Below are 68,194 nucleotides of genomic sequence, written 5' to 3'. Positions count from 1 at the left end.
GCTGTTCAGCACGAGTGATTCCACACAGTGGAACCTGCGTGCAGGGGGCTGTTCAGCATGAGTGATTCCACACAGTGGAACCTGCATGGAGGGGGCTGTTCAGCATGAGTGATTCCACACAGTGGAACCTGCGTGGGGGGGGGGGGCTGTTCAGCACGAGTGATTCCACACAGTGGAACCTGCGTGGAGGGGGGGGGCTGTTCAGCACGAGTGATTCCACACAGTGGAACCTGTTGGAGGGGGCTGTTCAGCACGAGTGATTTAGGAATTCTCATCCCCTTGGTCAGTATAAGGAGGAGTAAAGGTCGGTACCTTGGGTAGAAATTATCCTTTCCTCTTTTCTCCCAGGGGCTGGGGGAGGAGACACTATGCTCTTTCTAATCTTTGCAAGTAGGAATACCCAAATCACTTCACCTTCCTTGATTAAACCACTTAAGAGAAATGAGGGGATTATATCTTGTTCTAAAGCAGGGTCCCCAAACTTTTTACACAGGGGGCCAGTTCACTGTCCCTCAGATCTTTGGAGGGCCGGACTATAAAAAAAACTATGAACAAATCCCTATGTATACTGCACATATCTTATTTTAAAGTAAAAAACAAACAAAATGGGAACAAATTCAATATTTAAAATAAAGAACAAGTAAAGTCAAATCAACAAACTGACCAGTATTTCAAGGGGAACTATGCTCCTCTCACTGACCACCAATGAAAGAGGTGCCCCTTCCGGAAGTGCAGCGGGGGCCGGATAAATAGCCTCAGGGGGCCACATGTGGCCCGTGGGCCATAGTTTGGGGACCCCTGTTCTAAAGTGACTGAAATACAAAACCAGCAGATGACCTTATCTTGCTGAGACATGAGGAGATGAGGAAAGGGGAGACTAGAACTGGGAGCAGGAGTGTGTGGGGTAATGTGGCTTTCCGTCACTTGGATGGAGTTTCCCTGGGGCCATGTGAATGCCAATGTCATGGAAGCTATCTGGGGTTAAACCCTAATTATGAGCCAGTTGTTCTCTTGAAGCAGAGACACAGGGACTCAAAGAACAAGAGACTATGAATTTAAATGTCCACTGACATGATGTTGAAGGTAGGGAATGTGAAGAGGCTCTTACAGAGTCCCTTGTCTGAAGAGCTAGCTCCTGAGAAGCATTGTCCTTTGTAATCAGTAAACAAAGGGACCCAACAACCAGTCAGAGTGGGCCAAGATGAAGCAATGTCCCCACTGACATGTAAGTGGGTATAGTTTATGTTTGGCACCATCATTTTCTCTACACACCACATATAAAAGAAACAGGAGAGAAGGCCACTGCTCACCCTTCACTTCAAGAAGCCACCACTCTATGGCCAGAATAGTGATGAATCAGAGATGAAACTGAGGTTTTAATGACAAAACTAGAGGACAACAATCATTTGTTTGGACTATATTTTCAATCAACCCTAGAAAGGTTTGCATTGTAGGGGTCTGGGAAGAAAATATATGAAGAATTTCAAGACCATGTATTAGTTTGGAGAACAGGGTGAACTTCTAGTTTTAAGCTTGTACATATCAGTAGTAAGACTCTTAAATTTGTTATATATTAAATTAGTGAGTTACATGGATTCATTTTTTTGTACGAACCATCCTTACATTCCTGGGATATACCCTACTTGACCTAATGGCTGATACTCTCATCACACTTACTTTCTGCCAGACACTATACTTGTATTAACTCATGTCATCCTCCTTAACCTTATTATCCCCAATTTACAGATAAGAATATTGATGCAAGTAGAGATTAAAGTGATATGTCAAAGATCATGCAGCCTGTGAATGGTGGAACTAGACTATAAACACAGGAAGTCAGATTCCAGAGACTATGCTATTAACCATTAACTATTAACCATTAGCTGTTTTTTTACTTCAGGCTATTAGGTGGGTAAGTATCTGCTCCACATCATATGATTATTCAGGTATCAGTGGCGACAAGGGATATATTCTTCCCATAATTGGAAAAATCAGTAAGAGGCCAGGGTAAAGCTACATGACCATTCCCAGACACTGCTCCTTCCTGTCTGCTGTTACACAGCCCAGCCTGACAGCAAAGGGTTGGGATGTGTACTCCATGCACTCTCTCTAGTGGGAGACTCTACAAAGGGCTTGGATATAATTTTCTATGATAAGGAGAAGTGAGGACTAATAATTGAGGACTAATAATTCAAAATATCATGGTCATATTTGCAAATTTTTTATTTTTTTTTCAAGAAACCAGTTTTTTGTTTTATTATTAGATCTATAGTATTTCCTTACTTTAGTTCATTAAATATAGTATTTAATTTTTATTTTATCAATTTATTGTTTCCTATTTATTTATTATTTTTGTTTATTCTTTATTTATACTGCCTTTTAAAAATATTAACTTTTCTGTTGCACAAAGTCAGCAATGCTTGGAGAACTATTTGTTTTTTTAAAAAATTATTAAATTTATTGGGGTGACACTGGTTAATAAAATTATATGGGTTTCCGGTGTGCATTCTCTAACACATCATCTGTGCACTGTATGCGTGTTCACCATCCCAAGTCAAGTCTCCTTCCATCACCATTTATCCCCCTTTGCTCTCTTCTACACCCCCACCCCACCCCTTTCTCTCTGTTCATCACCATACTTTTGTCTGTGTCTATGAGGGTTTCTTTTTTGCTTAATCCTTTCAATGTTTCCCCCAGGCCCCCCCACCACCATTCCCTCTAGCAGCTGTCAGTCTGTTCTCTGTATCAATGAGTCTGTTTCTATTTTGTTTGTTTTGTTCATTACATTCCACATATAAGTGAAATAATATGGTATTTGTCTTTTTCTGACTAGCTTATTTCACTTAACATAATACTCTCTAGGCCCATCTATATTATGGTAAAAGGTAAGATTTCTCTTTTTAAATTTTTATTTATTGATTTTAGAGAGAGAAGAAGGAAGAGAGACAGAAACATCTATCTATTCCTGTATGTGCCCTGATGAAGGATCAAACCCACAACCTTGGCATATCAGGACAATGATCTAACCAACTGAATTATCTGGTCAGGGCAAGATTCCCTTCTTCTTTACGGATGAGTATTCCATGGTGTAAACGTACCACAGCTTTTTTTTTTTAAGATTTTATTTATTTTATAGAAGAGAGAGAGAGAGAGAAAGAGAGAGAGAGAGAGAGAGAGAGACGTGGGGGAGGAGCAGGAAGCATCAACTCCTATATGTGCTTTGACCAGGCAAGTCCAGGGTTTTGAACCAGCAACTTCAGGGTTCCAGGTCGATGCTTTATCCACTGTGCCACCACAGATCAGGCCACCACAGCTTTTTTATCTACTCATCTAATGATAGGCACTTGGTCTGCTTCCAAATTTTGGCTATTGTAAATAATGCTGCAGTGAACATAGGGGTGCATATATGCTTTCGAATTAGTGTTTTGGGTTTCTTCATATATATTCCCAGAAGTGGAATTGCTGGATCATGAGGCAGTTTCATTTTGAATGTTTTGCAGAAACTCCATAGCGTTTTCCACAGTGGCTGCACCAGTCTGAATTCTCACCAACAGTTCAGGAGGGTTCCCTTTTCTCCACATCCTCACCAACACTTGTTGCTTGTTGAGTTATTGATTATACCCATTCAGACAAGTGTGAGATGATACCTCATTATGGTTTTAATTTGCATTTCTCTAATAATTAGTGACATTGAACATCTTCTCATGACTATTGGCCATCCTATGTCCTCTATGAAGAAGTATCTATTCAGTTCCTTCACCCACATTTTTAATTGGATTGTTTGATTTTTTATTTAGTTGCATAAGTTCTTTTTAAATTTTGGATATTAACCCCTTAGTAGATGTATCTTTAGTCAATATGCTCTCTCATTCAATGGGTTGTCTTTTCATTTTGTGGATGGTTTCCTTTGTTGTGCAAAATCATTTTAGTTTGATGTCTCATTGGTTTGTTTTTTCTTCTGTTTCCTTTGCCTAAGATGATGTATCAGGGGGAAAAAAAAGTGTTGCTATGAGAAATGTCCAAGATTTTTCTGCTTATGTTTTTTTTAAGGATTTTTATGGTTTTGACTCTTACATTTAAGTCTTTAATCTATTTTGAGTCTATTCTTGTATATGGTATAAGGTGGTCTAACTTCATTTTTTGCACATATCTGTCCATTTTCTGAACACCATTTATTGAATAAACTATCTACCCCATTGTATGTTCTTGCTTCCTTTGTCAAATATTAATTAACCATAGAGACATGGGTTTCTTTCTGAGATCTCTGTTCTGTTCCATTGATCTATATGCCTGTTTTATGCCAGTATCATGCTGTTTTGATTTATGTGGCCTTCTAGTATAATTTTCTATCAAGTAACATCATTCCTCTAAATTTGTTCTTCTTTCTCAAGATTGCTATGTCTATTTGGGATCTTGTGTGGCTCCATATAAATTTTTGGAATATTTGTTCTAGTTCTGTGAAATATGCCATTGGTATCTTGATAAGAATTTAGTTAATTTCATAGACTCTTTTGGGTAGTATGGACATTTTAATGATGTTAATTCTTCTTATCCATGAGTCTACCCAGACCTCTATACCACAACCTAAGCAGCTGACTCCTCAGCAGGGAGTGAGTGCCACAGGGTGGGGTGGTAGGGAGTCCAGAAAGTGGAGTTATTGAATGCCCCCAGGCTGATGCCAATAAGGAGGAGAACGCTCTACCCAAGAAAGATGGCATCTGAGGTGTAGGAGAGTGACTTAGCACAAGGATCTTGGTGGTTGTTTCCTCAGCAACACTAGTCCTCTTCACCTTCCCTCCACTGGAGCATAGGATGAGTGGCTGTGAATGAGATTTTGTGTGTTGGCCCTTTAAGAGGCTGCCTATATCTCTTGTAGCATTCCATCTCTCCCTGGCAGATAGAATCCCTATTGATTTTCACAGCCAGATGTTATGTGGGTGCCTCTTCCTTGCTCTGGAGCTCTGGGCTGGGGAGCCCAGCAACCCGTATCCCTCAAGGGGAAACTTTGCAGCTGAGATATCCTTCCAGAATCTCATCCCCTACCTGTAGGAGCAAGGCCAGCCCTTTTTGTGTCCCTGCCCTTCCTACCTGTCTCAATGTGGCTTCTTCTGTAAATCCTTGGTTATAAGACTTCTCTTCAGCTAGTCTTCAGTTGGTTATTCAGGTTGATTGTACTGTATTATAGTTGTAATTCTAGACTAGTTCTTGGAAGAGGTGAGTATAACATCCACCTACTCTGCCGCCATCTTAGATTGTCCCTTGGAGGACGATGTCTGAGCCTTGGCCCCTCAGTCAGCTTTCACTCTGCTTATTTTCTACTTTGTTTGGTGAATTTTTCAAGGTGAACTCAAATTTACCTCATTTCATCTGAGCAAATCCTGAGGTTTTGCCTGAGATAAACTCCTCTATTGCTTTTATGTCCCCATGGTGCACTGGGCTGTGATAAGCTGAGACATTTGAAAAAAATTGTTCATCTTGACATAAACAGAAAAATTTATTAATGATAATTATTGCAAATAGTAATAATAACATTCATACAAATCTCAGATCTCTGAGAGGACAGACTTGTGGATATGCATGTTCTGTGGAGGATCTTTTTCTCCACAGAGTCAAGGTTTCCTCATTGCCCTTTGCTGATAGTGCACATTCTTCCCTCCTCCTGCCTTGTACTCTCCCTTCTGTACCAGGCCCCCCTTCCTCTAAGTCTATAGCACATGTAGGGTTGGTTTTACGTAAGTCACTCAATTTCAGATTTCCACCTTTCCGGGAGGTCTGTTCATTTGCTGTATGGGTTGACTGTTCCTTGTTTTCTGAGCCTTTGGGTCCTTCAAAGTTGTGTCAATGCCACCAGGAAACACAGCCCTGAGAGGGGTCTTCTTTACAATGGGCCTCTCTTAGTGCCTGGCAGGCTCCTTTACAACAGGAACCTGGGAGGGCTGAACAGGGCCTGAGGACTTGAGTACACAGGACTGATGACTTTTGAGATGTCAAACACCAATTACAAAGCAGAATCCAAGAAAGGGGGCCCTGTTCCTGCTCCCCACCAGGGACAAAGCAAACTTTTGGAGTCATTTGATAAGATTAAGTGTTTCAAAGAGTGAGTGTATGTTGGGGGGAGGGCAGGAATCAAAGTTCATGTCGGGGACTCGAAAAAGTCGCCTGATCAGGTTTTAGCAATGGGAACTGGACACCCCTGGGAACCCAGGCACAGAGGAGCAACAGACTGGTATGCTCTCTACTCTGCTCATGGCCTGTGCCTCTCACTCGCTCAGGGCGTCCTCTGTGCACCCAGCCCTGGGTTGCACCCTGGAGACAAGGTGAATCAAATGAAGTTCCAGCCCTAAAAAGACAAGAACTCTGAAAAAGTGGTCACAGATGTTCACATGTTCACTCTAGCTGTAGAGAAAGCAAGAGGGTTGCTCTGAGGACATGAGCTGGAGGGTTCAGTTCTCCCATTAATACCTATTGAGCATCAACTCTTTGTCCAGGCGCTCGTCTCGGTGGGGATACCACAGCTGAGGAACAAGACATTTGTTCCCATTCTAAAGGAGTCAGGTGGTCAGTAAACACGCAACCAAATAAAGAAGATTATTTACATAGAGATAGAGACAGAGAATGCGAACAGAGAATTACAATTTCACTACCGAAGCTACTTAAAGTCACGTGGTTAGGAAAAGCCCTTTCTCCAGAGATAATATTTAAGCTGAAATCTGAATCACAACAAACAATTCTGCAAAGATAGAGGGAAGTGTCCTAGTCTTTGAACAGCTAATGCAAATGCCACATTCAGCTGTGAATGTACGGTAAGTTACCTACAAATACTTCTGTTTGTGCCTAGCTCTGTGAGCATCCAAGGAAGATATTTGATAAATGTTCTGAATGAGGTAAGCCAGTGTTACCGTAAAGCAAACAAATGGAAGGGTGAATTAATTAGAACAAGAGGCGGAGGCGTGTGCCTGTGTGTGTGTACACATGCACACAAGTGCACACGTGAGCAGGGTTTTGTTTCGTAGAATGTCTGTGTATGTCTTTTTTATAAAAAAAGTATCTGTAGGGAAATATCCTGAGAGTCTGAGATTCTGGAGGACCAGTTGCCAAGCTATGAAAGTGGATGCATGGAAGAGAGGGGTGGCAAGAGGAGTTTAGGGCAGGAGTCGGGAACCTATGGCTCGCAAGCCAGATGTGGCTCTTTTGATGGCTGCATCTGGCTTGCAGACAAATCTTTAATAAAAAAATAATAACGTTAAAAATATAAAACATTCTTATGTATTACAATCCATTCATTTCCTACTGCTCATGTTCATGGTTGTGGGTGTCTGGAGCCAATCACAGCTGTCCTCCGGGACAACATCAAATTTTTATTGGATAATGCGTAACGTACACGGGTTGCTGTATGGCTCTCACGGAATTACATTTTAAAATATGTGGCATTCATGGCTCTCTCAGCCAAAAAGGTTGCTGACCCCTGGTAGGGTATTAAAGTTGAGAGCTGCCCAAGCCTGGGGAGCCCACCAGCAGCCCTGGAGAACTTCCCAGCATCCAGCAGTTCTAAGAATAGTTGTTTATTAACCTGGGTTGAAGGCCAGTCTAGCACTGTCCCTGGTCACCAGGCTAGTTGGGCATGACTTTGCTGTGGCATCTGCCAGAGGCCTGGGTTGGAGGACAGCTTCCCTGCCACAGCCTTCATGCTCTGAGGAGGCCCTAGAAGGCCTTTCTGGAGGCAGAGACGGAGTCCTGGGCCAGAAGTCTGGCCGCTGACTTGATCAGGGTAAGGTCCAGGCAGGGTCTTTGCTGCGGTTGTCAGGCCCACTCAGGGCTTCCATATTGTCCTTCTTGGACCCAGTTAACCAACTGCATACTGAAGGGTTGTCTTTTGAGTCAAAGGGAAGAATGAAAGTGTGATGTGTTTGAGCCTGACCTTGTCCTCCAGCATAATCAGGGAAAGGAGGGAAGAAAGAAGATAGAAAAAGGAAAGGTGGAGAAGAATGTTATCAAGTTTGCTTCCAACTCACTACCTCTCACTGAGTCCTGGAGGAAAGGAAGGGTTAAGGGAGCTGGGAGGGTAGGCAGATGAGTTGCTATGCAACAAGGGCCAGTACCTTTGGGATTAGCAGCCAGAGAAGAGCAAGGGAGAGGCCCATGGGGCTGGGCTGCCAAGGCTTCCTGGGAGAGGAGCCAGGTTGAGCAAAGGCTGGAAGGGTATCTGATGGCTGGATGGGGCACAGGGCTGGGGAGGACTCTGGGGCAGCATGCAGACAATCCTGTCAGGAGAGGCAGGAGCTGAAATCCTGTCAGGAGAGGCAGGAGCTGCAATCCTGTCAGGAGAGGCAGGAGCTGCAATCCTGTCAGGAGAAGCAGGAGCTGCAATCCTGTCAGGAGAAGCAGGAGCTGCAGTCCTGTCAGGAGAGGCAGCATGCAGACAATCCTGTCAGGAGAGGCAGGAGCTGCAATCCTGTCAGGAGAGGCAGGAGCTGCAATCCTGTCAGGAGAGGCAGGAGCTGCAATCCTGTCAGGAGAGGCAGGAGCTGCAATCCTGCCAGGCTGGTGTGAACAGAGATCATAAGAGCCTCAGTTCTGTTAAAAAAAAAAAAAAAGCATCTCAGAGTAGAAAATCTCAAACCAAGAGAAGAAAACAAGTTGAAGTTTAATGTGGCCTGGATCAATGTAGAGACTTTAGACAAAATGACAGGCTTTTGGGGAAACAGCTGTGGTTCTGAGAGTAAAATAGAGATTTTTATGTGTAAGGAGAGAATGGCTATCATAAACCAGGTCCAGTCACTAAATGGGCCTTGTAGGATATCAAGTCACCTGCCATAGGGTCCAGAGGAAGGGGAAGAAGAGTGAAACTGGGGACTACTTTGTCCTCAAACAATGGAGTCAAGAGAGGATCCAAAGCTCACACCAGCAATGAGCTTGCCTTTGTGCCGGGTCACCAGGAACAGAGCTACTTTGTCATGTCCAGACCCCATGGGTTCTTCTGCGTAGGGGCTGCTTAACCCCAAAGCCTTGTACCCACAGGGCACTGGAGGCCCAGGGAGAAGAGGCTCCTATTACAGTCCTCTGGCATCTACCTTTGTTTTGGCATTGATCTAATTCTAACATGCTTTCTTTGTCTCTCTCCTTAGTAGCCCGGGAGTGACTCAGAGTTAGGGGTTGTGAATTTCCCTGTGTCTGCAGAGGGAGTGAGCACAGTGTCCCACACACCAGAGTGGTGGCGAGCGCTGACTGAACAAGATGTGATGCCATTAATTTCTTCAATTTCCTCCGCTACCAGGTGAGGACCATGCTCCAGTTTTTATCACTTCCTGTCGTTCTGTGTGTGGTGACGGTGTCCTGCGCAGAAACGCAAACCTGTGAGAATGCCCAGAAGGCCTGTTCTGTGATTACCTGTGGCACCCCAGGCAGAGACGGGCGAGATGGACCCAAGGGAGAAAAAGGAGAACCAGGTACAGGAGGCTGGTCTGCCTTCTTCGCTCTTCACCTCCAAGAGCAGAATGCTCCCGGGTAAGGGATCTAGCACAGGGCCAGCAGGCTCACCATTCATTATGATGGGCCGTGAATAACTCTGAATATTCTCGGACAACATCATTCTCTCCAAATCAAAGGTGCCCCTGTGCTTCTCCTGAACCTCACATTTCCACATGGGAACTGGTGGATGGGTGTCCTGTCCGCCCAGGAAGCTGGCCCTGGGGTGTAGGAGTATCTTCCTTTCTCAGGTCACCACTGTTTTACCGGTGCTTTCTGGAGTCGATGTGAATCTAGTAGAGAGTTTTTGGAGGAAGAGAATGAGCAACAGACACCGGATCACATTTCCTTTGTTTTCCAACAGGACAAGGGCACAGAGGCTTGCAAGGCCCTCCAGGGAAACTGGGACCTCCAGGAAACACGGGGGCTCCTGGGGTTCAGGGAACAAAGGGCCAGAAAGGCGATCGTGGAGACAGTTCAGGTAAGGAGCTCATCCCAGCACACTGTGGGGTCAGAGGACCCAAGGCCTGGGAACTCGAGGGCTGGGTGGCAGGCGACCCTTCTGCTGAGCCGTGGGCAGATGCTCACCCCCTCCCCCAGCACTCTCACTCCTCCCAGTCCTCCCTGGGGCCTGAGGAGATTCCCACAGGGCCTGAGCGCAGACGCCCAGCCCTGCCCAGCCCCCAGCACGCTGGGGCCAGGAACACCAGCTCTCCTTCATGGAACAGCCCAGTGTGGGGCTCCAGGATGCAAGGAGGAAGTGGTTCTCTCACTCACAGTCTGTTGTCACCAGGTGACATGAAAATGTTCTACTTTGTAAGACCCCTGGGGCAACAAAGTAATTAATGAAATAATTGAATCAGTAATTAATTCAGAGTGAAATAAAGTAACTAGTAATAACAAAAGAAAAATTATGACCTCACATTAATATTTGTCTGATGGCCTGTCACAGCAATGAAAACATTAAGAAGTTCATCAGGAATGAGAAATGAAAGAGAATGATTAAGAAAAATTTTCAAAAGGAAGAATGAGTTGCTTATAATTATAATATTGCAATATTTAAGCAGTACGTGAAGAAAAGGATCTAGCCCTAGCCAAAAAGCTCTGTTGGTTAGAGCATTGTCCAGAAGCACAGAGGTTGTGGGTTCGATCCCCAGTCAGGGCACACACAGGAACAGATCATTGTTCCTGTCTCTCCCTCTCAATCTCTCCCTTCCTCTCTTGCTAAAATCAAATTAAAAAACAAAACAAAAATATAAACAAACCAAAAATAAGCTGTACTTAAGAAAAAAAGGATGCAGAGCTATAGTTACAAGTTATTGTTATTATTACTAGTTTCAGAGTTATCATTTATAAGAGTTATGAATTATATCTGAGAAGGCAGGAATGCAGGTGTTGTTTTTTTTTATCCCTTTGTTTCTTTATGCTTTATTTTTCTGGAATAGGTATATTTCTTAATATGCTTTTTTTCCCCAAAATTTTCTGCTCTCTTACTCTGTCTGCTGAAGGCCCACGGTCAAGGTACATATGAGAAAACAGTCAATGAACAACTAAGGTGTCGCAACAAAAAACTAATGATTGATGCTTCTCATCTCTCTCTGTTCCTGTCTGTCTGTCCCTGTCTATCCCTCTCTCTGACTCTCTGTTTCTGTAAAAAAAAAAAAATCTGCTCTCCAATTTAGGGTCTTTTTCTCAATAAATGCCCTTCTCCCTCTTGCTTTTCAGTTGCTGAGACTAAGCTGGCTAACTTAGAGAGAGAGCTAAGGCTCCTGAAGTCCGAACTGGACTACACCAAAAAATGTAAGCCTTTGTTCAGCCCTCGTGTGTTCCTGGATCTCACCTTCTTCAGAGCACGCTGGGTTTTCAGGAGGGCGGAGAGAACTCACACTTGTGAATACTTACCATATCCCAGCACCTGGGCTAAACTGGCATTTTGTCATAATACGGTTCATTCAATCCTTTCACCACCACTATTTGTAGGTATTATACATATCTTATTTACAGGCGAGAGAAAATAGGTCCAGGAACTGTAGCTAATTCATTCGCCATCACGCAGCTGGGAAGTAGCAAAGGCAAGATCGCATGGAGGTCTGCTGACTCCAGACTCTTTGCTCCTTGTTCAGCAGCAGCCAGTGTTGTCAGGTGGCTATCCATGCCTCCTTCTTATCCTGCTGTCCAAGCCCAAGTATACTTCCCTATGTCCACCTACACTGGGACAGCTTGCAACTGATGACTGTCTCAAGAGTAGGATAACATGGAGAGGCCAGCTTCTCTGCCAGGGCCTTGCTCCACAACTGAGGAGCTCTTCCTTACGAGGCTCTGACCTCAGGTGATGGAGCACAGGCTCTTTGTCGGTCCTGAGTTCCCAGCCAAGGGCTTTCTCACCTACTGTCCTGGGCTGGGCTCCAAGCCAAGTCAACCCCACCCACCTTCTGTGATTTCAGTGCAAGCCTTCTCCTTGGGCAAAAGATCTGGAAAGAAGCTATATGTGACCAATGGTGAAAAGATGCCTTTTTCCAAAGCGAAGGCTCTGTGCTCTGAGCTCCAGGCTACTGTGGCCACCCCCAAGAATGCCGTGGAGAACAAAGCCATCCAGGATGTGATCAATGACCCTGCCTTCCTGGGCATCACAGATGAAGTGACCGAAGGCCAGTTTGTGTATGTGACGGGACAGAGGCTGACCTACAGCCACTGGAAGGAGAATGAGCCCAACGACCACGGCTCAGGAGAGGACTGTGTGATCCTTCAGAAAAACGGGCTCTGGAATGATGTCTCCTGCTCTTCCTCCTTCCAGGCCGTCTGTGAATTCCCAGCCTGACGAGGCAGGCTCCTCACCCCCTCCCTGGCTCTCTGCCGAGCTCTCTGCCTCTCCAAAAGAGAATTCAGTGATGGTTTTCTCATGCGCAGTGTTGACTCACTCATTCATGGCGGTGGCTGGTCAATGAAGGGATGTGTTTGATTGTAGGATGAGGAAGTGAAAACAGGTTAACAGTGGAACATGAGGGTTTCTGGTCCAGTTTGTGGCAAAGGACACTGTCTTGCTTAAGAGCACAGCATTGGGTCACTGTCAAGCATGGACAGGACCCAGTCAAACCCTTGTTCAGCAAGGACACTATGGCCCACCAGACACCAATGGAGGCCGTATTGTGTTGGAGTCGGCAGCACATCTCCGCCTCCAAGAGACCCAATTCCTTTTTGTCCATGCGTTGCCGATACTTGACACCATACGCTCCTGCCCTAGTACTTCCCATGGCCAGCCCAGCCCTATCAATGACGTGGATGGCATCTTTAGTTATTGATGAGCTGCACCAGAAAACCCTTCCCACCAGACTGTAGCACCTGGCAATATCCAATGCCGACATTAGAACATCCAAAGCTATAGAGAGTTTTTATAAAAGTTTATTTGAACTAAATAGAGGATATGCCTGGAAGCAAAACAACAGACTGAGAACATGCTTCTCAGAATGACATTTTGCAGCTTCTTTTATGCATTTGGAATTAAGGAGGAAACGTAAGGAAGATTCCATGGTGGGGGAGAAAGCAAGGTGGGGGTGGGTTACAGGACAGTTAATAAGACTATGTGCTGTCTTGAGGGTGGTTTCTCTCTCCCTCTTTTGTGTGTGTGTGTGTGTGTGTGTGTGTGTGTGTGTGTGACAGAGACAGAGAGAGGGACAGATACAGACAGACAGACAGAAAGGAGAGAGATGAGAAGCATCAGTTCTTCTTTGCGGCCTGACCAGGTGGTGCCGCAGTGGATAGAGCATCGGACTGGGACATAGAGGACCCAGGTTCAAATCCACAAGGTCGCCAGCTTGAGCACAGACTCATCTGGTTTGAGCGGGGACTCAGCAACTTGAGCCCAAGGTCGCTGGCTTGAGCAAGGGGTCACTAGCTCTGCTGTAGCCCCCCAGTCAAGACACATATGAGAAAGCATTCCTGCAGGGTGATCTTCCTTTGGAGTCCTACAGCTCTGCTGTTCTCACTTTTAGCCATGCCCAAGCCAGAGGATGAGGACTTGGGGTACCAGTTAATGGCCTAGCATTCATATTCTCCAACCTCCATCCTGCCCTGGACCAGCCTGCCTCCCTTCTGTGTGGCTGTCAGAGACCCACCAGCACCAGGGTCACAGTCAGACCCTGGACTTCGCCTGTGTACACGACAGGGGACCTCTGACCTGGAATGTTGTTTGCTCACAATTGTGTAACTGATCTCTGCTTTAGAATCTACCAGGAATTAGGTTTGTGTGTGTGTGTGTGTGTTTCTCATTAACCAGGAAGAGACCGCATGTCATCACAGGGCCTGGGATGGAGATGTCAGGAAGTGGACTCTGTAAAGTGATGTCCCAGTGACCCTAAGTGGCTGATGGAGTGCTAGGAAGGGAAGAGGAGCTCAGGGCAGGGGTCCATCTGGGAAGGAGTGCTCCCAACCCTGGTCACAACCTGTGTGCACAGGAAACTGCATCTCTAGCTGTGACTGTCTTCTCCAGGCAAACACGGGGATCCTGCTAATAAGAAGTGGGGTACAAGTAGCTATTTATTAGGCAAACAAATGCCTTTGGTTGCGCTAGTCAGTGCCAACCACGGCCCAGCTGCCCTGTCCTGGCCAGCGGAGTGCTGGTGCCACCTGGTGCGGCACAGCAGAATTGCCTGGAAGGCTTCACAAAATCCTTGGATCATTTAGTTCCACTCTGAACACAGTGAATCAAAATCTCAGAGATCTTCATCTTTGGGAAGCCCCTAGGTGATCCCGATGTTTGACCAATTTGGAAAACTACTGCGGAAAACCCCACAATCACCATAGCGGCTTTCTGCCTGCCTCTTGCCTTTGCAGGGAACCCCAGTGGCCAGGAGGCCACAACTTCTCTGTCCTTGTTGGCCCTTCATGAGGTGAAGTGGGTGTGCTTAACTCCACAGTGTCCAACCCCAAATCATCTCCGTCTACTGATGAGCGTCTCACTAAGTAAAAAGCACTTGCTGACCCAAATTCTTCCCTCTGCATTTCTGAGCATTCCGGCTCCCTGAGCAGGCAGTGGGTGTGGGGCTGGGGAGTGTCCGAGAAGGTGAAACCCTGAGTGGGGAATTGTGTGTACATGAATTTGAGGGTCATAGTGCATGTGTGAGCATGTGAGTTTCTGCAGAAAACCCAACAGACCCAATGCTTAACATTCTCAGCACCCTGCGGTAGAGGCCTCAGGCCCTGCCTTCCCCGGAGCATGTATCCAGGTGCTGTTCACTGCACACTTCCCATGGAGGAGCACTGGCGTGAGGTGGTCCCAGGAGCTCTGGGTATGAGTGTTTGGTCACGGACAAGAGTCCACAAGTGGCCCTGAGCTGTACACAAAAACCCCTAGGGTTCAACAGAGATTGTGTGGGTGATAACATGATCCATCTCCTATCAGTCTTGACTATTATTGTCACCATTGTCCTCCCTGCAAAGTCTCTATCTGACCACAGAATCGAGAACTACTCTGACACCAGTTATCATAACAACACCGTTTTCTTTTCTTTTTTCTTTTCTTTTTTTTAATTTTTCCAAAGTTAGAAGCAGGGAGGCAGTCAGACAAGACTCCCACATGTGCCCGACTGGGATCCACCCGGCATGCCCAACAAAGGGCGATGATCTGCCCATCTGGGGTGTTGCTCCATTGCAACGGGAGCCATTCTAGTGCCTGAGGAGGAGGCCATGGAGCCGTCCCCAGCACCTAGGCCAACCTTGCTCCAATGGAGCCTTGGCTGTAGGAGGGGAAGAGAGAGACAGAGAGGAAGGGGAGGGAGAGGGGTGGAGAAGCAGATGGGCGCTTCTCCTGTGTGCCCTGACTGGGAATCAAACCCAGGACTTCCACACACCAGGCCAACGCTCTACCGCTGAGCCAACCGGTCAGGCCCGTTTTATTGTCTTATAAGCGATTATAGACATCTGAAATCATCTCGACCATTTACGTGTTTGTGTCCGGGTAACAAAGTCATTAAGAGCACTCTGGAGCCACACTGCCTGGGGTCAAGCTCTGGCTCCAGCACATTGCAGCTGTGAGGCCCTGAGCAGTCACAGATGTGTGCTTTAGTTCCGTTCCTGGTGAAATAGGGATACTGACAGTGCCCACCTCGCAGGGCCGTTGTGAGAAAGACGTGAACTGATGGAAGTCAGCAGCCAGGACAGCACCGGCCTGCAGTAAGTGCCACCCAAGCACAAGTCCTCATAGTTGTTGGGATTAGTGTGACAAACTATGCCATACTATGAAATCCCAGGGCCTCTAAAAGAGCTGGGACCACGCCACTCTCACTAACTACCGAATGAATACGAGTTGACAAATGAATGAATTGCAGTCTTCCCCTAAAATGTGAGACCCGTTTCCCTTCTCTGGAGCTCGACTCAGCTCCAACCTGGATCCAAGACAGAAGCAGCTAGACTTATTTTGGAATCGGCTCTGGGCACAGTCTCCTTTCTCAGCTGAGTGGGTTCAGTTGTGCAAGAGCTGCAACCTCATGGTGCCCTCTGCTGGTGACTCTAGGACTGGACTGGAAAACTGAGACTCACATGGGGCCCAGGTGAGGGTGGGGTCTCTTGAGCCCCCTCTCTGTGTCCGGGTAGCAAAGTCATTAAGAGCACATGCAGATGCTCCTGCTTCCCCTCGTCCCCTTCTGCCCTGGGTGCTACACCCACTTAGCATGCCTTTTCTAAATGCCCCTGTGCTGTGGGGCCTGCTCCAGACGCACGCTCCCACTGGATGACCATAGGGCCCTCTTGTCCAGCAGCCCAGGTGCTGGAGGAGCTTTATGCTCCTTGTCTGTGTGTCTGTCTCATTTCAAACCTTCACTGTGAGCTCTTCAGAGCGGGACCCACTCGCCATCCCCGCCCCCTGCTTGTCTGCCTGTCTCAGATCTCTTGCTAGAGTCCCTGCAAGGACAGGACTGGCCCAGCAGAGGCGGCATGCACGCACATCTCCCTGAGCTATCTCTGTGAACTTGGCCGTATCTCTGGGAAGTCCAGTCAGAATTAAGGCCTAGGCTTCCACCAAACCCTACCCCTTGCCATCAGCAGGGAGAGGTTCTAGACTCTAAACTGGTTTTCTCTAATCCAGCTTCTTTTGGAGAACCTTGCTAAGTGTTTACTTACGATCTTGGTGGTGACTCCACATTCTCTCAAAAGTTTAGAGAATTCAGGCTGAGGATCTGTAACTAAGTAAACTTGAGACACTGTCTAGGGATCTGTGAGGACAGCAGAACAGGAGCCCAGAGAGAGAGGGCGGGATCTCCTGCAAGTCTCAAATGGAGATGACATTGTTGGAACTCTGTCGTTGGGCTTCCTGGAAGCCCAGCCGATGGAAGCTCCGGGATTCTTGCAGAGGTCCCAGAAGGTGGCTTCACTTGGCTCTCTGCTGAAGCTCAGGGGACCCCCTACTTGGGTTCCCGAGGTCATGCGGAGCAGAGCCCCCTTAAGCCAAGATGGCATCACCAGCAATGTGCTGCCTCTCTGCTACCCCATGTCAGTGGCAGACATAGCAAAGCAACTACCTCCTACTCAGCCTGGATGAGACCCTAGGAGGCTTTTAACCCTGCAGTTATACCAAGGGATCTGAGACTGGAAAAGAACTTGTCCAGCTCTGCCTGGTATTTCTGCCAAGTTCAGCTTCTTGTTTACTTAAAAAACTATGTCACTGGCAAGCACAAAACTACTATCAGATTCCATATGGAATGCCATCCAGCTGATCTCAGATGATCTTGTTTTCCATGCATTTGCTCAGGAACCAGAGTGCTGGATTATACAAAAATGCACTGGTGAGTGCTTCTGTTATCACCATGGCAGGACAAAAGAGGGAGTTTCAGAACTGTGTGCTGGCCCTCACCTGCGACACAGGTCACAGGCCTGCTATCATAATCTCTCTCTTATTGAAATATTGGAAGAAAAAAAGTAGAATCTACCCCAAGATACCTGCTATTAGCCATACAGAGGCCGAAGAGTCACAACTAGATTGAACAATAATGAGTGTCTTGATCTCTGAGCAGCTTGCTGAGTGCACAGAGAGATGGCTCTCCTTTATTCTCCAGTTAAAAGATGTTACAGTCATCCACTCATTTCAGATATGCTTGCACAGCACCTCTCTTGGGTGCAGGAACACAATTCTACAGCTTATCCCTAACGTTAAGGACAGGCAGGGCTGTCGCATCTGAGGGTATGGCCAGGTGCCTGAATAAATATTGGACTTCTAAATTAGTATTTTGTTCCCCCTAATAGATACCTGGTTTCTTGGCTCTAGTTTATAACACACAGCTAACTTGAAAAGGTCAAGCACATCATTAAATTTGAATTAAGGACATCCAAAAGATAAGAGTGGTTGAGAACACCTTGAACTTAAGCAACTCAGTTGTCAAGGATTTCTATTAAGAGAATTCAGAACACAGACAGGATCCTAAAAGAGCAAACGTCAAGCACTCCCCATAATCAGTTCACTGTGGGATGTGGGCTGGCTTAGTGGCAGGAGGGCTGAGAATCAGGAGGTGATTTGGGAATATACTGTTAAACTGAAAGGGGGCTTTTGTATGAAACTGCTGTGGTTGTCACCTTCCAGACATGGAAGGATCCCCGTGGGCTCCCGTGATGTCACCTGGCACTGTGAGGATCGTAACATCTCCTGAGATGTAAGAGTCACAACAGTCCTGGCTTCCCTGGGCACCTAGGCTCCTACGCTAGAAACCACGGATACTATGGTTGGGGTGGGCGGATACTGTTTAAGACTTGTGTTGACCTCTACCCAGGATGTGAGTGCAGGAGAGGTCTCTGTTAAGGCCGGAATTTTCTGAGATCCTTGCCTTGGTCCTCTGCTTTAGTCAGGCTGTGCCTACAGAGTCCAATGACCCTCCTTTTTTGTCCTCTGTGCTGGAGAGCAACCAGAGCCCAAGTGGAGGTCAATCTAAAGCTTCTTTCTGGATGAGGGGTGTCACATGCGTGACCTTTATCATTATTGGAGACCGTTTTTCTGCCTTCTGATTCCCATAGTTCTTCCATTTTCTCCTTCAGTTTTGTCAAAGATTAGATTTGGCTTAAGGACTAGGATGGGCACTGGTCACTTACAGAGGGCCTGCCCAGACCATCATGACCGTGCATGGGTCCCACAGGCCATACTGTCCTGTGTGGTCAACCCAGGTTTAGCTTAATGGACCACAGGTGGGCATCTGAGACAGGTAGGTTCATTCCACAGGGATTTTTGACTTGACATCAAGAAGAGTGTCTGATCTCTGGGACACATGATTCCCTCTGCCTGGGCATGGACAGACCAGAGCAGAAGAAGGTGGTGTGACAGGAGACAAGAGGGAAGATGCAGGGAGAGGTGAAGCAGGACAGAGGCGGCAGCACCGTGTTGCTCTGCAGACCTGGCCTTGAGCTAGCTCAGAACTCTTCGTTTTTAGAAAAAAATGCCTCCTTTTGGCACAAATCATACCCAATTGTTTTTTCTTTTTATCTGCAAGGAAGAGGCCTTCCTAAGCACTCTGGCTGATGGGGCCCAGGTGTGGCCTTTGTCAGAGTGTTTGCTTTCTTTTGCATAACTGACATATTTCAGTAGCTCCCAGGGATTAGATTTCTACAGTAACAGGTAATGGCTTTAGCAGAGAGCCTGATCTATGTGCTGTTGGGAGGTGTGGCTTTTTGTTTTCAGACATGCTGTCCTCCGTAAGAGGTGTGGCTGCAGCACTGTTAGCAAGAGTTTGGGGCTTGGTGGTCCCATTCAGAAGAGGCTAGAAAGGGCAGTTTCCTCTGTAGTAGAATAATCCATCACATGACCCTGTATGGGAACACAGTTAACAAGAAAAGAATGTTTTGCCAAGAGAATTGTTTTGTGATTTGTAGGAGAGTACTGAAACAAGTCTATGTGACCAAAGGTGATTGCAGGTCTCTCTTCTCAGTAAAACATTCTCAGAAGATTTTACTGTTCCCTTCAAGGCTATTCCTTGAGATAAAGAGAGAAATGTTGTGGGAACCATAGAAGCAATAACAGTTAATGCTTTATGATATTGTATTGTTATTAAGCTATCATGCAGATGTATTCCATGTACCTTTAAGTAAAGGTTATACTTGAGGCTATGTCAATTTCTAAGTAAACAAGGTTTTTGAAATCTTCTGAATAAAAATAGGACAAGTGCAAACTCGGCACCATTTGCCTGAGCTAGCGGTGGTCCTCTGCTAGTTCACGAATATTTCATCTGCTGATCTATCTCTCTGCGCCCCCGACTCACAACAACACTCCTCAGCCCCAGGGAACAAAAGAGAGTGGTTGGCTTCATGTCTGGGAGAAAGGTAATTGTTGTCCCTTCCAAGGAGCCTGTGTGATTCATTCAGGTGTCATTCTATTTTCTTAAGCACAAGTATCATTAAGATCAACTAACATACAGAGGTCTGTGGCCTAAAAATTTACAGGACAAAAAGTATGAGATTTGGGTTAGATTACTTTACCCAGGACCATACTATAGCACTGATGGCCCCTGTGGACGTGGGCCAGTCTCTCGTCCTCTCTCTTGGTCTCCATATCTGTAGATAAAGAGGATTTGCCTAGACTGCCTCTAATGCTGAGTGAGGAAGGAGCCTGAAACTGTCAGACAGAGAAGGACTGGGGGTCAATGTGAGCACGGCGGGACACCCTCTGTGCCGGAGAGTTCAGATGGAAGAAGATTGTGCAGATGGTACGCCTACCCATGAGCCAAGAGGCAGCCATACTGACACAGAGAGAAAGAGGTCCTGGGTGTGCCAACATGAGCCTACTGGATGCAGGGCCATGCAGTTTGGCCAGGGAGGCAGAGGACCTGCCAGGTTGGCCCATTGTGCTGTGGAGCTTCCAGGGCTCAGCCTTGAAGCCAAAGCAACCACTGAAACCTCCCAGACCTGGGGACCAGCCCGCAGTGGCTAGAGGAGCAGAGAAGCAGGGGCCCAGGGGTGTCCTGAGCAGGGGTACACACGTGGTGCCATCAGTGGAAGGAATCTGAAGCTATGGACTGAATGAGCTCATCCCTGCAGTTAGGGTAAGGGGAAACTCGTATAGAGGGTTAGGACTTGAGCATGTCACCATTAACAGGTCAAGAAGAAGAGGAGGGACTAGCAAAAGGGGATGAGGAACAGTCTTAGGACAAAAGGCAGCAACAGTGGTGTCTGGGAAGTCAAAAGGAGGAACAGTGACAGAGGAGGGAGTGACCAACTGGTTCTGAAGTGGCTGACAGTTCAAGGAAGCGGAAGGCTGAGGAGGAGCCATTGGATTTTTTGAAAGGGAGGACTTTGAGACCTAATTTTATTTCTTCCAACTAATAAAGCATGCTGGTCCCTTCTTTCCAGGACATGTCTGCCGGTGAGTGAAGCCAGTTTCATATATTTCGAGCTGTGTTCCACAGGAGCCCTGCCCCTGGCCTCATCCACGGCTCAGTGGAGGAGCCCTGGCCAGCAGAGGTGTCAGCCTTTATTAGAATGTAGCCAGCACCCAGGTCGGGTCCTACATGCTGGACTGGCACCTGATCCACCACTGCCCATGCACCCTGGCCAGCTCAGAACTCACAGATCACAAGGCGTGATTCTGCACAGGACTTATCATTCCACTTGCCGTTGGTGAAGATCTCTACACAGTCCTCATCCCCACGGTCATTGTTGGGCTCCCCTGGGGCCCAGTTGGAATAGACCAGGGGCTCTCCTGAGGGGTAGGTGAACTTGCCCTCCGTCTTGGAGTCAGTTATGCTCAGGAACGCAGCGCCCCTGTTCTGAGCTATGATCAGCTGACTCACGGCCTCATTCTCAGCTGCAGAGCGTGGGGAGGGCAGCTGCCCCCCAGCCTGGGTGCATATTTTCTGTGCATCCTGAAAAGCTTTTTCAAAGCCTGCTGTCTTGAAGATCTTATCTCCAACACTTCTGCCATCAGGGAAGAGCTCCGCTAGGACAAAAGGAGAGTAAGGTTGGGGTTCTGGCAGATCCCGGCCAAGGCTTGGGGACATGTGTGCCCCAACCAGAGCCTGGCCTCCCACACTGGTGTCAGGGTATGAGACAGGACATAAGTGAGACAGTCAGTTCCGGAGCAGCCCCAGCTGCCCAATGTGCCCTAGGAGGTGGTTCTGGGGTCTGCAGTTACAAGTGAGAACACTGGCCTCACAGAGGTTTAATAAGAGGTTCAGCTTCACGGAACCATCAAATGTAGGGAAAATTGTGATAGAATAGGCAAATATTACAATACCCACCTCCCAGAATCAAAGTGGATTACAACTTAATTTAGGAATAATCATGTTGAAAAACCAACTTTGGACTAAACTAAGAGAAATCTATAACCAAGTATCACTGAAGGAACCACACTGAGCTTGTATGAAAGACTGAGATGCAGAATGTGCTGCCCCACTCCCAGGAGCTAGAGGTGGCCTGTAGGGTCTCTCATGGCTGGTTGTGTTGTCCAAAGAGTGATGGGTCCTCAGTCACAGGACCAGAACCCTAGCCTGGAGCCCCAGAGGCTAGAAGAGGTGTATGAACAGTATTTAGCTGAAAGAAAAGCCAGGTTACTGTTTTCAAGAGGGAGAAAGAACTCTCAGACCCAGGCTCTGTCTTAAAGGGACCACACAGAAAATCTCATCACAGCCACTTACCTAGGGATCTGAAAGTGGGAAGAGCTGAGAGCACTAGAGTTGTGAGAGGAGAGCGTAGTTTCAGGGGCACTAGAAAGACTGTGGGGGACAGCCACACTGACCCCTGTATTGGGTCACTCCCCAAACCTAAAGTGGCCATTCTTCCTGGGAGAACCAAGCCAGCAAAGGGAAGCAATTACCCCACCCACCAGAGGCTCTCCTGCTCCAGTTATACAGAGAGACACTTAGAAGCAAGGGGCATATCAGGAACACAGATTTTGATGCTGAAGTCTGGGCTACACGGCCCCCTGAAACTGCTAAGTACGCTCCGAAAGGCAGGAGGGTATGGCTGCGGAGGCATCTGCGGCACTTGGCCTGCACAGCAGATGGTGGTGGAGCCCAGCAAGGAAGCGCATGCAAAGGCAGTGGGGGGTGGAGCCCAGTGAGGACTCTCAAGCACTGGCGTGGGGTGGACCCCAGTGAGGCAAGGAGTTCCCCATGCCATGGAGCAGCCTGAGCTGTGGCCCGTGAGCTCATGCTGGTGCCTGAGTGCCCGAGGTGGAGGCAGCAGGGGGCTGGCGGGAGGACCACACTTCAGGAATAGAGAGACCACACACACTGGTCAAGACTAGATAAAAGCCACCCTAGGATTGCAGCTGATAAATACAACAGCATCAGGGCTCAGCAGAGGCAGCCACAAATTCTGGATCACCTGTATCTCCAAGAAGGTTGCTAAGAGCCAGTCAAAAGCAGTGACCCCCTCTGGTCTGCACAAAGTTCCGGCCAGGGAGGTCCAGAACTGGTACATATAGTGACCTCTTATGGAAAGCATCAGCTCAGGACCTAAAAACCCTAGTTAGAGTGGTATCTTAAGGAAAAGTTTCTCACATCTGAGCCAGTTAAGACATAGAAAATGCTATCACAAACAGCAAAAAGAGCAGCAGCAGCAGCAGACAAGTAGCCCACAGCAGAATACAAACAGCTGAAACCAACCCAAGAAGCTCTAGAAACAACACAACTGAAAACTGGAGGCAGACAACATCAACCCTATACTCAGCTAGCTACACAAACAACACATCCAAAGGAGCAGTCTATACAGAGACAAAATAGAAAGAGAAATGCAATTGAAATGAATTAACAAGAGAAATCCCCAGAAAAAGAACTGAATGAGATGGAACTAACCAAGATACCAAGTACAGAGTTTAGAATAATGACTGTTAGGACGCTCAAGGATCTTAGAGCAACAATAGATGGACAAAATGAGTACCTAAACAAAGATATAACAGGTATCAAAAAGGACACTGAAATCATAAAAAAAGAATATCAGACAGAAATGAAAAACACAATATCAGAAATAAAGACTACACTAGAAGGAATTAAAAGCAGGCTTGATGAAACAGAGAATCAAATGAGCGATTTAGAGGACAAGATAAGCGAAAGCATGGAAGCAGAACAGCAAAAAGAAAAGAGGATCAAAAAGTCTGAGGAAACTCTAAGAGAGCTCTGTGACAACATGAAGAGAAATAACATCCACATAATAGGGGTTCCTGAAGGAGGCGAGAAAGAAAAAGGGATAAAGAACCTGACTGAAGCAATCATAGCTGAAAACTTCCCTTAAATGATGCAGGAAAAAGTCACACAAGTTCAAGAAGCACAGAGAATCCCATTAAAGAGGAACCCATAGAGACCTATACCAAAATACATCATAATTAAAATACCAAAGCTAAGAGATAAAGAAAGAATAATATAAGCTGCAAGAGAAAAGCAGTCAATCACCTACAAAAGAACCCCCATAAGGATGACATTCAACTTTTCAACAGAAACACTTGAGGCCAGAAGGGAATGGAAAGAAATATTCAAAGTAATGCAGAACAAGAGTCTACAACCAAGACTTCTTTATCCAGCAAAGCTATCATTTAAAATTAAAGGAGAAATAAAAAGCTTCCAAGACAAAAAAAAAAACTCAAGAAATTCAATACAACCAAACCAATGCTGAAAGAAATGTTAAGGGGCCTGTTGTAAACAGAACAAAGGGGGGAAAAATCTAGTAAAAGAGGAATGTAGTTTTAAAGAATAAAATGGCACCTGACCGGGCAGTGGCACAGTGGATAGAGCATCGGACTGGGATGCAGAGGAACCAGGTTCAAGACCCCGAGGTCGCCAGTTTGAGCGCGGGCTCATCTGGTTTGAGCAAAAGCTCACCAGCTTGGACCCAAGGTCGCTGGCTGGAGCAAGGGGTTACTGGGTCTGTTGAAGGCCCACAGTCAAGGCACATATGAGAAAGCAATCAATGAACAACTAAGGTGATGCAACAAAAAACTGATGATTGATGCTTTTCATCTCTCTCTGTTCCTGTCTTTCTGTCCCTATCTGTCCCTCTCTCTGTCTCTGTAAAAAAAAAAACAAAAACAAAACAAAACAAAAGAAAAAACAGAATAGGCCCTGGCCAGTTGGCTCAGTGGTAGAGCGTCGGCCTGGTGTGCAGGAGTCCTGGGTTCGATTTCCGGCCAGGGCACACAGGAGAAGTGTCCATCTGCTTCTCCACCCCTCCCCCTCTCCTTCCTCTCTGTCTCTCTCTTCCCCTCATACAGCCAAGGCTCCATTGGAGCAAGGTTTGCCTGGGTGCTGAGGATGACTTCGTGGCCTCTGCCTCAGGTGCTAGAATGGCTCTGATTGGGGCAGAGCAATGTCCCAAGATGGGCAAAGCCTCGCCCCCTGGTGGGCATGCCAGGTGGATCCGGGTCAGGCTCATGCAGGAGTCTGTCTGACTGCCTCCCTGTTTCCAACTTCAGAAAAATACAAAAAAAAGAAAGAAAGAATAAAATGGCAATAAACTACATATCAATAATAACCTTAAATGTAAATGGATTAAATGCTTCAATCAAAAGACATAGGGTAGCTGCATGGATAAGAAAGTAGGACTCGTACATATGATGTCTACAAGAGACCCACCTCAAAATAAAAGATACACATATACTGAAAGTAAAGGGATGGAAAAAAATATTTCATGCAAATGGAAATGAAAAAGAAGCTGGAGTAGCAATACTTATATCAGACAAAATGGACTTTAGAACAAAGACTATAGTAAGGGATATAGAAGGTCACTACATAACGATAAAGGGAGCAATCCAACAGGAAGATATAACCGTTATAAATATCTATGCACCTAATATAAGAGCACCTAAATATATAAAGAAGATTTTGATGGACATAAAAGGCGAGATCAACAGCAATACTGTAATAGTAGATATTACTAACTAACCCCACTAATATCACTGGATATTCCTCAAGAAATAAAATTAACAAAGAAACAGCAGCCTTAAAGGACACACTAGGTCAACTGGATTTAATATATATCTTCAGAACTGTCACCTTAAAGCGGCAGAATATACATTCTTTTCAAGTGCTCACAGTACATTCTCTAGAGTAGATCACATGTTAGGACACAAAACGATTATCAAAAAAAAATTTAAAAAAATTGAAATCATATCAAGCATCTTCTCTGATCACAATGGCATGAAACTAGAAATCAACTACAATAGAAAAACTGAAAAACACTTGGAAACTAAATAGCATGTTATTAAATAACAAATGGCTTAACAATGAGATCAAGGAAAAAATTAAAAATTTCCTTGAAACAAATGAAAATAAACATACAACAACTCAAAATTTATGGGATACAGCAAATGCAGTCCTGAGAGGGAAGTTCATAGCATTACAGGCATACCTTAAGCAGCAAGAAAAAGCTCAAATAAACAACTTAACCCTGCATCTAAAAGAACTAGAAAAAGAACAGCAAGTAAAGCCCAGAAAAAGTAGAAATAATAAAGATCAGAATGGAATTAAATGACATAGTGGCTAAAAAAAAAAAAAAAAAAAAAAATACAGAGGATCAATGAAACCAAGAGCTGGTTCTCTGAAAAGGTAAACAGGATTAATGAACCTTTGACCAGACTCACCAAGAAAAAAAGAGAGAGGATTCAAAAGAAATTAGAAATGAGAGTGGAGAAGTAACAACTGACACAGTAGAAATACAAAGGATTGTAAGAAAATACTATGAAAAACTGTATGCCCCAAATTTAGACAACCTAAGTAAAATGGACAAATTCCTTGAAACATATAATCTTTCAAAACTCAATCGGGAAGAATCAGAAAACCTAAACAGACCGATTACAACAAATGAGATCAAAACAATTATCAAAAACTCCCAACAAACAAAAGCCCTGGGCCAGATGGCTTTACAGGCGAATTCTACCAAATATTCATCAGTGGACAAGTGGATTAAAAAGCTGTGGTACACCTGATTAGGCGGTAGTGCAGTGGATAGAGCGTCGGACTGGGATGCGGAGGACCCAGGTTCAAGACCCTGAGGTTGCCAGCTTGAGCGTGGCCTCATCTGGCTTGTGCAAAGCTCACTAGCATGGACCCAAGGTCGCTGGCTCGAGCAAGTGGTTACTTGGTCTGCTGAAGGCCCGTGGTCAAGGCACATATAAGAAAGCAATCAATGAACAACTAAGGTGTTGCAAGGAAAAACACTAATGATTGATGCTTCTCATCTCTCTCAGTTCCTGTCTGTCTGTCCCTATCTATCCCTCTCTCTCTCTCTCTCTCTCTCTCTCTCTCTGTCTCGGTAAAAAAAAAAAAAAAAGCTGTGGTACATATACATAATGGAATACTATGGGGCCATGAAAAAGAAGGAAATCATACCTTTTGTGACAAGATGGATTGACCTGGAAACTATTATTTTAAGTGAAATAAGCCAGGTAGAGAAAGAAAAATATCCTATGACCTCACTCACTGAGGAATGCAGTGGAACTGAGGAGCGGCATAGAGGCTGAGGCCGGATCACAGGGACCAGATCGAAGGGAAAGTGGACAGAGGGAAAGGGATGAGAGGATGGGATCAGAGAGGGAAAGAGATTGGTGAAATTATATACACATAACAAAGCGTTATAGAGAGCAGAAAAGCAACTCCTGGAGCGCAGGGGGGAGGGTTTTAGGAAGAGGGAGGTAAGGTGGATGTGGAGAGGAAGAGGAGGGTGAAGGGATGTATTCAGTGGGACACTTGAATCTATGTAAACACAATAAATTAAAATTAATAAAAAATCATCAAATGCAGAGTTAGGGATTAAACCTTACTTGTTCTGAGAACACAGCTGAGACGTGCTTGTTCCATGTCACCCCACGTTGCGTGCCACAACTGGGTTTCTAATTAGACCTAGTCAGACCATTTTGAACTTGGGAATGGCACTGCGCAGCCTGGGAGTCTCTGAGCTTACAGCAAGCAATTCGGCTGTTCGCTCTGATGTCACTCTGAACCCTGCTGAGCACGTGGCACTGTCAGAGAGGCTCCGTGCTGGGTGAGGGGTGAGGGAAAGGAGGGAGACAGTGGCCACCGGAGAGCAGCGACGTGCTAACCTCTGACTGTGTGCAGCGCAATGCTGACCTCCTGGTGTGCATGTGGGTGACGCCGGAGTGCTGGGCACGGGGGGAAGGCATCTGAGACGTGTGCGTGGGGTGGGGGCGGGGCGAGAACCAGCACTGCACAGACTCTGTCTGGGTCAGGAGGCCAGCTGTTCAGCCCCACCTTGGCAGTGGCTGTCCCGGTGGGCAAGGCTAAGCTACTGCCTTATTCACGGTCTCCAATTCCTCTTCTCTAATGTGGGAATACGTTTTATACAAGTATACCCTGTTTGACCTTCCACTGTCTCTTTCTACTCCATCTCATTTCCCATCCCTTTGTCACCTGGGTTTGTGCTCAGAAACATTCAGGGGTTGAGAGGACTGAGGGTCCTCTCCTCACGGGGGGAGAGGAGCCCAGGCTGCACCTGACCCCATGCCCTTCTCCTGCGAGCACCTTCCACAAGGGCTCCGGGGGCAGATTCTTGAGCCTAGACTGAAGGCACCCAGAGCAGCCCTGGACAAGGATAGTACAAGAATTCACGTGCCATTACATGACCGGTGTGTACACCGCATGTGCATACACGCTGTGGCCATGTGTCCATCTAAACATGCACGGGAGCACTAACGGGCCATCTGGACGGGTGTGAATATCTGTGTGTACCTGCATATGTGTGTGTGCTCGTGTATGAAGATGATGTCAAGTGAGCAGAGCTATGTAAGCATATGTGTGGCAGGTAAGTGTCAGAAGTCGTCCTTTTTGCATAAGTGTGCACATGACTGAGTGAGCACGTATGCAGACACGTTTGTGGAGGGAGGAGACACACCCATGCCTGAAACTCCCTCCTGGGTACTTAGGCACTTAGCTGGCTTGGGAACTCAGGAGCTTCCCTATGGCTCCCCCTGTAGGCTTGCCTCCTTCAGAAACTCTTCTTTAGATCAACAAGATTTGCTGAATGACTTGAGCTCAAAGTGACCTCATGGAAGGCAGGGGAAGACGTGGGGCAAATTAGGGCCTGAGGGGGAGATTCCCAAAGGCCCAGGGCCCTCAGGTGTGTGCTCCTGGAGGCCTCTGCCCCCTCAGCATCCCAGGGATAGGGAGGAATCTCTGCTCTGAAACCCAGGGAGGGGCGTGAGAGCCCGGCACTGGCCAGGGCCCAGAGGCAGCCTGCCCCTGCCAGACCTGGGCACGGCTCAGGTGAGATTCTCAGGGGCCGTATGCCAAGGTCATCCACCACCGCCTTGAACCCAGTGACAGCATCCCAGCCCCAACTATCAGGACAGTGTCTGGGGTCTCCGCTGCTGTGGGCTCGGCAGCACCATCTTGAGGCCTTTGCACAAGACCCACAGAAATAAGAAATGCATCCTGGAGGGCGGATGTCCCCATATGTGACAGGACCAGCACATGGCCAGCAGGGGTGAGGTTTGCTGAGCAGCACTGGACCTGCAGGGGTGAGGTCTGCTGAGCTGCACTGGACTCGGGCATTGATCTGGCTCAGAGCACGGGTGGCCGTGAAGCTGGGGGATCTTGGAGCCTCTTAGCTTCACCGTGCTCCGCCAGCGCACTGCTCTGGTGAGAGGGCTACATCCGGTATCTGTCCTTACGTCTCCTTCAGCTTCTGGTCGTGCAGCTTACTGCTCTCTCCACCCCCCCTTAGCTCCTCTCCCTGCCCCAGTCACCGGCCCAGCCAGCGTCCCGACCCACTCCAGTCCTTCAGCAGGCCTGCCTCAGGCCCGCCAACTCCAAACCAAGACACAGACCTGGTCTGGGGCGGACTCTTAATGTCCGGTTCAGATTCAGGTCCAGGTCTAGGAACTCACCTTTTTTATAGTGAGAGAAGCTTCCTTGAAGGCGCTGTACCTGTCCTTGTAAGGCCTCCACCTGCCGCCTCAGAGCGGTGACATCTGCAGGAGAACAGGCCAAGTGACAGGTCAGCACAGCCAGGGCTCTGCTCAGAGTCTGGGCCTGTAGGGAAGGGGGCCCAGGTCCTGACACTATTGGGGTCAGTGGTGAGCAGCTGTGATTGGTCCCAGGAAGTCCACCTCTGCTGACACTCCTGGGCCCTCCTGCCCATGGGGTTTAATGCAGTTTCCTTGTTTACAAACGGCCCCTGAGCAAGTCCTTGACCTGACAGACACGGATCCAGGTGACATTATCACTCCAAATTCTGGAAATCTGATTACAGTTCCTTTGGCGGTGAGGCAGGGGACAAGACTGCATGTTCCCCGGAAACTTCCCATCCTCGGATTACTTGATGCTCAGGGCCACCCGATGTACTGGAGGGAGCTCTGCTTGATCCCATGATCAACGGCAAATCTGCTCAGGTTGCCCTCCATCAGATAACGGGAGTTAAAACCAGAGCCTGACCTTCCTGCCTCCAGCCAGTCAGCCTTCCTGCTTTTCAGCCACCCCTGCAGTGGGCTGACCACTGAGCACAGGGGCTGTCCTGAGTGAAGAGAGCCCTCCTCCCTCCACCCCGGAGGGGCGCACCCAGAGCGAGGAGAGGCTACCTTACCTGGAAGCCCACTCTCTCCCTTTGCTCCTTTGTCCCCAGGTGCACCTCTGTCCCCCTTCAGTCCTGGGGGACCCCTGGCACCTAGGGGTCCCTGTGGACCAGCAGCTCCTGCAGGCCCTGAGATCAGAGAAGACGTGGTAGGGGAGCTCCTCACACATCCCCGCATCTCACCCTCACGGACATGCACCGGGCTACATCCCCTACATCCCGCAACACGCCCCCCACACTGACCGTCTGTTCCGAGCCAGCCAGGCACCCTCTGTACACTGACCCTCCCATCACCCAGCACCCGCCTTCCCTCCTGCAGACCGTCCCTGCTGCTCGTCACGCCCTCCTCAGAGCGTTCCTCAAGCCCAGATGCACCCTCTTTGCATGCAGACCCTCCCCGCCACCCAGCCATTCCCGCCCCAGCCAGACGCGGCTGCTGGTGGAGGCACAGGCTTCAGCAGCTTCAGGTGGACACAGGAGAACTGAAGGCCTGCCCCAGCCTCTCTGTCACTCACCTGCTACCCCCACATTGCCAGGGGCTCCACGCTCACCAGGGGCGCCTGTCTCTCCTTTAGGACCCGTGGGGCCTCTTGTCCCTGCAGAGCCCTGCATGCCTGGGGCACCCACTTCTCCTGTGGACGGGACGAATTGGGACAAATGAGGCTAAGACTGTGTGCAGTGCATATCCCTTCCTCAGTGGTGCAGCCCCTCTGCCGCCAGTCCACGTGGGGTAGGGGCCTGGGAAGTCCCTGCTCCTCACTGCCGGACTCCTCCCGGAGAGCTACCTGATGCTGACACTCTAGGCTCCTGCTGGCACTATGAGCATGCCTCAGGTCACATCACGGAGTGCCACCGTCATTCTCCCTCCCCCATTCCAGACCAGCCACATACCAACCACCTACCTTTGGGCCCAGCCTCTCCCTTTGCTCCAGGTTTGCCTTGAGGTCCTACGTTGCCCTGCATTCCCTTGGGACCCTCTCTTCCAGCTGGACCAGGCACACCTGCAGGTCCAGGAGGTCCTGGGGAATGGACCAGCCCGGTCAGTGCACTAATATCTTGGAGGCGGAAGTGCTTGAGGTGAGAGCAGTGGCAGAGGTCAGAGAAGCAGCCCCCTCTTTAGAAGGAGCCCAGTAGCAATGCGACATCCGGAAATCACCCAGGGCTCCCTCCAGACAGCCTCTCCTGGGACGGGACATGTGCATGCCAACCAACACCATGTAGGGGCAGCAGCACCACGTGCAGACATTGCAGCCCACGCCCCGCTGCTCACCCGGTCGTCCAGCATCTCCCTTCGGTCCAGGTTCTCCAGCAGAGCCACTGTCCCCTTTGGGCCCAATGAGACCAACTGGTCCAGGCAACCCCATTGGCCCTATAGCTCCGGGTGAACCTGCAGCAGCAGAAGAAATGGGCATAAAACTGGCCCCAGACTTAGGAGGACCTGCAAGTGTAGGGTGGACCCCTGGCATTCTGGAGGGTTGTGCAGGGTGTAGACATTCCACCTCCACACTCCTCGGTCACTGGTGATCCAGGAAATGGGTGTTCAACCCCCACTTTACAGGAGAGGAAACAGGCGTGCCCGAGCTGGCAGCAGATTCGAGCCAAGGCCTGACTGACCCTCATGCATTGTCCTGTCCCCACCCCAGGGCCCCAGAGTTCACAGCAGGCCCTCTGTTCACACCTACCCTGGGTCATGGACTCTAGCTTTCCCCTTCTTAGAACCCAACTTTATATCAGAGAGGACACCTGACACTAATCATCAGGGAATGCAAATAAAACCCATGCCATATGTCTTCACACCTGTCAGAATGGCTATAATAAAAAGGAAAAAAGATAGCAAGTGTCCATGGTGATGTGGAGAAAATGGAACCCTTGTGAACTCAGGTGGGATTATCAAGCGATGCAGCCATATGGAGAGCAGTATGGAGTTTCCTCCAACAATCAAAAATAGGACTAAAATATAAAAGTATATTTATATATCCAGCAATAACATTTCTGTATATTTATCCAAAGAAAGTGAAACACTCATTTTAAGTTATTTGTACTCTCCTGTTCATTGCAACATTATTTACGGTACTCAAGAGATGGAAACAGCCTGTGTCCATGATGGATCAATGGATAAAGAAGATGTGAAACACACACACTCACACGGAATGGAATAGAATTCAGCCATAAAAAAAAAATTCTGCCAATTGCAACACCATGAACAAACCTTGAGGAAATTATGCTAAATGAGATAAATTAAACAAAAAGAAAGATAAATATTATATGAACTCACTTCTATGTGTATTCTGAAAAACAAAACAAAACATCTGATCTCATAAATACATAGATCAAATAATTGGTGGTTTTGAGAGGTGGGAGCTAGGTGCTAGGTAAACAGACATGAAGGTGGTCAAAGTTTCAAGCATCCAGTTATAAAAGTCATAAGGATGTAATATATAGGGTGGTGACGTAGTTAATAGTACTGCATTGCATATCTGAAAGTTGCCAAGAGAACACATCTTACAAGCTCAGATCAAAATAAAAGAAAATGTAACTGTGCATGATCATAGATGATCATTTCACAATATATGCAAATATGGAGTTGTTAACGTTGTACACCAGAAACTAATAAAATGTTATATGTCAATGATTGAAAAAGTAGGTAAAGCTATGTAACATTCTCTTGAACTTACAGAAAACAGACCAAATTATTGTTTACTGTATTACTAGGTAGTAAAAGTATGTTATAAATACTATGTTCAGTATGATTCTGTTTCATAAACATGTGCAGACATTGTAGGGTGAGTGCACATGTGACACACATTCAACAACCACATGGGAGGAGTGTACAAAAGGGTTGAGTTGTGTTCTCAGTGGTACAATTAGGTCGTTTTGATTTTCTCCTGTTTATCTTTAATGACTACATATTATATTTCTATTGGAAAAATAAACATTTAAAAAAGATCTGTTACCTCAAGAAGGGGCTGCCTAAGCTGGAGATTACAGAAGATTTACCCAAAAAAACTAAAGGGAGCCAATGGCTATTAATATTTTAAATCTTACACTCAATTCTGTGAGTTTGGTTATTCTTTTTTATTGAGGTTAAATGTATATAATGTAAAATGAACCTTTTTCGAGTATACAGCTCATTGGTCTTTAGCACCTTCACAATGTCGTGCAACTACCAGCTCTATTTAGTTCAGAAACATTTAATCACCTCAATAGAAAAGCTCACAGCCATTCAGCAGTCACCCTGTCCCGTCTCTCCCGCCCCCAAGGCCCTGGCTATCACTGTTCTGCTCTCTGTCTCTATTACCTCGCATGGACACTTCATATCAATGGGCTCAGTCAAAATATGACTTTTTGTGTCTCTCTTTTTTTTTTTTTAACTTGGAGTATCTTCTTGAGCATTATCCACTTTGGCATGTCTCAGTACTTCATTCCTTTGTATGGCTCAATAATAAGCCATAGTATGAAGAGAACACATTTTGTTTTTCCATCCATTGATGGACATTTGGTTGTTGTGAATTAAGCTGCTATAAACATTCATTTTCAAAAACAAAAGATGCCAGAGGGAAAGAAATAGGGGGAGGTAGAAGAGGGTAAAGGGGGACAAATAGTGAAGGAAGGAGACCTGACTTGGGTGGTGAACACATAATACAGTATACAGACGATGTATGGTAGACTTGTGCATCAGAAACCTATTGAACTTTATTAGCCATTGTCATTGCAATAAATTCAGTAAAAAATGAGTAAGATTGATGGTATAAAAATAAAATAAAAATGTTCATTCACGTTTTGTCCATTTGCTCATTATTTCATGTATTTGTTCACTAAGAAACCATCTCTGGAATGTATCTTTATGCTTAGCACTGGCAAGATGCAGACATAGTACCAGGTCTTGTTCTGCATGGGATTTGGAGCCCCATGTTACACTGTGAGCCAGATGTAATGAGTGTGAAAGACAATGTGAGACGCCCCTCATCACATCACAGCACCCCAACTCCAGCACACACATGTATACTCAGAGCTCTTTTACTAAAGGAGAAAATGAGACCTACCAGGTGAGAAAAACTTAGGGAGATCTGTAGAAGAGAGGTGACATTTTAGACATGGAAACCATGTTCCCAGGGTAGTGGGGGACAAGTTTGCCTGGGGCAAGAATATGCTGATAGTGGGGTCTGGTGCCTTTAAGAGGCTGTGTGCTGGGTACTGTGTCCTGCTTTTAGTTATAGTCTTCACTAGAAATTAAGTGGAACATAGAGGATTACAGGACGGGTCTTACCTTCTGTATTCAACAGTGCACAATGCTGGGGCAGGACACCTGAGCCCAGGCTGAGCCTCTCTAGGGCTCTAACCAGATGCAAACAGTTGCAGAGGTAGCCACAGGGAGTGGCAGAGGGCTGGCTGCCTCCAGCGTAGAAAAGTGCGTAAGTGAGGCACATACTTCGCATAGCCATTCAGGCAGGCCTTTTGCATGGCGTTGATGGTGGCCAAGATGGCAGCAGGCAGATGGGCCAAGGGAAGGAGCCAATCTCTAGAAGGGAGCATTAGAGGTTGCCCATCCTTGGCACCCAACCATGGAGGCCATGAGAGCACTGAGGTGGAGGAACGGACCTCCTCATCAGTCAGCACTGCTGTCTCCTTAAGCCAGTGGTTCTCAAACATTTTTAAGTTGGGGCACATTTAAAATCCTACAAATAGGCACACTATATACAAATTTCTGAGAAATATGTTACAATAATTAAGTCAAATATTGAAAAAAAATATAAAGTCCAAGAGTGCTTTTATGGTAATTAAATGAAATAAATACGACAAAATTAAACTTATTTTGACATTAAAAAATATTTTTATGTTACATTTTTTGAGTTATGCTTTTTAGAATTCATAAAAAAGAGGCTTTAAAAATAAACAACAAAAGTGTGTTTTATATATATATATAAACATACATTCTTAGTAAGATTTAGTAAATTCAGCAGGTCCTGGTGCAAATGTGTTAAGCTTTTTCATTCTTGTGTTTATGAGAAACATGAGCCTGATGTGTCCTAGCAATTTCTTCAAAGTTTGGGCATGTATTTGAAAGGCAAACTCACTTTCTTGTCAATACATTGAAGAATTCTTCTCTTTTTACTCTTAATTGTGTTGAGGATAGAAAATCCTAATTCACATAAATAGGTTGAAAATTGTAGTAAAATGTTCAAAGCTTTTTTTAGATATTGCCACATATTCTTCATTTATAGAAATTCAAAAGGTTTTAAGAGACAATTCCTTATGTTTAATCATCAATCCAAAACACGCACCATACATATCATCTTAACTTTACCCCAAACAAAGGATAGAAGAAACTTGCCTCCAGTCTTTCTGGGGAACATGGGGGGTAGTGTAAATAATCCAGTGCCACAGCTTAACATCCTTTTACAACCTAATCAGGCAAGTGAGTTGGGGGGTTGGGAAGATTGTCAGCTTACAGCCAATTCCCCACAACTCTGTCCCCCAAAAATCTAAACTCCAAAAACCCTGTTGGTTTTTTGGTCCCCAACAGGCACATATTTCTCTGGAATACCATAGGGCACACCTGGAAATCTTCTAGAGTGCACCAGTGTGCCCTGGTGCACACTTTGAGAACCACTACCTTAAACACTAATTTTACTTCCTAATATCCCTCGGAGATCTAGCCCTGTACCCTAGTGCCACCTGATGTGAAACATTACTGACCAGCAGTTTGGACACTCATAACTGTACCAAAATTCCTCCCCTCTTTGCATCTCACATTCATTCATTCCACAGAGATTCAATGAGCTTCTACTACAGACTGTCCTACATGCAAGAAAATAGTGAAAGAAACAGCTGGCAGTTTTGGCTATAAGACAAGTAGATGATGAAAAAATTAGTGGCTCTAATTTCTGGAGCTCTGTCTCTCCCCATTGGTAGAAAGAGATCATGGTTTGGCTGCTGACTCCCACATAGGTTGGATGCTCAGGAGAGCAGGGAGCACCAGTAACAAGCAGGGTGGGAACCATGGCAGCACCAGCAGGACACCGTCTTCCACAAAAGCTAAGATCTCCATATGGATTGAAGAAGCGGACATCTCTCACACACTACAATGAAAGCATCAATTGTCACAACCTTTTAAAAAATAATGTGGAAGTAACTATTAAAATTAAAAATCTGCACAGAAAGAGAAACCATCAGCAAAATGAAAAGGCTACCTACCAAATGGGAGACAATATTTGCAAATCATATATATCTGATACAGGGTTAATATCCAAAACATATAAAGAACTTGAACAACTCAATAACAAAGAGCCAATAATCTGATTTTTAAATGAGCAGAGAACTTCCAGTCAAGATGGCGGCACAGGTAAATGCGGTACTTGAATCCTCCCACAACCACATCAAAATGACAACTAAACTACAGAACGACCATCATTCAGAACCACCTGAAATCGAGCTGAATGGAAGTTCTACAACTATGGATTTAGAGGAAAAGCCACATCAGACTGTTAGGAGGAGCGAAGACGCAGAACAGGCTGGTCCCACACCCATATGTGGTGAATAAAGAGTGGGAGGGATAACTGCAGAGGTTTCCCTTGAGAAATAATGGGTACCAACCCCATACCAGGGTGTCCCACACAGGGTTCCAGTGACAGAAAGAGAAGTCCTCAAAACTTCTGGCTGAAAAAGTCAGTAGGAATTGAAGCTGAGTGAGACAAAGGGCTGCAGGAGTCCCAGGCATTTCCTCTAAAGCAGGGGTCCCCAAACTTTTTACACAGGGGGCCAGTTCACTGTCCCTCAGACCATTGGAGGGCCGGACTATAAAAAAAAACTATGAACAAATCCCTATGCACACTGCACATATCTTATTTTAAAGTAGAAAAACAAAACGGGAACAAATATAACATTTAAAATAAAGAACAAGTAAATTTAAATCAACAAACTGACCAGTATTTCAATGGGAACTATGCTCCTCTCACTGACCACCAATGAAAGAGGTGCCCCTTCCGGAAGTGTGGTGGGGGCCGGATAAATGGCCTCAGGGGGCCGCATGTGGCCCGCGGGCCATAGTTTGGAGACCCCTGCTCTAAAGGGTCCACACACAGACTTAGGACTCACACAGACTCTCTCTGAGCTCCAGCACTGGGTCAGCAGCTTGAAAGAACCAGGACATACAGGGAATGCTCTCTGGCATCAGCATGAGAGCAGGGGATGGGGGGCAGCTATTGGCCAGACAATAGTGCTGGCAGAGGCCTCTGTTCCTTTTCTGAGACACCTCCCCAACCACACACACACACACACACACACACACACACACACACAGCTGGCAGGCAGGTACAATATCTGAGTCTTCATCAATCTAGTTCATACTGGTTGCCCCCCATAACCTGGTGATTCAGAGACCCCACTCCACCCAACTTTCAGGGACACCCAAGGGTTTTGGAAAAAAAAGAGAAATAGAGAAAAAATTAGATCTCATCCCTGTGGAGCTTAAATTCAACTGAAAAGAAACAGATAATAATAAATGTACAAGATGTGGGTAATTGCACCAGAATTAGTGCCCCAGAGGAAATGAAGCACAGAGAGTGTTGTCAGAGGTTCTGCTAGTAGGGTGGCCAGAGAGGCTCACTGAGCCGGTGCTCTGCGAGCACAGCTGTGAAGGAGGTGAGGAGTGTGCTATGGGGAGAGCAGGGACACAGCCTGAGGAGACGGGGCTGAGTGTGGTGAAGGCCCAGCCAGAGCCACTGTGGGTGGAGCACAGGGAGCGTGGGGAGGAGGAGGAGGAGATGAGAGCAGAGAAGTAAGCAGAGGTGGAGGGCTGTGCAGGCTGCTGTGACATGTGTGACCCTGGGGACACTTGCTCACTCCTTCTGGGCCAGAATCTACATGCTGAGAACAAGGGAAATTGTCCCCGTTAATACTGCTCCCAAAGCAGGGTCCAGTTCTACAGCCCTCCATGACAGGTCTGGGCATCACCACATGGACCCCGGCTCCACCCTCCACCACTGCTCACGTCTCTCATCTCAGGCTCTCATTGTCTCTTACAGCAGCTTTATGAAACCACACACATCAGATCAGCAGGGCACATGGTCACAAGTCCCACCCAGACCTACTTGGTCAGGGTTCTGTGGCTGCTCCAAGCTCTCCAGAAATTTCTCAGACTTATAAATCTTAAGTGACTAAAGTGCCTGGAATAAAGGAGCCAGTGTATGGCCTGGTCACCCAGTCTCACTGTGCACCACTCGATCTCCAAGCAACAGCCCAAGGCCAGGCTTGGATGTGCATGAGTCACCTGCATAAGAAATAAAGGTCTCAGCCATCCTCCTTGCCACAAGTGCAGAAGCCACTGTAGGAAAGGAACTCCTCCTCAAGATTCAATTCGGGATCTCTCAGAGAGCAAGAGACAGCTGGAATTCTCCAAGAAAGAGCTGGCACCTTAAATACCGCCTTTCTGTGAGTCCAGTTGCAGGCAGCCGGCGCCAGCCCAAGCTTACTACTCCACTGGATGTCACTTCTGTCTGTAAAGAACAAATACTTACTTCTTCTTCACGCTGCAAAGCCTGGCATGTTACTTATTTTTTAAAGCTAAATGTCTTCTTCCACCTTAAACCAAAATGCAAACTCCACAAACATAAAGGCCACTGTTCAATATCCAGAGTCCCAGCCCAGTGCCAGGATTTTGTCATCCTCACTGCTGGTTTATTGATTTCTCTCTCTTGCCGGTCAGACCCCGACTCTCCCTTAGAGGGCACTACTTCTTGGACAAAAGCCTTACAAACAGTCCCTTTGGAAGGCACAGAATTCACCTGATGGTACAGCAGGAAGATGCCACCTTATAACAAAGACTCAACAAAAAATAAAACAAAATAAAGCCTTGGCTCAGTTATTTGTCATGCTGTGGGAAATGTTCTCCAACTTACAAACGAGCAAGGACGCAGGGACACTGAGTGGCTTCTCCCTGCTGTGGAGATAGTGCCAGCAAACAAGCACAGATTGGTCTGACACAGAAGCCCATGTCCTTGTCATCTTCCATACTGGGTGGCATTTAGCCCCTGGGTGACAATTTTATTACCTGTCAAGTAAAGATAATATGCCGCTTATAAATAGTACACACATTACACAAGTGAATGTCCAAGCACAGGGCTGGACAAAGAAGAGTGAGCTCCCTTACCTTCTCTCCAAGAGTATTTAGGGCCAATCCTTTTGCTCAGGCCTGAGTAGGGAGCCACAGAGCCTCATGCTTTCCCACCCTTCAGGCGGTAGGCTTTATTAGATGTGTAACAGCCTGCACAGGCACCATAACCACATTGAAAAGCTGCTAAGGTTGCAACATGGTTCTAGAGGGCCCCAAATACCAGTCATTACCCGCCATCTGCTCATTCTTGGGGTGAGAGGAATCAGAACATCCCAGGGGAGGAATCAGTGCCGCTGGGTGATGGGGACACATCAGGGGCTCAGCGCAGCCAGTGATTTGCCAACTGGTAATTGGTGTTTCAGGAGGATCGAATGTCTAGGAGGGGACTTCTTTTTCCCAAAGGGGTGGGTTTCCATTTCCAAGGCTTCCACAGCAGAATATCCAGAGTTGCTCTGTTGGTTACCATTCCCATGCCCACCCCTGCCCACCTGGACAAGCCCAGGGTCCCAGCTCTACCTGGATCGCCCTTCTCGCCCCGGGGGCCCTCTCTCCCATCTCGTCCATCACGACCAGGCAGGCCATTCTCCGCGGGGCTACACATGACCAGGGTGCAGGCAGTGGTGGTCAATGTTTTCCCTGCATAGGTGTTCATTTCTGTTCCCAGTGACCTGGGAGGCTGTGTGAGCAGGATCAGAACAAAGAGAAGGAGTAGCATGGCCTAGGCAGATGGAGAGAAAGAGCAAAGATTTGCTCTTGGTTGGAGAACACGGGAAGTGCTTGGCCCAGCTCCTGAAGGTCAGGAGAAACCCTTCTCTTACCTCCTCTTCCCTTCTGTGGGGTCTGAAGCAGCAGGGCTCTGAACGAGGTAGGACAAGGCAGGCATACAGCCTGGCCTGGGAGGGCAGGAGTTACCTACAGACTCCCTGACGCGGGGAAAGCCGCATCTACCTCTTCTCTGATGCCCCGTGTGTCCCTAGTGACATCCTTGCACACTGCCATTGGCACAGTGGCTACAGTGTCGAATTCCTCCACGAGGCAGGACTCATGAAGTGCCTTTGGGCAGGACCTTTCCCCTCTTTGAAGCTCCTTCTCCCTGTCTGTGTCATTAAGGGGTTGGCTTAGCTCCAAAAAACGCAAACCCGTTTCCTGTCACGCGTAGCCTTGGATGGACTAGCACCGGTGGACTGCAGTGCAGGTCTGAAAAGAAGCCAGAGTCCAGAGCCACTCAGCCAGAACACTTAGTGACATCTGTCTTGAGCACAAGATGGGTACATGCTCGTCGGCTGAGTTGCCATTCCTGGACTAGACGCTGTCTCCATGCGGAAAGTTCCACATGGATCCCAGCTGAAAGCTCTCAGAGACCGTATTAACGGCTGGAGAGACAACTTAGAAGAGGGCCCCATGGAGCAGGGGCTGATGAGACGTGCTCAGTAGAGAAAGGGTAGTCTTCGGGGAGAGACAGAGCGGTTGTCCAATAGGGCGTCCAAACGGCATGTGAGAGGAACTCAGAGCTATGGAGTTCGGGAGGGTGCAGGACCTGGTCACTCAATGGTGGGCTCCTCTCCTGGGAGGAAACTGTAAAGTCATGAATGTGGGAGGAGCTCACGGGAGTTGCAGGGCTGGGAGCAGACAGCGGCCTCGGAGGGAGCTGGCTCCCAGGTTTTTAGACCTAGGACTCAGCTGGGGCCTCTAGGCTGGGCCTGTGGAGGAAGGACAGAGCTCAGCCCCTTCACCCCCACACTGGTCAGTTTGTGCCAGGACTTCAGACTGAAATTTATTGGAAAGAATGTCTTCTCTCAAAGTTGGATGGAGATCAGTGACCTGATCCAGGAAATGTTTTGTTTTGTTTTTAAGTACAGATATGAGAGAAGCATGTTTATCGATGTCCCACAGGCCGCTGGTACCAGGATAGGTCAGAACCCAGGCCTGTGAATCCCCATCTGTTTCTCTTCCACCTTCTTTTTTGAAGAAATGAGAGATGGACAGGAGTCAAGACAGGAGTTGGAACTCCATTTCCAGCTGGGGCTTCCAGACAGTGACGTCTGGGGTCAGGGCAGGGGTCACATCCTACTCAGCACCCACCCCCGCCCCAGCCCAGAAAGCAGATCTCCCACTGACGTAAGGGGCAGCGTGAAGGGCAGGAGAGCGGCCCTCATTCCCTCACTGTGCCCCCTTTCGTGCCCACACTCACACCTCCTAGACCAGAACAGCGGCACAGACACTGCCTTCCCCACACCTATGAAATAAGCTCACAGAATGGGCAGGGGATGCTCCCTGGACAGATGGGAAACCAAATGAGAGGCAGGGACAGAGACACTCACCATTGCTTCCTCTAGGACTCAAGAATCTCCGGGCAAATTAGCCTCTCCTTGGCAGGCACTGGCTATTTATACTGACCTGAAACTCAGCTGCCCAGCCCTGGTCTTCCGAGAACTCTTTAAGGGGCGGTTTTCTTCCTTGTTGACTTAGTCACTCACCACCACCAGGGTTCTGGAAGCCTGCCACTGATATCCCTAACACTACACACATGTCACCTGAAAGTGTACAGAGCACCCTCAGTCCCTGACCTCCCTGCACCTCACTGCAGCCCTGTGATCTGTGGGGCCTCATTGGTGTCTAGATTTTACAGATATCCAGGAATCCACGGGCCAGAGAAGACACTGAGTGGCTCAAGGATGTCCGACTATTGCAAAAGCAACCTGCCTCTGCAAATTTCAAGAGCCAGAACCAGCTGTACCCATTTCTCTTTCTTCTACCTCAACATGAATACCCGATACTGGGAAAGAGCTGGGAGCTTCTTGGCATTTCTTGGCAGGTGTGGGAAACGTAGAGGGGTTGCAGGGGCAGCAGCAGCCTGTGAGGACAGAGGTAGGGGAGCAGCCACCTGGCAGGGGTCACTGTTATGCTTCCTGCTCTCGACCTAGGAGAGCCCCTCACCTGCCTTGTGTGGGATGGACTTCCCTTCACTTCTCTGCCCTCGTCTTTCCTCTTCCTTAGCTGTGTTGCCCTGTGTATGGCTCTAGTAACCAGACTGGACCCCAGAGATGCTGATACATGACTGCAACCATCCCCAGGAAACTGACTTCCAGTGACTGCGGCAGCGCCCAGCCTACTTTGTTGTTGCCATCTCTGCTCCCTGCAGGGGTCCTGTGACTTCATCTCTTGCATCAACCCTTTGCCTAAGTCCACATGCCAGCAGCCCATGTCTCCAACCCTTCCCTGTGGCCACCCAGGCAAGCCCAGGATTTCAAACCAGCAACCTCAGTGTTCCAGGTCAAAGCTTTATCCACTTCACCACCACAGGTCAGGCAGCTTAAGAAGGCTGAAAGTATGCAATACCTGACTATTTAGTCAGAAGCATTGACCTCTTTTGCCCTTAGATAGTCCAATAAAGAAATGGTAACAGCCAACTCAATAATAGCCATCTGGTGTGAACGAATAAAAATTATACTTTTTAGTTTTTTGTCCAATCAGCAAAAAGTATTTCTTGGTGTGCTGCAGAATTTTAGCAATTAGTTTACATGTACTAATTTCTGAGATGAAAGGGGTGAAAATCACTGCCATAAGGGTAACTTGGGACACTAATAGACATTTAAGACTCTTCACTTTAGCCTGATTTGCTATTGTTTGACCTCACTTCCCAGCTCCAAACACTTGGCTGAGACCTTGACTTCAGTTCTTGCTCCAGGGGTGCCAGAGTATCGTTCTCAGTTGCTCCTCTTTAGAGTTGGATTTGAATCTTCTGTTTTTGGATTCAGGCCTTTCTCTAACTTCTAAGCTTATCCTGTTTTCTGGTCTCTACTCGGCTCTGGACAATAAACGAGAAACCCACTCTAGACCTTCACTTGACATTGAACTGAGCCTCCACACCTGGTTGTGTGTTTAATAATGGGGAAGGAAGTGGGGATAGATGTAGGGCATCATGGGAACCTGTTCAGCTGATCATGGGCATTGAGACGTCTCAATCATCCTATTCTTAAACCAAAAACAACTGCACTATTGTTTTTCACTGATCTATTCCTTTCTACTTCCCTTTAGGTAAATTCCACTGAAGTGCATACTTGATGTATCCATTTCTTATCCCTCTTCCACAAGAGAGTCCACAACAATTCCAGTGCAAGATGGCCATGCTCCTCATTTTCAGTCACTCTATGCTAACTTCTTTTGTGACTTGTGTCGCCGTATTCTTTCCCTGCCTTTTCAGTGAGACCATGAAGCTCTTTTTAAACCACTTCATTAATTTAGGTTTGACATAAAAAATCTCTGCACATTTAATATAAACAACTCGATGAGCTTGGAATAGGTACACACCTGTGAAACCATCAAGGCCATAAGCTGAACCATCATCCTTGAAAGCTTCCTCCTGCCTCTTCTTTAGATATTTATGTTTTTATGGCAAGAACACTTAACCTAAGACCTTCTTGGCACATTTTGAACTATACATAAAGTATTGTTAATTAGAGGCCCTATGCTGTACAGTAGATCTCAAGAACTTATTGATCTTACATAATTGAAGCTTTGCACCCTTTCACCAACATCTCTGCCTTTCCTCCCTCAGTCAGACCTAGTAACCACTATCCGACTCTCTGGTTTTATTTGTTGTCTATTACAGATTCATCGGAAAGTGGGCTCAGGAAGTATTTGTCCTTCTGTGTTGGGTTTAATTAACTTAGCATAACGTCCTCTAGCTCCATCCATGTTGTAAATGGCAGGAGTGCCATCCCTTTATAAACCTGAATAGTCTTCCACTGTATGTATGTAACACATTTTTCTTTGTTCATCCAGCTTTATTGAAGTGCTGCGTAATTGAAAAATATCATCGTAATATATGTAAAGTATAAATGGGATGACTTGGTATATATATACATCGTGAAAGGATTCCCACATTCAAGTTAACACAACTATCACTTCACATACTTAACACTTTTGTTTTTGTTTCTATAACAACGCTTAAGGTCTACTCTTGGCAAATTTTTCAATTATACAACACAGTGTTATTAGTTACAGTCACCATGCTATACATTAGATCCTCAGAACTTACTCATTTTAGAACTGAAAGTTGTACCTTTACACCAGTCTCTCTCATGTTCTACTCTAGGCCTTGGCAACAACCATTCTAATCTCTTTCTATGACTTTATTCTTTTTTAAACACATATAAGTGATACCATGTTGTAATCTTTGTGTGTGTGTGTGTGTGAGAGAGAGAGAGAAAGAGAGACAGAGACAGAGAGGAACAGGCAGGGACAGACAGAAAGGGAGAAAGATGAGAAGCATCAATTCTTCATTGTGGCACCTTAGCTGTTCATTGACTGTTTTCTCATATGTGCCTTGACCAGGGGGCTACAGCAGAGCGAGTGACTCCTTGCTCAAGCCAGCGACCTTGGGGTCATGTCTATGATCCCACGCTTAAGCCAGCAACACTGTGCTCAAGCTGGTGAGCCCACGCTCAAGTCGGCAACCTCAGGGCTTTGAAATTGGGTCCTCTGTGTCCCAGTCTGACACTCCATCCACTGCGCCACTGCCTGGGCAAGCATGTAGTAATCTTTTTACTCCTTGTCTAATTTCACTTAGTCCAGTGGTCGGCAAACTCGTTAGTCAACAGAGCCAAATATCAACAGTACAACGATTGAAATTTCTTTTGAGAGCCAAATTTTTTAAACTTAAACTATATAGGTAGGCACATTCCTTATCAAGGTAGCGCCCGCATGTGGTATTTTGAGGAAGAGCCACACTCAAGGGGCCAAAGCTGCATGTGGTTCGCGAGCCACAGTTTGCCAACCAAGGACTTAGTTGTCACAAATGGCAAGATTTGCTTTTTTTAATGTCTATATAATGTTGTATTATTATTATATATTAGATTTTTCTTATCCATTCATCTGTAAGAGGACATTTAGATTGTTCCCACACCTTGGGAACTGTGAACACTGCAGCAATGATCATGGGAGTGCTAATATCTCAACATATTGTTTCCTTTAGACATATACACAAAAATAGGATTGCTGGATAATGTGGGGGTCCTATTTTAATTTTTTCGAGTAATTTCCATATTCTTTCTACATGGCTGTACCAATTACCTTCCAACAAACAGTACACAAGTTCTTTTTCCACAAAATTTGTTATTGCTTCTCTGGTTTTCAAAATACCTTTCCAATTTTACTGAGTACTATTTGACAAATATAATTATATATATAGTATAAAATGTGATGATTTGGTATACATAGACATTACAAATAATTACCAAGATCAAGATAATTAAAACATCCATCACCCGATATAGTTAACTCTTTTTTCATGTTTAAGAACACTGAAGGTCTACCTTCAGCAAACTTCAAGTACATAATACAATATTTATAACTATAGTCACCATGCAGTACATTAGATCCTCACAACATATTTATCTTATTTTTCCTTCAGTACTTATAACAAAAAAAAAATTCTAATGGCTAAGTACCTGAATCTACATTTATGAGGAAAAAATGAGGTTTGTGACTTCTGGGGAAGAAATGAATTTCTTTAGTCTAACAAAATATCACACAGAAATACAAATAAATCAGCACATACCCATGTGATAACTGACAATTTAGTATTTGGGGTACAGTGGGGGAGAACATAAGGATTAAAGAAGACAGGAAATGGATAGCGGGGTTGGTACAAGCATTAATTAGAAGTGGATTTTATTATACACAATCAAATTGAAGTGCATACACTCTCCAACACAGAAAGCAAAGGGCACTTGAAAACAGTAGAAAGTTTTGTAGTGTGCTTACATGAATGTTTACAGAAAACCAGGATTCAACTATGTGCTGTCTACCCAAGACTCATTTTAGGGCTCAGGATTCACACAGACTGAAAGGTAAGAGATGGAAAGAGTCGTTTCATGCAAAAGGTAACTAAAAGAAAGCAAGGACAGCTTATACTAATATCAGACAAAATACACTTCAGGCAAAATCTACAGGAGACACAAAGGGACATTATATAACGACAAAAGGGTCCATTCTCCAAGAAGATATAACAAATCTTAACAAATTCAAGAATTCTGAAATCATACAACATATATTTTCTGATCACAATGAAACTAGAAATCAAAGCAGAAGAAAAAGTGAAAAATACATATATCTGTGGAAATTACACTCTAAAACAATCAATGTCAAAAAAGTTACAAGACAATTTAGAAAACCACGAGCAAATGAAAATGAAAAACAAAACATCGAAATCTATGGGACTCACTGAAAGCAGTGCTGGGAGAGAAGTGCATAGCTGTCAATGGCTACACTAAAAAAGATCTTACATCAACAATCCAACTTTATACCTCAAGTAACCAGAGAACGAACCAGTTAGACTCCAACTGGTTCCAACTTCGATCTGGGAATGGGATCGAAGCAGGCATGCCTTTCCAGCCGGGTCCAGTGCCTGCAGTTATGGGAAGTCCCTGAGACAACTCAGGACAGAGCAAGACAGAAGATCCCACCAGAATGGAGAAGCGAGGGAGCCCCGCGGGGCCTGTGGTTTCAGCCCACATTGCCTCCCTCTGCCTCAGTGCACAAACAGATCAGATATAAAAAGGAAGCAGATTCACCCATTATGCACCCGCCAATTATCCTTCTAGACCTCTAGCCTGTGGAATTGGCAGACCAGATTTGAAGTTTCCTTCTAGTGGGACGCAAACTCAAGTGCAGAACTTTTAGAATGAGTGAATTGTGAAAATGGGACCAAAAACATTTCTAAATATTTTAGAAATTCCAAGAAGATTGAAGGGTCCCTGAGAACATAGAACAATGGATGAAAATGACCCACACTTAAAGAGTTATTCATTTTTCCCTGAGTATCTCCTTTGTATATATGAAGTATCATGTTTAAAATTTTGTGTTTTTTTCTCTTATTCAAAAAAGACCCCTAAACTCAAACTTAGAAAATGAAGATTAGAGCAAAGATAAACAAAATAGAACAAAAACAATTAAAAGATCAAAAAACTAATAGTTGCCTTTTTGAAAGGATCAATAAAATTGAGAAATCCTTGGCTAGATTTACTAAGGAATAAAGAAAATTCAAATAAACCTGAGAAATTAGACATTACAAGTAATGCCTTAGAAATAAATTTTATAATATTATCAATAATTCTACACCAACAAATTGTATAACAAAGCAGAAATGGGTAAATTTTTGAAAACACACAAAGACTGAATCAAGAAAAAGAAAATCTGAACAGACCTATTACAAGTAAGGAGACTGAATGAGTAATCAAGTACCCCCAAATAAGAAAACATCCTGGACCCTAATGACTTTACTGGAAAATAATATCAAACATTTTAATAATAATTAACACCAAACCTTCTCAGGATCTTCCAAAAATTACAGAGAACAGTTTTAAATTTCTTTTTGTTTGTTTGTTTTTTATTAGAGAAAGGAAGAGAGAGAGAAGGAGAAAGAGAGAGAGAAGCATAAACTCATCACTCCACTTAGCTGTGCATTGATTATTTCTCATACATGCCTTGACCGGGAATTAGACCAGCGACCTTGGGCTCAAGGTGAGGCAGCGATCCCTTGCTCCAGCTGGTGATGTCAGGTTTCAGCTGGTGACCTCAGTGTTCCAGGTTTACACTTTTTTCACTGTGACACCACAAGTCAGGCCTTTTTTTTTTTTTTTTTTTGCACGAGAAAGAGAGAGAGAGAGAGAGAGATAGGAAGGGGGTGAGATGACAATCATCAACTTATTGCAGCACGTTGGTTGTTCATTGATTGCTTTCTCCTATGTGCCTTGATGGGGGGCTCCAGCAAAGTCAGTGACCCCTTGCTCAAGACAGTGACCTTGGGATCAAGCCAATACCTGCCCTTTTAAACCGCTACATAGTACAACACATAGGCTGCCTCCCTTTATCATTAGGTAGTGGCCTTCTTTATCTCTTACTATATTTTTTGTTTTAAAGTCCACTTTGTCTGATATAAGTATTGCTACCCCAGCTTTTTTTTTATTTCCATTTGCATGAAATATTTTTTTCATCCTTTTACCTTTAATCTATGTGTATCTTTTGTTCTAAGGTGTGTCTCTTGTAGACAGCATATGTACGGGTCCTGCTTTCTTATCCATGCAGCTACCCTATGTCTTTTGATTGGATCATTTAATCCATTTACATTTAAGGTTATTATTGATATGTAGTTGTTTATTGCCATTTTATTCTTTAAAGGTGTATTCCTTTTTTTGCTATATTCTTTTCCCACTTTGATCTGTTTACAACAAGCCTCTTAACATTTCTTGCAGCATTGGTTTGGTTGTAATGAATTCCTTGAGTTGTTTTTTGTCTGGGAAGCTTTTTATTTCTCCTTCGATTTTAAACGATAGCCTTGCTGGATAAAGTAGTCTTGGTTGTAGGTTCTTGTTTTGCATTACTTTGAATATTTCTCGCCATTCCCTTCCGGTTTCAAGTGTTTCTGTTGAGAAGTCGGATGTCATCCTTATGGGGGCTCCTTTGTAGGTGATAGCTTTTTTTTTCTCTAGTAGCTTTTAATATTTTCTCTTTATCGCTTAGCTTTGGTATTTTAATTATGATGTGTCTTGGTGTAGGTTTCTTTGGGTTTCTCTTTAATGGAGTCCTCTGTGCTTCTTGAACTTGTGAGAGTTTCTCCTGCATTAATTTAGGGAAATTTTCAGCTATGGTATGATTGAACAACATCTCTATTCCTTGTTCCTTTTCTTCTTCTTCAGGAACCCCTATGATGCGGATGTTATTTCTCTTTATGTTGTCACAGAGCTCTCTAAGAGTTTCCTCTGACTTTTTGAGTCTCTTTTCTCTTTTCTTCTCTGCTTTCATGCTTTCATTCCAGTTGTCCTCTAACTCGCTGATTCGATCCTCAGCTCTATGTATCCTGTTTTTAATTCCTTCCATTGTGGTCTTTATTTCTGATGTTGTATTTGTCATCTCTGACTGATTCTTTTTTATACTTGCTATTTCTTTATTTAGGTGTTCATAATGACCATCCATTGTTGTTCTAAGATCCCTAAGCATTCTTACAATCATTATTTTGAACTCTGCATCTGGAAGTTTGATTATTTCCTTATCACTCAGTTCATCTCCTGAAGGTGTCTCTTGTGGTTTCATTTGGATTGCACTTTTTTGTCTTCTCATTATGTCTGTGTTTGGGTGTTTTGCTTATAGAGCTGGTTGAGTCTAGGCTTGGTGTTGTCTGCCTCCAGTTTTCAGTTGTGTTATTTCTAGGCCTTCTTGGGTTGGTATCAGCTATTATTTGTAATCTACTTTTGGATTTGGGCAGCTTTGAAGTCTTGATTTGTTTCTTTTCTTAACAGGTGATAGTCTTGTTTACTGATCTCAGCAGGGGGCTTCCTTGAAACTGTATCCAGGAATGCAATGGGTGTAACCTGAGGCTCTGAAGGCCTCTTCCACCAACTAATCTCTCTGGAGGCAGGGTGTTTTCTCAGCTTCAGTAGGGGGAGGTGTATCTCAGATCTCCATGGAGACCTGAGTTACTGCCCCTCCTCCCCACTTCTTGTTTTCAGCTGTGTCTTGTTGTGCTGACTGGAGCTAAAGAGATGTCTGGAGATCCCTGGTCTGGAAGCAATTCAGTACTGTTTTGTGGGGAAGGATCAATCCCTCCCCCAGCTATGGCCACCTCCAGCATGAATGAGTCAGCTTTTTTTAGATCGTTTCCTGTATTCCTTAGCCCCTCACAGTCTGTCCCTCTCTCTTTTCTTTCCACTTGGGAGATAAGCTGGTCTTTTCAACACACCTCGCTCCCTGGTCGCCAGGCAAGTGGCTGTGAGCAGTATTTTCTGCTCTTTTCCCTGGAGTTAGAAACCCTCTGGGCTCTCAGCCTCACCCCCCACCTCTGTTCCTGTAAGCAAGGGAGATTCAGGTGCTCCCTACCAGGTTTGTTGTGGCTTCTTCTTTGCTCCTTAATTTTTGAGAGCTGTTCTTGTAGTCCAGAGTTGGTTTTTTACACTGATTTTTCCTAAATCGATTTTCCAGTTTGGTGGTGAGAGCTGGGCGTCTGTGCGTCCGCCTACTCCGCTGCCATATTCAGGTCCATAGGTGGCTTACATTTCTTACACTTCTATTTTCTTGCAGTCCTTCTAAATCACGTGCATCTTTGCCCAGCAGCCTGCTAAGACCTCGTGTTGTTTCTGCTGCCAAAGTTTAACATTTTTTAAATCTCCTAGACAAATGTTATAATCTTGTTAATGACTATGTCATGATGTCATGCTCCCCCCGACCTGTATGTGGTCAAAGGGTATATAACCTGCTTCTGAGAGAGGGGTCATGAACCTATGACTCATGAGATCAGATGTGGCTCTTTTGATGGCTGCATCTGGCTTGCAGACAAATCTTTAATTAAAAAAATAATAATGTTAAAAATATAAAACATTCTCATGTATTACAATCCATTCATTTCCTACCACTCATGTTCATGGTTGTGGGTGGCTGGAGCCAATCACAGCTGTCCTCTGGGACAACACCAAAGTTTTATTGAATAATGCATAATGTACATGGGTCGTTGTGAGGTCAGGAAGTAACTTCCCTCCTTTTAATCAAGTAGTCATCTAGCTAATTGCAGAAACCCTTTTGACGAAGAAGATGGCTAAAAGAAAAAAAGATGAGGAGTATCCTACTTTTCAGCAAGAATGGACAGAGGAATTCACCTTTGTGGAGAAAGCAGATTCTGCAGTGTGTCTAATATGCAATGATAAAATTGCATTGATGAAACGATCAAATAGAAAGCAGCACTTCGAAACACAACATACTACATTTGCATCAAAATATCCAGCGGGAGACAGCAGGAAGAAAGCATGTCAAGACCTACTGTGCAGAGTGTAAGCTAGTCAGCAGGAACTCCGTGTTTGGACCCAACAAGGTGACTGGAATTCGGCTAGTTTGCTGGCACTTTAGCAATTGTGAGAAATGAAAAGCCATTCATAGATGGGGAGTATAACAAAACATTCATGCTTGATGTTGCCAATGAACTTTTTGACGACTTTTCCGATAAAGACAAGATAATCTAATGAATAAAAGATATGCCTCTGTTGGCAAGAACTGTTCATGATTGTACCATTATGATGGCAAATCAAATTGAGGCAACACAAGTGAAGGACATAAATGCAGCACCATTCTTTTCTCTCACTTTGTGGGTCAACAGACGTAAGCCATTTATCCCAGTTCAGCGTGATTGCATGGTATGCTGTCATTGACACACTATGTGAGAAAAGTCTTGCTGTTTTGCCTATGAAAGAGACAACAAGATGGGAGGATTTTTTCAAGTCTTTCACTGAGTTAGCTAAAGAATAAAATCTACCGATGGATAAAATTATTTCGGTGTGTACTGATGGTGCTCTGTGAATGATGGGGAGAAACAGAGGATTCGTAGTGCTTTTTTGTGAACATGAAAAGAGACCCATCCTAAGTTTTCACTGCATCCTACATCAGCAGGCATTTTTGTGCTCAGATATGTGGCAAGCAGCTTGTTCAGGTGATGTTGCTGGTCATTAGGGTGGTCAACTTTATTGTTGCCCGAGCTTTAAATGATTAAAGCCAGTTTAAAACACTGCTGGATAAAATTGGGAATAATTATCCTGGTCTGCTTCTGCACAGCAATGTGTGTTGGTTGTCCAGAGGGAAGGTGCTCAGCCGTTTTGCAGCTTGTCTGAGCAAAATCCAGACTTTTCTTGAAATGAAAAACATCGAGTATCCTGAGTTAGCTAACACTGAGTGGCTCCTGAAGTTCTACTATCTGGTGGACATGACTGAACATCTGAACCAGCTCAGTGTGAAAATGCAAGGAGTTGTAAATACAGTCTTATCCCTTCAACAAGCAGTGTTTGCATTTGAAAACAAGCTAGAACTCTTCATCACCAACATTGAAACAGGTAGTTTACTACACTTGAAAAACTGGGAGAGTTTAAAGATGCGTGGACAGCAAGTGACCCTGCTCAACATCTTGATCTCCAGCAGCTAGTGGGCTTCACATCTAATCTTCTGCAATCATTCAAAGTGCGCTCTGGATAATTCATGAACACACTCATCTTTTTAAGTTCATCACCCATTCACAAGAGTGTCCAGTGTACAGCGCCGACCTGAGTTACATCCCCAGTGTCTCCATCAGAGATTTTGAGCTACAAGCTGCTGACCTGAAGGCCTCAGACATGTAGGTGAATAAGTTCAAGTCACTGAATGAAGATTTAGAAAGACTTGCATGACAGCAAGCAGAGTTGGCGAGCAAACACAAGTGGGGAAAAATGAAAAAACTTCAACCTGTAGACCAGCTGATTGTCAAAACTTGGAACGTGCTTCCCGTCACATACCACACACTGCAGCATGTGAGTATTGCTGTACTGACAATGTTTGGCTCTATGTATGCACGTGAGCTATCTTTCTCACATCTAAAGAACGTTAAGACCAACCTACAATCACGTTTCACGGATGGAAGTCTCAACACCTGCACGAAGCTTAACCTCACCATGTATCAACCAGACTACAAAGCCATCAGCAAAACCATGCAGCACCAGAAGTCGCATTAATGGTAAAAAGTACTTTATTCATCATTGATTAGCAAAAGCATAACAATGTTATTAAAAAGAATTCAGAGACTTATTGTACTTTAAAAGTGTTGGTCTTACATAAAATGCACACATTTACTTGTATTTAGTGTTAAACATATTGCATAGCTCTCATGAAATTACATTTTAAAATATGTGGCGTTCATGGCTCTCTCAGTGAAAAAAGGTTCCCAACCCCTGCTCTGAGATGTATTTGGAGCTGTGTGATTTGGGTCAGATATGCCCCGTGTCAGTCATATGTATCCAGCATATTAATAAGTCTCCTCCTCTAATAAAACTCCTTCAAAATTCATCTGAACGTGGTGTCTCTACGTAAACCAGCGAAAGTGAGATATAGTACTTTATAACATTTGGGGTACAGTACTTTACAACAGGACCACATCATTCTCAGTAACTACTAAATAAATAGGAGTTGATGAATGAATTGCAGTCTTCCCCTAAAATGTGTGACCCATCTCCCTTCTCTGGAGCTCAACTCAGCTCCAACCTGGATCCAAGACAGAAGCAGCTAGACTTATTTTGGAATCGGCTCTGGGCACAGTCTCCTTTCTCAGCTGAGTGGGTTCAGTTGAGCAAGAGCTGCAACCTCACGGTGCCCTCTGCTGGTGACTCTAGGACTGGACTGGAAAACAGACTCACATGGGGGCCAGGTGAGGGTGGGGTCTCTTGAGCCCCTTCTCTGTCACTGCAGATGCTCCTGCTTCCCCTCGTCCCCTTCTGCCCTGGGTGCTACACCCACTTAGCATGCCTTTTCTAAATGCCCCTGTGCTGTGGGGCCTGCTCCAGACGCACGCTCCCACTGGATGACCATAGGGCCCTCTTGTCCAGCAGCCCAGGTGCTGGAGGAACTTTCTGCTCCTTGTCTGTGTGTCTGTCTCATTTCAAACCTTCACTGTGAGCTCTTCAGAGCAGGACCCACTCGCCATCCTCGCCCCCTGCTTCTCTGCCCCTCTCAGATCTCTTGCTCAACACCCAGCACCGAGGATACCCTCCCCTTCCTGCTTTGATTCAGCCGCCTGGTCACAGAATGCATTTGCTTGGCCAGAACTTGTCACCTGAACTTTCTGCCCTGGCCTGGTCTTGCCACTTACTGTGAAAGGAAGAATTCAGGGGATGCACAGAAGTGCAGAGAGGCTGGCAGTGTGGTCACAGCACTACAGCCTCAGGTCAAAGGCCTGGTAACATCTTGAAGACACTCTTGCAGCCCTACGCACAGGCATACCGATAGGAATGTAGGATTTCATTCACTCAGCTCTTTCAGATTCACTCATTTCATTCACTCTGCCTACTTACTAAACAAATTTAAAAAGTACCATTTTGCTCATATATGGAAGGCCCTCCTGATTTCCTCTGTGGCTCCAAGTTGTTGAGCCAGCCAGTCTGAGAGAAATGGTAGTGCTCAAGTAGATGGAAGTCAGATAGGATAATACTCAAAATTCATCCAGTGAAGATGGGCTACGTATGCTGCACTAACAACCCCTAAATCCCACGCAAGGTCCAGGTAGGTCCATCAGCTGATCTCAGATGATCTTGTTTTCCATGCATTTGCTCAGGAACCAGAGCGCTGGATTATACAAAAATGTACTGGTGAGTGCTTCTGTTATCACCATGGCAGGACAAAAGAGGGAGTTTCAGAACTGTGTGCTGGCCTTCACCTGCGACACAGGTCACAGGCCTGCTATCATAATCTCTCGCTTATTGAAATATTGAAAAAAAAAAGTAGAATCTACCCCAAGATACCTGCTATTAGCCATACAGAGGCCTAAGAGTCACAACTAGATTGAACAACAATGAGTGTCTTGATCTCTGAGCAGCTTGCTGAGTGCACAGAGAGATGGCTCTCCTTTATTCTCCAGTTAAAGGATGTTACAGTCATCCACTCATTTCAGATATACTTGTGCAGCACCTCTCTTGGGTGCAGGAACACAATTCTACAGCTTATCCCTAACGTTAAGGACAGGCAGGGCTGTCGCATCTGAGGGTATGACCAGGGCCCTGGATAAATATTGGACTTCTAAATTAGTATTTTGTTCCCCCTAATAGATACCTGGTTTCTTGGCTCTAGTTTATAACACACAGCTAACTTGAAAAGGTCAAGCACATCATTAAACTTGAATTAAGGACATCCAAAAGATAAGAGTGGTTGAGAACACCTTGAACTTAAGCAACTCAGTTGTCAGGGATTTCTATTAAGAGAATTCAGAACACAGACAGGATCCTAAAAGAGCAAACGTCAAGCACTCCCCACAATCAGTTCACTGTGGGATATGGGCTGGCTTAGTGGCAGGAGGGCTGAGAATCAGGAGGTGATTTGATAATATACCGTTAAACTGAAAGGGGGCTTTTGTATGAAACTGCTGTGGTTGTCACCTTCCAGACATGGAAGGATCCCCGTGGGCTCCCGTGATGTCACCTGGCACTGTGAGGATCGTAACATCTCCTGAGATGTAAGAGTCACAACAGTCCTGGCTTCCCTGGGCACCTAGGCTCCTAAGCTAGAGACCACGGATACTATGGTTGCGATGGGTGCGGTGGGGCGGACACTGTTGACCTCTGCCCATGATGTGTGTAGGACCAGTGCCTGTTGCCATGGCCATGCAGGTTCACACTGAATTCAGGCAGACAGGAAAGGATCTGTGGAGTCAGAGGTTGGTGGGCCATTCTGTTTGTAAAAGTATCATAACAGCGGACAAGCTAATAAGGCAGGGAAAACTGCTTCCCATTCCTCAAAGCTTCCAAGCCCTGACTGGGGCTCTGGTTCCACAACCCAGACTCATTCTCTGGACTCACGCCCTGGACTTCAAGGTCCCCACAAGCAAAACAGCAGTCCCCAGACAACAAGCTGGGCTGAGACCGCCGTCCTCCCCGAACCCCTCTGCGCTCTCTCTCTCTCTCTCTCTTTCTCTCCAGAAACAGGCTGGGGAAGAAACACCTTCTCTAGTCAACAATAGCAAAAATAGCCCCTTCAAAGCAGAAAGAAAATCTGCAATTTGCAAACTGCTGCCCTGAGGGCAAGCACTGCAGCCTTTCCCAGACTACACACACAAGGCACTGCCCCAGTGCAGGCAAGCGAACTTGAGTGCAGGAGAGGTCTCTGTTAAGGCCGGAATTTTCTGAGATCCTTGCCTTGGTTCTCTGCTTTAGTCAGGCTGTGCCTACAGAGTCCAATGACCCTCCTTTCTTGTCCTCTGTGCTGGAGAGCAAACCAGAGCCAAGTGGAGGTCGATCTAAAGCAGGGGTCGGGAACCTTTTTGGCTGAGAGAGCCATGAATACCACATATTTTAAAAAGTAATTTCATGAGAGGCATACAACGACCCGTGTGCGTTACGCATTATCCAATAAAAATTTGGTGTTGTCCCGAAGGACAATTGTGATTGGCTCCAGCCACCTGCAAGGGTGAACATGAGTGGTAGGAAATGAAGGATTGTAACACATGAGAATGTTTTATATTTTTAACGTTATTATTTTTTTATTAAAGATTTGTCTGCGAGCCAGATGCAGCCATCAAAAGAGCCACATCTGGCTCGCGAGCCATAGGTTTCTGACCCCTGATCTAAAGCTTCTTCCTGGACAAGGGGTCTCACACGCCTGACTTTCATCACCATTGGAGACAGTTTTTCTGCCTCCTGATTCCCATAGTTCTTCCATTTTCTCCTTCAGTTTTGTCAAAGAATAGGTTTGGCTTAAGTACTGGGATGGGCACTGGTCACTTACAGAGGGCCTGCCCAGACCATCATGACCGTGCATGGGTCCCACAGGCCATACTGTCCTGTGTGGTCAACCCAGGTTTAGCTTAATGGACCACAGGTGGGCATCTGAGACAGGTAGGTTCATTCCACAGGGATTTTTGACTTGACATCAAGAAGAGTGTCTGATCTCTGGGACACATGATTCCCTCTGCCTGGGCATGGACAGACCAGAGCAGAAGAAGGTGGTGTGACAGGAGACAAGAGGGAAGATGCAGGGAGAGGTGAAGCAGGACAGAGGCGGCAGCACCGTGTTGCTCTGCAGACCTGGCCTTGAGCTAGCTCAGAACTCTTCGTTCTTAGAAAAAAATGCCTCCTTTTGGCACAAACCATACCCAGTTGTTTTTTCTTTTTATCTGCAAGGAAGAGGCCTTCCTAAGCACCGTGGCTGATGGGGCCCAGGTGTGGCCTCTGCCAGAGTGTTAGCTCACTTTTGCATAACTGACATACGATATTTCAGAAGCTGCCAGGGATTAGGATTTCTACAGTATCAGGTAAAGGCTTTAGCAGAGAGCCTGATCTATGTGCTGTTGGGAGGTGTGGCTTTTTGTTTTCAGACATGCTGTCCTCCATAGGAGGTGTGGCTGCAGCACTGTTGGCAAGAGGGTGGGGTTGGGGTTTCCATTCATAAGCGGCTAGAAGGGGCAGTCCCTCAGCCCCCGGGGACAAAGGAGAGTGGTTGGCTTCCTCTCTGGGAGAAAGGAATTGTTGTCACTTCCAAGGAGCCTGTGTGGTTTATCCAGGTATTATTCTATTTTCTTAAGCACAAGTATCATTAAGATCAACTAACATACAGAGGCCTGTGGCCTAAAATTTACAAGACAAAATGTATGAGGTTTGGGGTCTGATGACTTTACCCAGGACCAGACTGTAGCACTGACCGCCCCTGTGGACTTGGGCCAGTCTCTCGTCCCCTCTCTTGGTCTCCATATCTGTAGATAAAGAGAATATGCCTCAACTGCCTTGAGGCCTAGTGGGGAAGGAGCCTGAAACTGTCAGACAGAGGAGGACTGGGGGTCAATGTGAGCACGGCGGGACACCCTCTGTGCCAGAGAGTTCAGATGGAAGAAGATTGTGCAGGTGGTACGCCTACCCATGAGCCAAGAGGCAGCCATACTGACACGAAGAGGAAGAGGTCCTGGGTGTGCCAACATGAGCCTACTGGATGCAGGGCCACGCAGTCTGGCCAGGGAGGCGGAGGACCTGCCAGGTTGGTGCACTGTGCTGTGCAGCTTCCAGGGTTCAGCCTTGAAGCCAAAGCAACCACTGAAACCTCCCAGACCTGGGGACCAGCCCGCAGTGGCTAGAGGAGCAGAGGAGCAGGGGCCCAGGGGTGTCCTGAGCAGGGGTACACACGTGGTGCCATCAGTGGAAGGAATCTGAAGCCAGAACTGAATGAGCTCATCCCTGCAGTGAGGGTAAGGGGAAACTGGTATAGGGGCTTAGGACTTGAACATGTCACCATTAACAGGTCAAGAAGAAGAGGAGGGACTAGCAAGAGGGGATGAGGAACAGTCATAGGACAAAAGGCAGCAACAGTGGTGTCTGGGAAGTCAAAAGGAGAAACAGTGACGGAGGAGGGAGTGACCAGCTCGGTCAAATGTGGCTGACAGTTCAAGGAGGTGGAAGGCTGAGGAGGAGACATTGGATTTTGTGACAGGAAGATCTTTAAGATATAATTTTATTTCTTTCAACTGAAAAAGCAAGTTGGTCCCTTCTTTCCAGAACAGGTCTGCCAGTGAGTGAAGACAGTTTCATATTATATTCTGAGCCGTGTTCCACAGGAGCCCTGCCCCTGGCCTCATCCATGGCTCAGTGGAGGAGCCCTGGCCAGCAGAGGTGTCAGCCTTTATTGGAATGTAGCCAGCACCCAGGTCCTGGACCTACATGCTGGACCCTGAGCCACCACTGCCCATGTACCCTGGCCGGCTCAGAACTCGCAGACCACAAGGCGTGTTTCTGCACAGGACTTATCATTCCACTTGCCATTAGTGTCGTAGATCTCCACACAGTCCTCATCCCCACCGCTATTGTTGGGCTCCCCCGGGGCCCAGTTGGAATAGACCAGTGGCTCCCCTGAGGGGTAGGTGAACTTGCCCTCCGTCTTGGAGTCAGTCATGCTCAGGAATGCAGGACCCTTTTTCTGAGCTACGAGCAGCTGATGCAGGGCCTGATTCTCAGCTGCAGAGCGTGGGGAGGGCAGCTGCCCCCCAGCCTGGGTGCATATTTTCTGTGCATCCTGAAAAGGTTTTAAAAAGCCTGCTGTCTTGAAGATCTTATCTCCAACACTTCTGCCGTCAGGGAAGAGCTCCGCTAGGACAAAGGGAGAGTCAGGTTGGGGTTCTGGCAGATCCCGGCCAAGGCTTGGGGACGTGTGTGCTCCAACCAGAGCCCGGCCTCCCACACCGGTGTCAGGGTACCAGATAGGTCATAAGTGAGACAGTCAGTTCCGGAGCAGCCCCAGCTGCACAATGCGCCCGAGGAGGTGGTTCTGGGGTCTCCAGTTACAGGTGAGAACACTGGCCTCACAGAGGTTAAGTAAGAGGCTCGGCTTCACGGAACCATCAAATGCAGAGTTAGGGCCCTGGCCGGTTGACTCAGCGGTAGAGCGTCGGCCTAGCGTGCGGAGGACCCAGGTTCGATTCCCGGCCAGGGCACACAGGAGAAGCGCCCATTTGCTTCTCCACCCCTCCGCCGCGCTTTCCTCACTGTCTCTCTCTTCCCCTCCTGCAGCCAAGGCTCCATTGGAGCAAAGATGGCCCGGGCGCTGGGGATGGCTCTGTGGCCTCTGCCCCAGGCGCTAGAGTGGCTCTGGTCGCAACATGGCGACGCCCAGGATGGGTAGAGCATCGCCCCCTGGTGGGCAGAGCATCGCCCCTGGTGGGCGTGCCGGGTGTATCCCGGTCGGGCGCATGCGGGAGTCTGTCTGACTGTCTCTCCCCGTTTCCAGCTTCAGAAAAATGAAAAAGAAAAAAAAAAAAAAAAAAAATGCAGAGTTAGGGATTAAACCTTACTTGTTCTGAGAACACAGCTGAGACGTGCTTGTTCCATGTCACCCCATGTTGCGTGCCACAACTGGGTTTCTAATTAGGCCTAGTCAGACCATTTTGAACTTGGGAATGGCACTGCGCAGCCTGGGAGTCTCTGAGCTTACAGTAAGCAATTCGGCTGCTCGCTCTGATGTCACTCTGAACCCTGCTGAGCACGTGGCACTGTCAGAGAGCCTCCGTGCTGGGTGAGGGGCGAGGGAAAGGAGGGAGACAGTGGCCACCGGAGAGCAGCGACGTGCTAACCTCTGACTGTGTGCAGCGCAATGCTGACCTCCTGGTGTGCATGTGGGTGACGCCGGAGTGCTGGGCACGGGGGGAAGGCATCTGAGACGTGTGCGTAGGGTGGGGGCGGGGCGAGAACCAGCACTGCACAGACTCTGTTTGGGTCAGGGGGGCAGCTGTTCAGCCCCACCTTGGCAGTGGCTGTCCCGGTGGGCAAGGCTAAGCTACTTCCTTATTCACGGTCTCTAATTCCTCTTCTCTAATGTGGGAATACGTTTTATACAAGTATACCCCGTGTGACCTTCCACTGTCTCTTTCTAGTCCATCTCATTTCCCATCCCTTTGTCACCTGGGTTTGTGCTCAGAAACATTCAGGGGTTGAGAGGACTGAGGGTCCTCTCCTCATGGGGGGAGAGGAGCCCAGGCTGCACCTGACCCCATGCCCTTCTCCTGCGAGCACCTTCCACAAGGGCTCTGGGGGCAAATTCTTGAGCCTAGACTGAAGGCACCCAGAGCGGCCCTGGACAAGGACAGTACAAGAATTCACGTGCCATTACATGACCGGGTGTGTACACCGCATGTGCATACACGCTATGGCCATGTGTCCATCTAAACATGCACGGGAGCACTAACGGGCCATCTGGACGGGTGTGAATATCTGTGTGTGCCTGCATATGTGTGTGTGCTCGTGTATGAAGATGATGTCAAGGGAGCAGAGCTATGTAAGCATATGTGTGGCAGGTAAGTGTCAGAAGTCGTCCTTTTTGCATAAGTGTGCACATGACTGAGTGAGCACGTATGCAGATACGTTTGTGGAGGGAGGAGACACACCCATGCCTGAAACTCCCTCCTGGGTACTTAGGCACTTAGCTGGCTTGGGAACTCAGGAGCTTCCCTATGGCTCCCCCTGTAGGCTTGCCTCCTTCAGAAACTCTTCTTTAGATCAACGAGATTTGCTGAATGACTTGAGCTCAAAGTGACCTCATGGAAGGCAGGGGAAGACGTGGGGCAAATTAGGGCCTGAGGGGGAGATTCCCAAAGGCCCAGGGCCCTCAAGTCTGTGCTCCTGGAGGCCTCTGCCCCCTCAGCATCCCAGGGATAGGGAGGAATCTCTGCTCTGAAACCCAGGGAGGGGCGTGAGAGCCCGGCACTGGCCAGGGCCCAGAGGCAGCCTGCCCCTGCCAGACCTGGGCATGGCTCAGGTGAGATTCTCAGGGGCCATATGCCAAGGTCATCCACCACCGCCTTGAACCCAGTGACAGCATCCCAGCCCCAACTATGAGGACAGTGTCCAGGGTCTCCGCTGCTGTGGGCTCGGCAGCACCATCTTGGGGTGTTCGCACAACAAGACCCACAGAAATAAGAAATGCATCCTGGTGGGCGGATGTCCCCATATGTGACAGGACCAGCACATGGCAGCAGGGGTGAGGTCTGCTGAGCTGCACTGGACCTGCAGGGGTGAGGTCTGCTGAGCTTCACTGGACTCGGGCATTGATCTGGCTCAGAGCACGGGTGGCCGTGAAGGTGGGGGATCTTGGAGCCTCTTAGCTTCACTGTGCTCCGCCAGCGCACTGCTCTGGTGAGAGGGCTACATCCGGTATCTGTCCTTACCTTCAGCTTCTGGTCATGCAGCTTACTGCTCTCTCCACCCCCCCCGCCCCCTTAGCTCCACTCCCTGCCCCAGTCACCGGCCCAGCCATCGTCCCGACCCACTCCAGTCCTTCAGCAGGCCTGCCTCAGGCCCGCCAACTCCAAACCAAGACACAGACCTGGTCTGGGGCGGACCCTTAGTGTCCGGTTCAGGTTCAGGTCCAGGTCCAGGAACTCACCTTTCTTATACTGAGACAAGCTCCCCTGAAGGTGCTGTACCTGTCCTTGTAAGGCCTCCACCTGCTGCCTCAGAGCGGTGACATCTGCAGGAGAACAGGCCAAGTGACAGGTCAGCACAGCCAGGGTTCTGCTCAGAGTCTGGGCCTGTAGGGAAGGGGGCCCAGGTCCTGACACTATTGGGGTCAGTGGTGAGCAGCTCTGATTGGTCCCAGGAAGTCCACCTCTGCTGACACTCCTGGGCCCTCCTGCCCATGGGGTTTAATGCAGTTTCCTTGTTTACAAACGGCCCCTGAGCAAGTCCTTGACCTGACAGACACGGATCCAGGTGACATTATCACTGCGAATTCTGGAAATCTGATTACAGTTCCTTTGGCGGTGAGGCAGGGGACAAGACTGCATGTTCCCCGGAAACTTCCCATCCTCGGATTACTTGATGCTCAGGGCCACCCGATGTACTGAAGGGAGCTCTGCTTGATCCCATGATCAACGGCAAATCTGCTCAGGTTGCCCTCCACCAAGTAACGGAAGTTAAAACCAGAGCCTGACCTTCCTGCCTCCAGCCAGTCAGCCTTCCTGCTTTTCAGCCACCCCTGCAGTGGGCTGACCACTGAGCACAGGGGCTGTCCTGAGTGAAGAGAGCCCTCCTCCCTCCACCCCTGAGGGGCGCACCCAGAGCGAGGAGAGGCTACCTTACCTGGAAGCCCACTCTCTCCCTTTGCTCCTTTGTCCCCAGGTGCACCTCTGTCCCCCTTCAGTCCTGGGGGACCCCTGGCACCTAGGGGTCCCTGTGGACCAGCGGCTCCTGCAGGCCCTGAGATCAGAGAAGACGTGGTAGGGGAGCTCCTCACACATCCCCGCATCTCACCCTCACGGACATGCACCGGGCTACATCCCCTACATCCCGCAACACGCCCCCCCACACTGACCGTCTGTTCCGAGCCAGCCAGGCACCCTCTGTACACTGACCCTCCCATCACCCAGCACCCGCCTTCCCTCCTGCAGACCGTCCCTGCTGCTCGTCACGCCCTCCCCAGAGCGTTCCTCAAGCCCAGATGCACCCTCCATGCTCGCAGACCCTCCCCGCCACCCAGCCATGCCCGCCCCAGCCAGACGCGGCTTCTGGTCGAGGGACAGGCTTAGCAGCTTCAGGTGGACACAGGAGAACTGAAGGCCTGCCCCAGCCTCTCTGTCACTCACCTGCTACCCCCGCATTGCCAGGGGCTCCACGCTCACCAGGGGCACCTGTCTCTCCTTTAGGACCCATGGGGCCTCTTGTCCCTGCAGAGCCCTGCATGCCTGGGGCACCCACTTCTCCTGTGGACGGGACGAATTGGGACAAATGAGGCTAAGACTGTGTGCAGTGCATATCCCTTCCTCAGTGGTGCAGCCCCTCCGCCGCCAGTCCACGTGGGGTAGGGGCCTGGGAAGTCCCTGCTCCTCACTGCCGGGCTTCTCCAGGAGAGCTACCTGATGCTGACGCTCTAGGCTCCTGCTGGCACTATGAGCATGCCTCAGGTCACATCACGGAGTGCCACCGTCATTCTCCCTCCCCCATTCCAGACCAGCCACATACCAACCACCTACCTTTGGGCCCAGCCTCTCCCTTTGCTCCAGGTTTGCCTTGAGGTCCTACGTTGCCCTGCATTCCCTTGGGACCCTCTCTTCCAGCTGGACCAGGCACACCTGCAGGTCCAGGAGGTCCTGTGGAATGGACCAGCCCGGTCAGTGCACTAATATCTTGGAGGCGGAAGTGCTTGATGTGGGAGCAGTGGCAGAGGTCAGAGAACAGCCCCCTCTTTAGATGGAGCCCAGTAGCAATGCGACATCCGGAAATCACCCAGGGCTCCCTCCAGACAGCCTCTCCTGGGACGGGACGTGTGGATGCCAACCAACACCATGTAGGGGCAGCAGCACCACGTGCAGACATTGCAGCCCACGCCCCGCTGCTCACCCGGTCGTCCAGCATCTCCCTTCGGTCCAGGTTCTCCAGCAGAGCCACTGTCCCCTTTGGGCCCAATGAGACCAACTGGTCCAGGCAACCCCATTGGCCCTATAGCTCCGGGTGAACCTGTAGCAGCAGAAGAAATGGGCATAAAACTGGCCCCAGACTTAGGAGGACCTGCAAGTGTAGGGTGGGCCCCTGGCATTTCTGGAGGGTTGTGCAGGGTGTAGACATTCCACCTCCACACTCCTCGGTCACTGGTGATCCAGGAAATGGGTGTTCAACCCCCATTACAGGAGAGGAAACAGGCGTGCCCGAGCTGGCAGCAGATTCAAGCCAAGGCCTGACTGACCCTCATGCGTTGTCCTGTCCCCACCCCAGGGCCCCAGAGTTCACAGCAGGCCCTCTGTTCACACCTACCCTGGGCCATGGACTCTAGCTTTCCCCTTCTTAGAACCCAACTTTATATCAGAGAGGGCACCTGACACTAATCATCAGGGAATGCAAATAAAACCCACGCCACATGTCTTCACACCTGTTAGAATGACTATAATAAAAAGGACAAAAGATAGCAAGTGTCCGTGGTGATGTGGAGAAAATGGATCCCTTGTGAACTCAGGTGGGATTGTCAAGCGGTGCAGCCATATGGAGAGCAGTATGGAGTTTCCTCAAACAATCAAAAATAAGACTAAAATATAAAAGTAATTAAATTTATTTATCCAAAGAATGTGAAACACTCATTTTAAAAGCTATTTGTACCCTCTTGTTCATTGCAGCATTATTTACAGTACTCAAGAAATGGAAACAACCTGTGTCCATGATGGTGAATAGATAAAGATGTGAAACACACACACAAACACACAGGGAATGGAATAAATCTTGAAGAAATTATGCTAAGTAATATACTCTTTAACCAATAAAAAACAGACCAAATTATGATCTGCTGTACACTGGTAGAAAAGTATCCTATAAATACTATGTTCGCTATGATTCTGTTTCATAAACATGTGCAGACATTGTACGGTGTGTGCATGTGTAACAGACTGAAAAACCACAGGAAAGGTTGTGTGAAGTGTTGAGATGTGTTCTCAGTGGCACAGTTAAGGTCATCTTCACTTTCTCCTGTTTATCTCAATGAGCACATGTTTCTATTGGAAAAATAAACAAACATTTTAAAATAGACCTGTTCCTTCAAGAAAAGGCTGCATAAGCTGAAGATTACAGAAGATTTACCCAAAAAAAACTAAAGGGAGCCAATGGCTATTAATATTTTAAATCTTACACTCAATTCTGTGAGTTTGGTTCTTCTTTTTTATTGAGGTTAATGTATATAATGTAAAATGAACCTTTTTAGAGTATACAGCTCATTGGTCTTTAGCACTTTCACAATGTCGTGCAACTACCAGCTCTATTTAGTTCAGAAACATTTAATCACCTCAATAGAAAAGCTCACAGCCATTCAGCAGTCACCCTGTCCCGTCTCTCCCGCCCCCAAGGCCCTGGCTATCACTATGCTGCTCTCTATCTCTATTACTTCTTAAGGATATTTCATATCAATGGGCTCAATCAAAATATGGCCTTTTGTGTCCTTTTTTTTTTTAACTTGGAATGACTTTTTGAGCATTTCCACTTTGGCATGTCTCAGTACTTCTTTCCTTTGTATGGCTCAATAATAGGCCATAGTATGAAGAGAACACATTTTGCTTTGTCTCTCCCTGTTGATAGAAAGAGATCATGGTTTGGCTTCTGGGTCCCACGTTGGTTGGATGCTCAGGAGAGCTGGGAGCACCAGTAACGAGCAGGGTGGGAACCATGGCAGCACCAGCAGGACCAGCAGGACCCTGAGACACAAAAGCTAAAATCTCCATTTGGATTAAAGAAGTGGGCATCTCTTACACTATTAATGAAAGCATCAATTGTCATAATCTTTCAAAAGTAATGTGGAAGTAACTATTAAAATTAAAAATCTGAATAGCAATGCAAACTAACAAAATGAAAAGGCTACCTACCAAATGGGAGACAATATTTGCAAATCATATATATCTACTACAGGGTTAATATCCAAAACATATAAAGAACTTCTACAACTCAATAACAAAGGGCCAATAATCTGAATTTTAAATGAGCAGAGAACTTCCAGTCAAGATGGCGGCACAGGTAAATGCGGTACTTGAATCCTCCCACAACCACATCAAAATGACAACTAAACTACAGAACGACCATCATTGAGAACCACCTGAAATCAAGCTGAATGGAAGGAAGTCCTACAACTATGGATTTAGAGGAAAAGCCACATAGAGTCTGTTAGGAAGGGCGAAGACGCAGAACAGGCTGGTCCCACACCCATATGTGGTGAATAAAGAATGGGAGGGATAGCTGTGGTGTTTCCTCTGAGGAGCGGCAGGTCCCAATCCCACACCAGCCTCCCCACACAGCATTCCAGTGACAGAAAGAGAAGTCCCCAAAACTGCTAGCTGAAGAAACCAGCAAGAATTGAGCTAAGTGAGAGATAGGGCTGCACCAGTCCCAGGCAGTTCCTCTAAAGCAGCGGTCGTCACCCTGGACCTCGGCTCTCTCATCTCAGCCTCACCTTGTCTCTTACAGCAGCTTTATGGGACCACACACATCAGATCTGCAGGGCACGTGGCCCCAAGCCCTGCCCAGACCTACTTGCTCAGGGTCCTAAGCTTGCTCCAAGCTCTCCAGGAAATCCTCAGGCCCTAAAGGTTAAGTGACTGAAGGGCCTGAAATAAAGGTGCCAGTGTGGGGCCTTGTCGCCCGTGTGACTGTACACCACTGCTGCTCCAAGCAAGGGCCCCACTCCAGGCTGGACATGCATGAGGCCCCTGCATAAGAAACGGAGGTTTCAGCCATGCTCCGTGCCACATGTTAAAAGGGCCACTGTAGGGGAGCTCCAAGATGGCACCGGAGTAGGCGGATGCCCAGACGCCCAGCTCTCAACACCAAACTGGAATACAAATCAATTTAGGAAAAATCAGCATGAAAAACCAACACTGAACTGCAAGAACAGCTCTCAAAAACCAAGAAGCAAAGAGGAAGCCACAATAATCCTGGTAAGGAATGCCTGAATCTCCTCTGCTTACAGGAACGGAAGGGGGGGGGGTGAGGCTGAGAGCCCAGAGAGGATTTCACAGAGGAAAAAGGGCAGAAACTACTGCTCACAGCCACTTACCTGGCGATCAGGGAGCAAGGTAGGTTGAAAAGACCAGCTTATCTCCCAAGTGGAAAGGACAGGGAGAGGGACAGACTGTGGGGCTAAGGTATGCAAGAAACGAAATATAAAAGCTGACTCATTCGTGCTGGAGGTGGCCATAGCTGGGGGAGGGACTGAACCTTTCACAAAACAGAGCTGAAGTGCTTCCGGATCAGAGATCTCCGGACATCTATCCAGCTCCAATTAGCGCAACAAGACACAGCTGAAAACAAGAAATGGGGAGGAGGGGCAATAACTCAGGTCTCCATGGAGATCTGAGATACACCTCCCCCTACTGAAGCTGAGAAAAAACCCTGCCCTCAGTGAGATTAGTTGGTGGAAGAGAACTTCAGCGTCTCAGGTTACACCCACAGCATTCCTGGTTACAGTTTCAAGGAAGCCCCCTGCTGAGATCAGTTAACAAGACTATCACCTGTTAAGAAAACAAACAAATCAAGACTTCAAAGCTGCCCAAATCCGAAAGTGGATTACAAATAATAGCTGATACCAACCCAAGAAGACCTAGAAATAACACAACTGAAAACTGGAGGCAGACAACACCAAGCCTAGACTCAACCAATTCTACAAATAAAACACTATGATGAGAAGACAAAGGAGTGCAACCCAAATGAAACCACAAGAGACACCTTTGAGAGATGAGCTGAGTGATATGGAAATAATCAAACTTCCAGATGCGGAGTTCAAAATAATGATTGTAAGGATGCTTAGGGATCTTAGAACAACAATGGATGGTCATTATGAACACCTAAATAAAGAAATAGCAAGTATAAAAAAGAACCAGTCGGAGATGACAAATACAATATCAGAAATAAAGATCACAATGGACGGAATTAAAAACAGGATAGATAGAGCAGAGGATCGAATCAGCGAGTTAGAGGACAACTGGAATGAAGGCATGAAAGCAGAGAAGAAAAGAGAAAAGAGACTCAAAAAGTCAGAGGAAACTCTTAGAGAGCTCTGTGACAACATAAAGAGAAATAACATCCGCATCATAGGGGTTCCTGAAGAAGAAGAAAAGGAACAAGGAATAGAGATGTTGTTCAATCATATCATAGCTGAAAATTTCCCTAAATTAATGCAAGAGAAACTCTCACAAGTTCAAGAAGCACAGAGGACTCCATTAAAGAGAAACCCAAAGAAACCTACACCAAGACACATCATAATTAAAATACCAAAGCTAAGCGATAAAGAGAAAATATTAAAAGCTGCAAGAGAAAAAAAAGTTATCACCTACAAAGGAGCCCCCATAAGGATGACATCCGACTTCTCAACAGAAACACTTGAGGCCAGAAGGGAATGGCAAGAAATATTCAAAGTAATGCAGAACAAGAACCTACAACCAAGACTACTTTATCCAGCAAGGCTATCGTTTAAAATCGAAGGAGAAATAAAAAGCTTCCCAGACAAAAAACAACTCAAGGAATTCATTACAACCAAACCAGTGCTGCAGGAAATGTTAAGGGGCCTGTTGTAAACAGATCAAAGTGGGAAAAGAATATAGCAAAAAAAGGAATACACCTTTAAAGAAGAAAATGGCAATAAACAACT

The 68,194-nt window shown here is 46.8% G+C and overlaps 3 protein-coding genes across 5 annotated transcripts in view; 1 reads left to right on the top strand and 2 right to left on the bottom strand.

The window, feature by feature from the left end:
• The first annotated feature begins 7,603 nt into the window (after positions 1 to 7,603).
• On the top strand, positions 7,604 to 12,365 carry LOC136380633 (mannose-binding protein A-like). Of its 3 annotated transcripts, none has more exons than XM_066348632.1 (5): positions 7,604 to 7,768; positions 9,275 to 9,446; positions 9,830 to 9,946; positions 11,191 to 11,265; positions 11,910 to 12,365. In XM_066348632.1, exons 2-5 carry the CDS (start codon positions 9,284 to 9,286, stop codon positions 12,281 to 12,283), a joined length of 729 nt encoding a protein of 242 aa, XP_066204729.1. In that variant the 5' UTR covers positions 7,604 to 7,768; positions 9,275 to 9,283; the 3' UTR covers positions 12,284 to 12,365. The 3 variants fall into 3 exon arrangements, with proteins under 3 accessions (XP_066204729.1, XP_066204730.1, XP_066204731.1); XM_066348633.1 differs by lacking the exon at positions 7,604 to 7,768 and adding an exon at positions 8,108 to 8,199; XM_066348634.1 differs by lacking the exon at positions 7,604 to 7,768 and having other exon boundaries at positions 9,366 to 9,504.
• A 4,201-nt stretch (positions 12,366 to 16,566) lies between these two features.
• On the bottom strand, positions 16,567 to 41,417 carry SFTPD (surfactant protein D). Its single transcript, XM_066349082.1, has 8 exons — positions 41,380 to 41,417; positions 39,575 to 39,776; positions 31,217 to 31,333; positions 30,849 to 30,965; positions 30,462 to 30,578; positions 29,959 to 30,075; positions 29,264 to 29,347; positions 16,567 to 21,367 (listed from the first exon to the last, which is right to left on the bottom strand). The coding sequence occupies exons 1-8, from the start codon at positions 41,380 to 41,382 to the stop codon at positions 20,988 to 20,990; spliced, it is 1,137 nt and encodes a 378-aa protein (XP_066205179.1). The 5' UTR covers positions 41,383 to 41,417; the 3' UTR covers positions 16,567 to 20,987.
• Positions 41,418 to 58,026: 16,609 nt separating this feature from the next.
• LOC136380865 (pulmonary surfactant-associated protein D-like) overlaps positions 58,027 to 68,194 on the bottom strand; it is a 17,469-nt gene continuing 7,301 nt past the window's right edge. The window contains exons 3-8 of the mRNA XM_066349081.1: positions 63,421 to 63,537; positions 63,054 to 63,170; positions 62,667 to 62,783; positions 62,164 to 62,280; positions 61,469 to 61,552; positions 58,027 to 58,680 (exon numbers count right to left, since the gene is read on the bottom strand). Coding sequence (XP_066205178.1) covers positions 58,298 to 58,680; positions 61,469 to 61,552; positions 62,164 to 62,280; positions 62,667 to 62,783; positions 63,054 to 63,170; positions 63,421 to 63,537 — 935 coding nt within the window. The 3' untranslated portion in view covers positions 58,027 to 58,297. The remainder of the gene's footprint in view (positions 58,681 to 61,468; positions 61,553 to 62,163; positions 62,281 to 62,666; positions 62,784 to 63,053; positions 63,171 to 63,420; positions 63,538 to 68,194) is intronic.

This window comes from Saccopteryx leptura, chromosome 9 (assembly GCF_036850995.1).
Source record: "Saccopteryx leptura isolate mSacLep1 chromosome 9, mSacLep1_pri_phased_curated, whole genome shotgun sequence".
Lineage (NCBI taxonomy): Eukaryota > Metazoa > Chordata > Mammalia > Chiroptera > Emballonuridae > Saccopteryx > Saccopteryx leptura.
Note: the sequence above shows the minus strand (reverse complement) of the source record. Positions and strands in the feature narration are given on the sequence as shown.

Bases quoted from the DNA above. Each gene is read 5' to 3' on its own strand.
- LOC136380633 (XM_066348632.1), top strand. From the start codon at position 9,284: ATGCTCCAGTTTTTATCACTTCCTGTCGTTCTGTGTGTGGTGACGGTG. The intron at 9,447-9,829 runs GTACAGGAGGCT...GTTTTCCAACAG, and splicing joins GGGAGAAAAAGGAGAACCAG to GACAAGGGCACAGAGGCTTG. The intron at 11,266-11,909 runs GTAAGCCTTTGT...CTGTGATTTCAG, and splicing joins ACTGGACTACACCAAAAAAT to TGCAAGCCTTCTCCTTGGGC.
- SFTPD (XM_066349082.1), bottom strand. The intron at 30,579-30,848 runs GTAGGTGGTTGG...TCCCGTCCACAG, and splicing joins GGGAGAGGCTGGGCCCAAAG to GAGAAGTGGGTGCCCCAGGC. The intron at 30,076-30,461 runs GTGAGTGACAGA...CTCTGATCTCAG, and splicing joins TGGCAATGTGGGGGTAGCAG to GGCCTGCAGGAGCTGCTGGT.